Source organism: Nannobrachium achirus (genome assembly GCF_963921795.1).
Source record: "Nannobrachium achirus genome assembly, chromosome: 24".
In the NCBI taxonomy this organism is placed as follows: domain Eukaryota; kingdom Metazoa; phylum Chordata; class Actinopteri; order Myctophiformes; family Myctophidae; genus Nannobrachium; species Nannobrachium achirus.
Genome location: NC_137831.1, coordinates 24,551,104 through 24,623,192, shown reverse-complemented (window position 1 = coordinate 24,623,192; position 72,089 = coordinate 24,551,104). Strand labels below are relative to the sequence as shown.

The window sequence follows — 72,089 nt, the reverse complement described above, 5'->3', positions numbered from 1 at the left end:
TGACACTTTAGATTTTTTCCCTTTCTTCATTCTCTGAAGGACCTCCCTTGTCACTTCACCGTACTGTGTCTCCAACATGTCTGCACAATTTGGAGAAATTAGCGTTTTCTGCCTCAGCTCATCTATGACCTCTGACAAGCTAGCTAATCTTTTTTTAAGCCTTTTGGTCTTCTGCTTCTCCAATCTCAACCTCTTTACATATTTCCGCAGTGTTTTCCCCGCCTTTTCCAATTTACGCTTCAGTTTTTTGGGAGAGTCAAACACTCGGTAGTTATGATCAGCATGTTTCTCGTCCAATGCTATTTCAGATAAATTGTAATTGTGTTCTATGTGCTCAAAGACTTCAGCAGCTGAGTCACTTTGAGGCATGGAAACAACGCTTTCCATGTCACTCTCAAGATTATCTGAGACATCTATACCTGTATTTTGCCATACCCAATCATCAAGAGCTCCCTCAACTGAGAGGACATTAGGATCACTCACCTCTACACCTACCGTGGGGACAGCTTGTCTGCTGAGGCTCCTCCGCTTGCTGAAAGGCTGGTGCTCAAACCACCCTTCTTCAAAGTGAAGGGCACACAGCTTGGAGTGAACAGATGGTGTCCAGTTCTCGCGGCCGACATACCTGATCCAACGACGCAGTCTTTCTTCATCTTGAAGTGGGAAGCTAAGAAGACAGATAATAGCAAATAGGCCGCATCAATTTATGTTACATAACATTAATCACTTTCAAATCAATGCTAATACAATTTCTGTAGCAAGTTCAAGATGATATTCTGAATTCACACACAGTGTAATAAATAGATGTAAGTTATTTGCACTTTTCTGATCATTAGAAGGGTTCCATGAGTATTTGTTGAACATGTATGCCTAAAAGATAAAGATAAATATAAAAAATATCGTTCTCAATTGAAGTCGATAGTAGTGCACACTGGACACTACCATCCACTCTCATCCACAATTGAGAAAGATATTATTTATCTTTATCTTGCCCGGGGGAATGACCCTGTAAGACCCACTGTTGCAATATTACAACATTTGTATGAACCTAAACATCGCCATTGGATCCTAAAGTGTAGTATTACAATGCCATTGCCCACGATATTTGCATATGAATACCCCCCACAGAGGCTGACATTCACAACACTTCAGGATCTCTAAAGTCCATAGTATGGATGGAATACCAGTATGAACAACATCTCGTTTTTTCACTGAAGCTATTCCTCACAAAAACATAAGATGCCTGTAATAATGTTTTTGGTGATCATTAGAATGTCTAGTACATGTCATGTACATATGTTATTATTGTGAAAGCCATCCCCATACGTAAATTAGAGCATGGTTTATGGCGATAAAACCTTACAAAAACATCAAATTAAATACAATTACATTTTCCTCTCCAAAATACTAATAAAGACTAATAATGTGTACTTAGGCACACGATTTTGTATTTCTTTTATTTTTTAATACATTTGCCCTAAGATCTATGACAATTTTTAATTTGCCATTATGGGGTAGCCTACTATTGTTGAAAATGTATTACATTTTTGAATGAGGCAGTACATAAAGTGTTGGAACCATAGGGTTGGAACCATAGAGTTATAATAACGGGTTTGGAACACCAAACCCACAAGGATTTACTCACAGAATAAGAACTTTAGTGTAGTAGAAAACACAGTAGTACCCAATACACAAATGTGATTAAAGCCATTTGGTTAATGCAGTCTCATGGGTTGGGTGGAAAGATCACTGGCTTCAATTGTGATATTTGGAACCATATTAACCATCATTTGAGTCAACATGAAGCGACAGCTACGGCCGGATAAAGGCACAAAAATAATATCATTCTTCATCACATTCCATATCTCACAAACCCTAGCATTCAAATTATGAGCATGTTAAGATCAGAACCATAGATCATTCAGCAAGAATGGAAGATCATTAGCTCACAATTGCTTAAGTCATAGGGTTATAGCATAGAGTTATATAAAGGTTATAGCCATATCCAGTTAAAACAAATAAAGTTAAAGTGGTTAAATGCGTTGCTTAATAATTTTACGATAATGACATGCACATACATAAACTATGTGCATGTAATTCTCGTAAAATCATTAGTAAAATGTCACTAAGCTACAAATGGAACCAAATGGTGGGAAAAAGTATTCAAATGTTTTACTTAAGTAAAAGTATCAATACTGCAATGAAGACATAGACTACTCAAACCGTACATGAGTAATAAACGTAGTGGAGTAAAAGTACTATAGGCTATTTGGATCCGAGTCTCGAGATGTAGTGGAGTAAAAGAAATACTCGAGTAAAATACCTCAACATTTAACTTAAGTGCAGTAGGCCTACTTAAGTAAATGTACTTAGTTACTTTACACCACTGATCTGCACAATTGTGCGCTCTTTTAAAAGGGCGCACTTTTATTTTTGGTACTTTAAGTGCAGTATCGATACTTTTAATTTAGTAAACGTTTTTATTTTGGTTTATATCTTTCAAATATGGAAAATAACAGTACCTGTGCAAAGAAACCCTCTGTCCAGTGCGATCCGATCGAGAGGCGCATCCGAGGGCTGCACAGTTGACCATCTTGTCACTGTAGCTTGATCCGTGGAATGAAAATGCCTACGTGACTTTCCAGAACTTTCTGCACAAAATCCCCCATCCCCCAGATGCATTTTTTGAAAAAGTGAAAGGGGCGCTCGAAATGACCACCTGGATCGCACGCATGTATAGTTTGTATTGGACTTCTATCGTGGTGTTACTGTTGTCCAATGGCCACTGCCCTATGCGAACACACATAAACATAACCACACCCAGTGTCTGCAGACAGTGGAAGCAGCAGGTGCAGGAAAGCATTTTTGCGATCTTGCAAGATCAGCGCTTTTATTTCTACATTAAAAAAAGGTATGTATATCAGATTTTCTTTTTCACACTCAACAAATGAAAGTTGATTTGTCAAATTACTTGAGTAGGCCTATGTGTATTGATTTATGTTCTCAAAAAGAGCATTGGGGAAATCAACAATCATCAAGAAAGAATAGTGCAGTGTTTCTCAAACTTTAACATTTCAAGGTATCCCCTTAACTCGAACAGCGTACAAATGGAATCAAATGAAACCGTAACAGAAATGGAACCAAATCAACCCGTCATGTTTCATTTGGTTCCAGTTCCACCCGTCAGGGTTCATTTGGTTCCACTGTCAGAGTTACAGACTTCTATGTGTCAATTTAGACCCCCCCATAAAATAACAGATCGAGTCCCTGAAATCCACTTTGAGAACGGAGAACCACTGGCTATGTACCAAAGACAAAGTACTAAAGTTAATAAGCTAATTACTATTCACTACTGCCTTTAATCTAGAGCCTTATTAGGTTTTTCAGCCAAGGGACCCCTTAGCTGAGAGTGAGATGAAGCAGGGACCCCCTCAAAATTGTATTATGTTGACCTTTCACTCTGTACTTGTATAATGTTCTCCTCGCGCTAGGGTTCAAGTGGTTAATGCAAAACACACATAACCTATTCCTATCGCATATAATATCCTATGATTGAGTGTGTTCTACGTGCTGAGAATAGCAGAAAGGTTTTTAACATAATGTTTCACATTATCCTTCTAGAATTCTAAGAATCCAAATGGCTTCTACATCCTCTGCAAGCCAGGAGAGATCCAGTCCGAGAGAACGTAAGTCTAAAATTAAATGAACAACTTCATTGAGCCTTATCTGTTGGCATACTGCCGCCGCCTGACACAAAATGGTAGTGTAATGATGAGTTGTGGTCATAGAGTTATAATAAGAAGGTTGTGGTACTGGTCTGCTTGGATTAGGCTATATATCAGTGGTGTAAAGTAGAGAAGTACAGCTACTTACTGTACTTCTCTAAATGTTGTGGTATTTGTACTTTACTTGAGTATTTCCAATTTCCAATACTTTTACTTCTACTCCACTACATCTCAGATCCAAATATTGTACTTTTACTCCACTATATGTATTTGAAAACTTTAGTTACTAGTTATATAAATTACAATATATCCCTATGTTATATCTAGGCTATTTGAAAATTGCCAATCTACAAGATCACAACATGTCGCATTGCAATGCATTGTGAGCTTGTAGATCTGCTATTTTCAAACATTTTGTAATTTTACTTTTGGTAATTTAAGTACATTTTGATTGCCAAACGTTCATACTTTTACTCAAGTACATTTTGAATTCCGGACTTTTACGTAAGGGTGCCCTCACACCAAAGTACCTATGAGAGTGGAATCCGCGTTCCGCCAATGCATTTCAATGAGAGTGAAGCGGTGTGTTTGTGTGTCATTTTTGTACAGGTTTCCAAACAGTGGTTCACAATTCATCAATAGTATTAGGCCTATATCTGGGAATGCCCATATATGGACATATTGTGTCAGTCTCATGATAACCAGTATGGTTGTCGCGATGCGAGTCACACTTGCAAATTAATTCCATCCTTGTCCCATTCATGCACTCATATGGAGATACCTGATGCCATGTCTGGGGATGCCCATACAGTACTGTAGGACCTATATGTGTATGGCTCTGCCGTTTCAGCGTGACCTTGCTTCACACCCTTAGGGCATACCATGGGAGAGATAACAGACTTCTAAATTCTATAATTGTGTAGACTTGGGTGCTTTGAAAATTGGAGATACAAGGTTTTCTGATGATTTGAAGTTTCCGAACAAGTAGGTAAGGATTTAGAAGGCAAGTCCTAAAATTCACGTCCATCCCAACAGGTGTACCTGACCAACGGCTCGCTGGTGGTGTGCGGCAGCCGCTACCGCAGCATCTGCTCGCTGCTCAACCTCACCACCAACGTGGAGCACGCCGACAGCCTCCTCCAGGACCTCCACGAGTGGGCGGTGTTCGAGAGCCTGGTGAAGGCGTCCATGATGCAGACGGCGCCCTTCGTGCTCAAGTACCTGCACGACTTCCGCCACGCCTTCAAGGTTTGTGCAATTCCATTCGTTTTGCCTTTGCCAAGAATGGACGCGTTGAAGTGCACTTTTGTCCCAAGAGTAGTAGGCTCTATGCACAGCTGCCATATTGGAAAGCAACTGGGCCCCTTCCTTACTTCCTTCCCAGGTGTTGATACTAATGAAGGCTCTGTTCCATTCTGGTCAAACAGAGTCAGGGTGCTGCTATTGTGCATGTGGGTCTCAAAGTGTCCTTGAGGGGGTTCCAAAACACCTCTGAAGGAAGTAAGGACGAGGCCCAATTTCTTTCCAATATTGCTGCTGTGCATAGAGCATATTAGGTTCCTTAACTCCATGACTAGCCGCTAGGCCTGTGAACTGGACTAATGGTTGTAGTTTTAGTTATTTATTTATGAACAAAGGGTTATTATCATCCCTCTTTTTGGGATGTGTTTTAACTAACCTGGCTGTATGAATCAATACATTTATAAATACAAATAAAACACATCAGGAGTCAATAATGATAATACAATGTAAATACAAATAATAATATTATAATCATTATATTAAAGTGTTATTTTTCAATCCACAGACAAAAGGATCTGGCTTATTGGAAGCAGTTACATCCGGCGTGGGAAGGAGAGAGCCAAGCAGACGATGGGAACCAATTTAGGACTGGATGCTGCCCAGGTCTGGTGGTTTGGCTGGGGAGGATTGAGATGGCACCGATTCCTCGACTTCTTCTACCAATCCCTGGGAGGAAGAACAGCCCCGGATGTCCTTCTGATTCATTGTGGCAGCAACGACCTTGGGAAGGTTAAGAGTATTGAGCTTGCCACAATGATGAAGAAGGACCTGCAGCACCTACACAAGCGATTCCCAATGATGAAGCTCATCTTCTCCCAGCTCACCCAGAGAAGCCGGTGGCGTGCTGCAAATCCGGGGGCAATTAACAAGGCCAGAAAATGGGTGAACAGTGAGATGGGGACATTTGTTAGAGGTTTGGGAGGGAGCATTGTTGCTCATCCTGACATAAAGTTTGACCACCCTGACCACTTTCTGGATGATGGAGTTCATTTTGCCCCTTTGGCAAATGATATATTTTTAAACAGTATTGTTCAGTCCCTTAAAGCTACAATCTAGAGTGGGCGAAGCTGCCTCTTAAGCTTGTGATGCTAGTTGATTTTGACTTCTTTCTCAGGACTCCAAGCATAATTGGCAGCTTTACCTACACTACATTGTAGAATTGGAGACTAGAGCCCATAAAGTGGTCAGGGCACATTTCTTTATGTAAGGATTAAAATGTTAATGTAAACAATCCTATTTGTACCCATCTCACTGTTCACTCATTTTGTGTTGTTCTTCCTCCCTCCCTCCACCTCACCCTTTATCCCTACTCCCCCTTCTGGTTCCTTCTCTTCTGCCCCAGCCAAACCAACCCATTGTCTTTGTCCTCTCCAAGCCCACGTCGGATGTGACTGCTTCTAATAAGCATATACACATATGGGGGATTTGCTGGTTTTTTTTTGGAGTGTAAATCCCAACATCCTTTAAAATCGCCCCGAAAGGCAGCAGGCAGCACTCGTAACTGTTAAAAACAAACCTTGCCCAGCCCCTGACCCTTCTATTGTAAATATCTACTGTATATAATTTTCCTGCACTGTTTTCTTTTTTTTCTGACTATCTACTGCATAGTACTGTGTTCTATCCTTCTGTCATTCAATGTTGTATGATGAGATTCTTAAGTGGTTTCCTGTGTAAATAAGCCAAGTGCTTTCTAGGATCTCATGTATCAATAAATCATTAACACTTTGAACATCGACCAGAATGAGTTTTTTTTAATGTGTGACCTCTAGTAGGCCTACTTCTGGTTTATACAAAATAAATCCTTTGTGATACATTTGTTGGTTGTCTGATAAATATTGGATCATAATCATTATCTACATTTATAAAGTATTCATAAACTTATCTGTGGTCTCTGAACCAGGTTTGGTTTGGTTAATTGGTTTAGTTAATACTCTAGTTAGGCTATATGTAAAAGGTTTGGACTATAGCCAGGATTTCCACAGGCCAGGACCATATGACACAAAATAACACACTTTTTTGAATGAATTTCACATGTAAAAACGTTAGACCATTGTCAATGGTGTGTATAAACCATAACAGTTAATTTCATAGAGGTATAGATTAACTAATTTACCTCAGAAACTTCAAGCAATGGACTTGGTTATTAATATGGATTCCACTTTGGTAATCTATTCCAGTGTTTCTCAAACTTTCACATTTTCAAGGTCTCCCCTTAACTCTTTACAGCATACAAATGGAACCAAATTAACCAAATGTTGGTTCCATTTGTACACTGTCAGTATACACTAGGGTGGATCTTAAATTACCTTTTTTAGATTTTCTTGAGTCTTACCCCCCAATTATGTTCCAATGTACAAAAAACTGCTTTGGTTAAAATTTGGTTGAATTTCAAGCATATTTAGAGGTAGCTCAATCAAGTCAAAGATTGTACATTTTATTGGTCAAAATCGAATTGCACTGCAGGCACATTTAAGTTATACATTACACATTATTCTTATACTAAGCACAGAAATTATATTTTTTAAGCTTCCACAATCTAAACACAAATCTGATTACATGTTTGTCATATGTCAAACCAGAATTAATGTATTGTAGGAAATAGCAAAGCAAAGAATGACAAATTTAACATTTAACGTGCACAATGACATGTCTTTATTGCACACACTTCAATCATACTCACAACACACAACAAGCACACAGCCACACTTCCTTGTTTACCCCCAAAACCCCCAAAGTCACTGCAGTATAGTAATTCAGTAGTTACTGATCAATTAAAGTTTGTTTACGGCTATCAGGATACTTGTGCCGATGGTTCTGCACAATTTGCAGCAAGTATTGGAGTTGGGACTCATCTTTAGTAATGAGACCACAATATTCTTGTATTAGGGCAACCCCACGCTCCGCATGATCATTGACAACATTCATCGCCTTCACTACAGCCAGAGCTTCTTGGTAGTCCACCCTGGGCTCCCACTCATCGGGATCAACATCAAGGAAGTCATCTGGGAGATCCATCATTTTGAAAAGCACCTTGGATCTGGGAAACACAAAATCTTCAATGTTCTTCCTTGCAATTGTTCCAAGGTCAACAGTAATTCTCTTCATATGCCCCTGTTCATCATCTTCATTTCCATCTTTCATGGCTCTCACCATCAGCCTCTTCGTTTGCGCACTCACTTGACTGTCAAACAATGCAAGTCCGACGATCTCTGGAGCCAAATGCTTGGAAAACTTTTGAGAAGCAGCTTTAGACACCTCAGCATTTATTGATGAATATTCCAGCAACGCTGACAGCAACAGGTGCCATCATCCATGCCTTCACATAAATGCAAACTGCAAAAATGCACAAATCCATGCATGCTTTTTCTTCCCTGAGGGTCAGTTTGAATTGGCCATGAAACATCCAGATCTTCAAACAATAAAAACCTTTGCCATCCAACAGGCATGATGGGTAGCTCCTGGAGCTCTTTATTCATCAATAAATGCTGAGGTGTCTAAAGCTGCTTCTCAAAAGTTTTCCCAATCACTTATGGTGAACAGGGGCATATGAAGAGAATTACTGTTGACCTTGGAACAATTGCAAGGAAGAACATTGAAGATTTTGTGTCTCCCAAATCCAAGGTGCTTTTCAAATGATGTTGAAAAGCAACATCATTTGATGTTGATGTTGATCCCGATGAGTGGGAGCCCAGGGTGGACTACCAAGAAGCTCTGGCTGTAGTGAAGGCGATGAATGTTGTCAATGATCATGCAGAGCGTGGGGTTGCCCTAATACAAGAATATTGTGGTCTCATTACTAAAGATGAGTCCCAACTCCAATACTTGCTGCAAATTGTGCAGAACCATCGGCACAAGTATCCCGATAGCCGTAAACAAACTTTAATTGATCAGTAACTACTGAATTACTACTGCAGAGACCTTCGGGGGTTTTGGGGCTAAACAAGGAAGTGGGGCTGTGTGCTTGTTGTGTGTTGTGAGTATGATTGGGTTAGGGTTAGGGTTATGAAGAGTGTGCAATAAAGACATGTCATTGTGCACGTTAAATTAAAAATAGCAATTTGTCATTCTTTGCTTTGCTATTTCCTAGAATACATTACTTCTGGTTTGACATATTATGACAAACTCAGATTGTGTTTAGATTTGTAAGCTTAAAAATATAATTTCTGTGCTTAGTATAAGAATAATGTGTAATATATAACTTAAATGTGCCTGCAGTGCAATTCGATTTTGACCAATAAAATGTACAATCTTTGACTTGATTGAGCTACCTCTAAATATGCTTGAAATTCAACCAAATTTTAACCAAAGCATTTTTTTGTACATTGGAACATAATTGGGGGGTAAGACTCAAGAAAATCTAAAAAAGGTAATTTAAGATCCACTTGTATAGACCCCACATAGTCCCTGGAATCCACTTTGAGAACCACTGATCTATTTGAAATGCATTCTGTTTGTTTGTTTACAGTGGTCTTCAACGTTTTCAGGCCAGGGACCCCCAAACTGATGGGGAGATGGAGCAGGGACCCCCTACCTTGGGGGTCCCTGCTCCATCCAACATGCATGTACAAGTGCATGGCTGTACCACTTCCATTTATAAACATACCTTAATAACTGAGAACCAATGTCAATACTATCAATCTATCACTAACAATCTGTCAATTGCACAATAATCATGTATACAAGCTATTCAAAAGAGACAGAATCATGTCTTTTTGTTATATTTAAAGACAAATTATTATTTTTCTTTCTTTTTTTAAATAAAAATAAAAAAATATATAACGTTTTTTTTTTTTTTTTTCAACAATTTCGCGGACCCCCTGCAGTGTCCCCGCGGACCCCCTAGGTTAAACCATGAAATACACAATGGTTAATTAATTCAACGTGGAGTTACACTTCCAGGCGATGCCTCAGTCCAGCGGGACGTATCGTAAGATCTAATCCGAGCAGAGTGCTTCTCAAACGGGGGAGAGGAGCTGTACTGGGCGGCGTTTCCCTTTCTTCCCACTAGAGAGCGTTTCTCAACCGTCTAAAAAACCAACAGAGCTCGTACTCGCGGCGCTCGTTCATGACTTGAGCTCCAGCGCGTTCACAGTGGCAGTGCTCGTTCATGACTTTGCGCCCAAGCGCAAGTAGTAACTGCTGCAACCTGCGGGAAGGCGTCTGCGAGACCTGGGTCTGCAAACAGGTCTGCAGTGCAGACCTGTTTGCAGACCCAGCACTGCAGACCCAGGTCAACTGCTCCCAGTGGCAGCCTTAGCTCCAGGCGGAGCCGCTCGATTGTCCACGACATTGCAAGCGGCGCGAAGGCCAGCGGACCTTGGTCCTGCTCTTCGCCCCCGAGCGCCGCAGGCGCGAGTGGCCGCGAAGAGCGGGCCAGGGCCGCGCGGCCGGCGGAGCGCCGCGCGAGTTACGAAGCCGTGGTGAATGCAATCGTTCTATTTATTACGGCCTGGGCAAGCCCACGATAAACGCCCTGTCCAAGTGACTACAATGTCTGCACAGTCACCGAAGCACTAGGGGGTAGTCAAGTAGTATGGGGTCTGCAAACCCGTGTCTTCAGACCCACGTCTGCAGACATGCTGCATGCAGACTTCCCGCAGGCTGCAGCGGTTAGCTTCTCCCCAAGCGCGTCCATGAACAAATTCAATGACGCAAAATGCGTCACAGTAGACCTACTACGTCACGTTTTACTACCCGGATGGAGGGGTGAAAACGCCTCATGCGCTCATGCGCTGGGTGAGCAACTCAATGCAAGTGGACGGGCGGGGATATTTGTGTCCTCTCTATATTTATTATAACTCTATGGTCTAGCTCCGCATGGTTTACTGCTTCACCGGTGCGCGCGCATCCGCACTGTTTGTATACAAATAATTGGTCTATAGCTTCGTGATTCGGGCCCTCAAGAACAGTAGTAACACACACTTGCGCACGCACACACGCACATACACAATTCAATTCAATTCAAAGGGCTTTATTGGCATGAGAAAACATACGTTTACATTGCCAAAGCAGAAGTGTACACAATACAATACAATACAATCATTTGCAGACATGGGCAACATACGGCCCGCGGGCCGGATACGGCCCGCCGACCATCTCAATACGGCCCGCCACGTCTTCAAAGGAATAATAAAAAACTTTGCAAAAATATAGACCTATATCGCAGCATTATATCAATGGCTTTCAATGAAATGTATTTAAAAAAAATCCAACAGAGGGCGCTGACGCACTTGCAACTGTGTTCCAGCAGAGGTCGTGCCGGTCATGCTCAAAAAATAGCAGATCTACAAGCTCAGAATCCTTGTGGCTGTGACACATTGTGAGCTTATAGATCGGCTCGTTTTGGTGCATGGCAGCATGCCACTGACACCACGGCGGAACCATGCAGGTTGTGTTGTGTGGCAAAAACAGCGTTGAGATGGATGCAAAAAAAAAAGCGAAAAGTTGACTCCGAGTGTCGTGTCTTTAACAAAGAATGGACCGAAAAGTATTTTGCCACAACTGTAGACTCAAAGTTGATATGTATGATATGCAACGAGAGTATTGCTGTGAACAAAGAATACAACATCAAGCGACATTATACGAAGAGGCATGCCAAATATGGCGAAAATATGTCATCACAAGAAAGAAAAAAAGAAGCAGAGCGCCTGGTCAGACAGTTAACTAACCGCCAGAATACTTTGACAAAGCAGTCAACCATTCAAGAAACGGCAACTAAAGTAAGCTACGTTCTGTCACACAAGCTTGCAAAACATAGCAAGCCTTTCTCTGATGGTGAATTTGTTAAAGACTGCATGTTGACGGCAGCTGACATGGTATGCCCTGATAAGAAAACAGACTTCGAAAATATCAGTCTCTCTCGAGTACAGTCACACGGCGTGTGGAATTAATTGATGAAGACTTGTCTGCTGGATTGTCAAAAAGGGCAGAGGACTTCACATATTTTGCCATAGCACTGGACGAGAGCACAGACATCAAAGATACTGCACAGCTACTTATTTTTATTCGTGGGATCAATGACAAGTTTGAAATAGTGGAGGAAAAGCCTGGTAGGCGAGGTTAGCCGTGGGTTAAATTGCTGAACGTGACAACCGATGGCTCTCCAAACCTCACCGGCAGGAATGTCGGTCTCCTGCGGAGACTGCAGGACCGGGTGAAAGAGGAAAACGCCAACGCAGATTTGATCTGCCTACATTGCATCATTCACCAGGAATCCCTGTGTAAATCTGTTTTGCAACTTGACCATGTCGCTAAAACGGTGGTAAAAGTTGTCAACTTTATTCGTGCCCGAGGGGGCGGGCTAAACCATCGCCAGTTCATCCAACTACTTGAGGAACGTGAAACGGAACACAAAGACGTGCTGTACCACTCCAGTGTTCGCTGGCTGAGCCTGGGTAAGGTGTTTCAACGTGTCTGGGAGCTGAGAGGAGAAATAGCTATGTTCCTGGCCACTGTTGGCAAAGCTGACGAGTTTGCAGAGTTACAAGACCCGGATTGGCTGTGTGACTTTGCATTCGGGGTGGATCTATTGGGGCATCTTAACGCTCTCAACCTGAAGCTGCAGGGAAAGAATGCGTTTGTGCACGAGCTGTTTTCAAGCGTGAAAGCCTTCAAAACCAAGCTAATTCTGTTTTCACGACAAATGGGTGCCAAGCTCTTCACGCATTTCCCGACGCTTGGTACTCTGGATGTGCCCGCCTGTCACACCGAGAGATACAGCACCACACCCACAAACCTCCACACAGAGTTCAACCGCCGCTTTTCTGACTTCACTAAAATAGAAGCAGAAATGGAGCTGGTGTCCGCTCCCCTTTCATTCGACAGTGAGAAAGCACCCCCAGAAGTGCAACTAGAACTGATCGACATCCAGAGTGACGCTGCTCTCAAAGAAAGCTTTTCCAAATGCACGCTGGACAGTTTCTCTCACTGAACGAAACGCAGTTTCCCAACCTGCGCAAGCACGCACAGAGGATGCTTGTCTTGTTTGGCTCCACTTATGTGTGTGAACAAACCTTTTCTGTAATGAACTACAACAAGTCACGCTACAGATCTCGTCTGACCGATGAACATCTGTCCTCTGTTCTGCGCATTTCAACAACAGACATGACGCCTGACTTTGATGGGCTTGTGAAGAGAGCTGAGCGTCCCAATTGTTCCCATCGCGCTAAATAACGGGTAGGCAAAGCCTTCCATGCTGACTGTGTCATTCATAACCCAATTCTCATATTTGTTCGCCCCTGCTGTGCTTATTGTTACACAAGCAAAACAGAAGAGACAATGACTGTTATTGATTGATTGGTTGATTCATTGACGAATTTATTAGAACTAATTTTGCAATAGAAAAAAAGTACAGTTTCATGACACCACAAATCACTGGTAAGGTCAACTAACATCAAATACAAAGGCAGAAAATGGGAGGGTGGGTGGTTGGTTGCATGGGGGTTATATACAAAATGCTGCCAAATGTTTTCTGTATGAATTACTGCAGGTTTTCTTGTTCGCCCCTGCTGTGCTTATTGTTACACAAGCAAAACAGAAGAGACAATGACTGTTATTTATTGATTGATTGATTGATTGGTTGATTGATTGACGAATTTATTAGAACTAATTTTGCAATAGAAAAAAAGTACAGTTTCAAAGTACAGTTTCATGACACCACAAATCACTGGTAACTAAGGTCAACTAACATCAAATACAAAGGCAGATAATGGGAGGGTGGGTGGTTGCATGGGGGTTATATACAAAATACTGCCAAATGTTTTCTGTATGAATTACTGCAGGTTTTCTTGTTCGCCCCTGCTGTGCTTATTGTTACACAAGCAAAACAGAAGAGACAGTGAATGTGATTGATTGATTGACGAATTTATTAGAAGTTTGCAATAGAAAAAAGTACCCTTTCCTGACAGCACAAATCACTGGTACAAGGTCAACCAACATCAAATACAAAGGTAGAAAAAAAGGGGGGTGGGTGGGTGCATGGGGGCTATATTCCAAATTGCTGTCAAAATGTTTTCAGTTTGAAATACTGCATTTTTTTTAATTATTATTAAATAAAGTTGTATAATTGTGAAACAGTCAGCCTTGTGTCCATGTGTTAAATCAGTCATATGAAGTGGTGAATTTCAACAACTGGCAAGATGTATAATTGCACATTTAAAAGTTGAAAATGAGATAAATTGGATGTTTATCTTTTCATTGCAAACACCAGTGTGACATACAGTAACAGAAAATGATTGTGTTGTGAAGTAAGGATGCAGGCCTTCAGGCTTGGTTAATATCCTATTGTATTTAACATTCAGCGAATCAGCGCTGTTTCTAGTGTGCGGCCCTCAACTCACTTCATAAAACTCAATGTGGCCCTCAGGAGAATAATGTTGCCCACCCCTGCTTGACTAGGCTGTTGCATTTAACAGTTTTTTTTTTCTTCAATTTTGCTGTATTTAATGAAAGATTACGTTACTAGAGCAAGGCAAAACATGGGAAATGTTCAAATCCAGGTAAAAAGAGGAAATCAATAAACAACAACAAATGGTTATGCTTGTGGTAATGCCGGTTCAAACTTGAAAAATACACCTACTGTAGTTGTTTTGAACCCAAAGGTAATACAAGACAGTTGCAGGGATTGAACTAACAACCTCTTGGCATCAAAGCCCATTCCAGAAGCACTACCCCATCAAGGTTTGTACTATAAAATGCTCTTGTATGTAATACACCTAGTGGTTTTGAACTCAAAGGTAATACTAAATGATAAGCCCCTGGAAAAAAATCCCAAAATGGACAAGACTATAATAAATGCACAAAAGGTCATGTCAGGTATAAAATATGTATATAGGTACCACAGAGTCTCCCAGCATCTGTCATTTGTAGGCTACATCAAGACACCCCCCAACAAGTCTCGCAAGGCCAGGCTGTTGCCTCCGCGATTTGGGCAAATTCTCCCGGCATACAGTCTGGCAAACGGAAATAGAAACGATGAGTGCGAGATAAAGCGGATGTGATGCAACCGCTCCCTTGGTGCAGTAGAAATAACATGCCCTACTGGAAGCGTTATGTCTCCTTTCAATATTTCTGGGGGCGTTATTCTGTCTTTCTCTGGTGTTGTTGGTGTTATACCTCCATGATGTTTTCAAACGTTTTCTTAAACTATACACCCATAACAAGAATAGGCCGCTCGAATGACTTTGTCTGAGCTCTTGTGTTTCTGTTATGTTTCCAATGGGACTACAGTTCAGTGCAGCACTGGCTACTTCCGATACTCGCCGTTCGGGAGCTGCCGTTCCAGACTCTATATAGCATTCGGAGATTGTGGAATAGTTGTCTGGCTACGCGAGACTACCCCCCAACCAAAGCAAAAACGCATACAAATGTTGGCAGCATAAGTAAACGTAAGGCTGTGCTGTGACAAAATACAGCAAATGTTAAGCTTTTTCCTCCCACATGCATAAGCAAATCTTGAAATAAAACAATTATTTAGCTAATTTTACATGCTGACATGGTGCGTATATTACTCATCCCTATCACGTTCATCCAGGGATCATCAATATGTCTGTACTACGGACAAAATGTGTCAGTGGCTGATTTTATATCTTATAATGTGTTGTTTTTGATCATAAGACCCAATTAATGAATTCGAAGTCGACAGGTTTTCTTCAGAATATCTATGACATTGTGACATTTTGGCATATTAGGAGTCCAACCAGTACTAGTACGCCCTTAACTCTGAGATTGTACAAATTGAACCAAATGGTTCTCAGAGTTACACACATGTTATGGTAATTCAGGGCTTGCTCTTCTATGTGTTTCTGGTAGATATTATTGTCCACTCATTTAGTATGTCCGTGGCAAAAAATATATTTCAACATAAATCTCCACCAAAAGCCAGCATGGTGATGAATGTCCCTTGCTTAATCAGAGTCATCATCCCTTGAAGCTTGTTTCTTTTGAAACATTCTCACAGTTCTGGCACTCCGTTTCCAACCTGTTCTGGCACTGAAATAAATCAGTACAAGACAGTCTTGCAGACATACTGTACAGGTTTACTTGTCTTCAACTATAGTGAACAACATGCAAAACACTTGACTGTGGAATTCACCCTTTGTTAGCCTCCTGGTTGGTCCCTGACTGACCAACCAGCAGGCTCTATCTGCCTTGTCCCGCCCTGGTTCCGCCTTTTTTATGTTGAATTAGCATAATTTTTGGAAAAATAAAAACATTTAAAAACATGCTGATTCACTATGCTGTCACTGAGCAGCTCCAATTGACTGAAACAAAGTTTGAAATTAGAATTGAGCACACAGAATAACAATATGAAGCAACTGAATTAACATGGCAGTGGATGGAATGTCCCACTGAATGTCCCTCCAAGTCAAAGCAACCAATGGGTGTGGAGAGGGGCAGGACAATGGGCGGGACTTGACAAAGGGTGAATTAGCACACTGTCCTGTAGTTATGTTGAGCAAGGATGATGTGGTCACTGTAGATGGGTGAGTGTCCACTGCTGACATGGTGTGGGTTGGAGGGGTGGAGGTGGAGCATAGACTTGAGCTCTGCAGAGACACGGCTGAGTGTAATGCCATCCAGAACGCTTGCTTCCTTGGCATCAGCATTATATGTCTGTTCCAGTAGCATGTCGAAAGAAACACTACTGTTGTGGCTGCCATCTGCTCGTCAGCCAACAAATACACCTGCCATCAGTACTTCATGTACCTCTGAAGCTGTTTCCGGTCATTTCTTCATCTAAGGCAAATACAAAGGTAAAGATTGCTGCCCGTACTTGTAGTGGCCTACTAAAGTGAGGTAGGGTAGTATTCTTGCTGATTCACAGAAATGTCCTGTCCAGTCACCTTCCCGCTCGTAGTAGATAAACCTTTGGAGAATATCTGACACTCCAGGAAGTTTGCCCAGAGGACTACAGTTGATTGCCCATTGAACGATTCCTGATAAGCAGCAGCTGATCTCCTAAAGGCTCTAACAGAGTCCAGGGTGAAGAGCTATTCACTTCACCTCGTTGTAGTTTCCTAGCTATCACCTAGGCTTTGTTATGTATTTTTAGGTGATAGGCAGCTAGAAAACTACACCGCGGTGAAGTGAATAGCTCTTCACCCTGGACTCTGATAGAGGCTTAAAGTTTTACTATGTAACTTTTTTTATAAAACAAATCTTAAAATTGTCCTAACTGTTAAATCGCTAAAGTTTTAGAACACCCACTCCGTTATTTTCAGCTTCTGAAGCCTTCTCTTTATATGTTTTCTATGAGCCGTGAGGGGGGGAGAATTTCGCGCCATGATGACGTAATCTGCATCATCTGTATACGTTGTGTATACGTTGCCCAATCACATCGCCGATCATGCACACATGGTACACTACCAGCCAATCACAGCTTATCTGCTCTGGTCCCCAGGAAGCGCCTCCGTTTGGCTACAGTGTTTACCATGGTGAAGGATTTTAACCTCTTAATCCACAAATCCTGGCCAGAAAATTACGTTCTACCATGCGTTACCCCTCCACGGATTACTATCGGTCGCGGTGGTTTGCGGCGCCGCTACGGTGGTCCGCGGCGGTGGTCCGAAAAACAGCCGAAAAAAGCAATACCGCTACTGACCACTAGATGGGCAACTTACATAGTACAGCTTTAAGACTGCCATCTCTGGATGCCTCGTCATTTCTAACTTCTGCCAGTTATCTATTTTTCAAACAGGACTTTGAGGGCATGTAAAGTTTGGTAGTATTATGTCTTTTCAACAAAGATCTTCTTGACAGCTGCAACAAGCAGATCATCTGCCCCTGCATCCTTGATAATCTTGCAAATAGCCTTCATGTTCAGTAGTTGTGAGCTTGGTGGAAGCCTCCCAGCAACAGGACTACATTGCCAAACTCATTTTGGTGATAATGGTGTACTTATGTAGTGAAGAGTCGTTTCATCTCTTTTCTGAGGACAGAAGGATCAGTTGGCGATGCTGGGATGAGTAGCCAATAATGCTAGCCTGTTGGTGAAAGTTTACACAGAATGCTGAAAAGCCAGGTAAACCAGCTTCTGTATCTGGAGGAGAATTTGGCAACTGTGATGTTGGAAGCTATTCTACCTACAGGTGCCACACAAGTAAAAGGTCTTCAGCCAGGCCATCTGATGACGTCTCTAGAATCTCCAACTTCCCAGTGCTCAGGAGACCTGGACTTCTGTCTGTCTTTGCTTGCTGACAAGAAACACTTGGGAATAGGTGGTTCAGCAATGTGATGAATTAAGATACATTTAGCTGTATGTACGTTTTCTCTGATTTTTTTCCGCAATCATCCCCACAACTCTTGATAGAATCTGAGGTAAAACTGACGAAAATGTATTCATATTGCTTTTGTCATAACAGGCAGCTGTCATTGTAAAAGTCATAGTAAAGCTCATTTTCGGGTGGCGTCCATCTTGGAAATATGTAAATTAAAGATCCAGACAAACCCAATCATGAAGATAAGTATTCCATTGTGTTTCTCTTGATGTGAAACCATGAAATAGACACCACGTTACTTGTCATTATAACAAAATTACAGTCACTGACAATCACTTACATTGAAGCGTTTCCTTCAACAAATTTGCTACATTACATGATCTAAATTTGCATATGAGTATACTAAGGCACCAATATTTGTTTCAGATGTTAGGTAGATGTATTTATGACATTTGAGAAAGATTTTGTGTTGCCAAAATCAATATAGTACATTTTACAAGCAAAAACAGCAGCACAAGATTTTAGTTTTTTTGTTATTCACTTTTATATACAATTCTGGCTGGTGACAAAAGTCGTGCAGGTTTCGTGCGGAGAACTTTTAACCCAAAGTCCACAGGGGTATTGTCTATGCAAAAATGCATTGAATGAGTAGTGCCGAGACGTGGGAACGAAACCGAACAATACCAGCCACGCAATATACTGGCTCTCATAACAAGATCTGTAATAAAGATATACACATAGATCCAGTAAAGTATTGATTTCAATGGTATCGTGAGCAGAAGGTTGGGGGTTTGATTCCAGGCTATAGCTGTTTCAATCTTTTGTCCCCTGTCCCCTCTACCTCAGGTGCTAGAGGGGAGGAGCTTAACATTTAAAGAAAAATAAAAAAATATATAATTTTTTGTTTGCTTCTCCCCTTCCTCTGCCTTCTTTCGTCTCGACTCACCTTCTTCTCTGCCTTCTTTCGTCTGCACCCACCTTGAGCCGTTGCTTTCGGAATCTCGTTAGTACCGTATATCCATTCTGACGTTTACCATCTTTCGGGGTTCTTTTTCCATTTTGTCCTTTGGACGATTACTATCTTTCAGGGTTTCACTTAGGACGATTTTCCCCTTTTGCAACCTTTCGGGTTTTTCGCTTGCACGACTGTGCTTTCCACCATCTTTCAGGGTTTTGCCTTGAACCACCTTTGGACTTTTCCTTCACCATTGGTGAGGTTTGAACTCTCTCTCTTTGAACTCTGAGGCGATTATCTTAACCACTGCACCACTGTGGTTCTTACTTAATCTGTTCTCTTGCAAGCTTTTAAGTGGAATATTAGAGGTAAAGGTACAAGAGCCAGGTAAAACTTTGAAAAATCCCTATGCTGGGTTTGAACCAGAGACCTCCTGTTTGTTAGCACTACGTCATCTCCGCTGCATTACCATAGCTCATTTAAACTATGTTCTCTTGCACAATTTCAAGTGAAGATTAGTTAAAGGTATAGGTTAAAACTTTGAGCAGCACCCTTGCCAGGCTTGATCTAGCAACCTTCCGGCTATAATGTCTTCACCTTATCCACTACCCCATGAGGGTTTGCACTGGCCCTGTCCTCTTGCACAAACTTGAAAAATACACCTAGTGGTGTTGAACCCAAAGGTAAAACTAAATGAAAGACCCTTGCAGGGATTGATCCAACAACCTCCTGGTATCATGGCCTATGTCATAACCTCCACCCCATCAAGGTTTACCCTCCAAAATGCTCTTACATGTTTTTCACTAAAAGAACCAGATAAAAGATGGATAAATACACCTAGTGGTTTTGAACCCAAAGGGAAAACTAAATGAAAGACCCCTGCCGGGATTGAACCAACAACCTCCTGGAATCAAGGCCTATGTCATAACCTCTACCCCATCAAGGTTTACCCTCCACATTGTTCTGACATGTTTTTCACTAAAAGAACCAGATAAAAGATGGAGAAATACACCTAGTGGTTTTGAACCCAAATAGTCCAGTCATTTTAGGCCAAAATTAGGCCAAACCTGGAACAAATTGCAATAGTAGCAAACTCAACTGATTTTGTATCCTCAATATGTCCTTAGTGAGGGAAAAAAAGTCCCAAGGAATCCCACCGGGGCAAAGTTTTGAAAACGACCTATCTACCTTCACTTACTATACACTACAATATAAAGGAAAAAATGACTGAAAAAAAATCTGCTTTAAGTGGGATGTGAGGGGTCAAACTAGGGGTTTTTAATTATTCTGAATCCATTGCAATCATTTGTTTTGCACGAAAAACATTCCTTGGGCCAGAAATGGCCACTCAAAACGTCAATTTTCATCAATTTTCATCAATTTTGGGGTCCGTTTTTAGCCCAAGGAATGTTTTTCATGCAAAACAAATGCTTGCAATGGATTCAGAATAATTAAAAACACCTAGTTTGACCCCTCATATCCCACTTAAAGCAGATTTTTTTTCAGTCATTTTTTAAGACGTAGGAGGAGCCCGGCCAGGAGTCAACCCATAGAGCCTAGTTCTTCCACGCGCCAGAATGGCTCCCCAATCCTGGCAGAGTAGTTCCGGTGCTGCACATTGAGTGACCCTGTCTTTCCCTAATAGGACTGATCGTGGATAGCTACTGGGACGTAAGTCGGGACTTGATCAACCCCGGCTGGGTCACCTGGGCGAGGGTGTATGATGTTGCGAGACCCGAAACACCCGTCGACCCCAGGCTACATCACTGATGATACGTCCCAGCTGCATCCTTGTGATGTTTTTTACACTATAGTGTATAGTAATTGAAGGTAGGTAGGTCGTTTTCAAAACTTTGCCCCGGTGGGATTCCTTGGGACTTTTTTTCCCTCACTAAGGACATAATGAGGATACAAAATCAGTTGAGTTTGCTACTATTGCAATTTGTTCCAGGTCTAACCCTAAAATGACTGGACTAAAAGGGAAAACTAAATGAAAGACCCCTGCAGGGATTGAACAAATAACCTACAGGTATTAAGGCCCATTTCATAACCACTACCCCATCAAGGTTTACTCTTTACAATGCTCTTGCATGTTTTTCACTAAAAGAACCAGATAAAATATGGAAAAATTCCATGCTGGTTTCAAACCCATAACCTTCTATACAGAAGGGCAGCAGCTTAACCACTGGGCCGTTGCATTTAACAATGGTCCTTTCCATTTTGCAGTCTTGAATTAAAGATTATGTCACCAGAGCCAGGCAAAACATGGGAACTGTTCAAATCCAGGTAAAAAGAGGAAATAAAGAAACAACAACAAATGGTTATGCTTGTTCAAACTTGAAACATACACCTAGTGGTTTTGAACCCAAAGGTAAAACTAAATGAAAGACCCCTGCAGGATTTGAACAAACAACCTTTGGGTATGGAGGCCCATTTCACAACCACTACTCCATCAAGGTTGACAATTCATGATGCTCTTGCATTTTCTTCACTAAAAGATTAGATAAAGGTGCACAAGTAATGTAAAAGATGGCAGATATCTATGCTGGGTTTGAAACAAGGACTTTTCAGCAAATTCTGTCTTCACCGCTGCACCAACTGTAGTTTGCACTTATATTGTTCTCTTGTGTGTTCTTCAGTGTAAGATTAGATAAATGTAAAATAACAAGTTAGAGAATAGTCATTACTGGTTTTGAACTCAGAACTTTCTAAACTAAAGGCATGTATCTTAACCACTATACTATGTGAATATGGCACATGTCTGTTATGTAACATTTACTTTTTTTTTCCAAGGCTAGAATAATAGAAATAGGAGAAAAAAACACTTCAAAACACTAAGGCCATGGCTACACGGAGCTGGATTTTTCATATATCCTGGTTTTTCAGATATCCACATAGAAAAATATCTATGTCCACACGACAAAGATATCTAGGTCTAAAATAATCTGATTCCCCAAACCCCCACTAGGGGGACAAGCACACACACAGTAAAGTCCAGTAGGAGCGAGATCATTTAGCGACCTACAACCGGGTCGCGACGTGGTCGGTAGTTTTCAGCGACGGGGTCGCTAAATCGACCGACGGGGTCGCTAAAACCACCGACCGGGACGCTAAAACCACCGACCGGGACGCTAAATCGACCGACCCGGTCGATAAATCTACCGACCTGCCTGCAGTTTTAGGTCGGTAGATTTAGCGACCCGGTTGGTACATCTAGTGACCCGGTCGGAAGATTTTGCGCCCCAGTCGGTCGATTTAGCACCCGGTCGATCGCTTTAGCGGCGCGGTTGGTGATTTAGCGACGCGGTCGGTGATTTAGCGACCCGGTCGGGAGGTTGCGTGGCAGGTTAGCCTAACTGAGGTAAGGTTACTGAGGTTAAGGTTAGGGTTAGGGTTAGGGTTAGTAGCCCGGTGGTCGGTGGATTTACCTACCCTGTCGCTGGATTAGCGTACCGGTCGGTGGAATTTGCGTCCCGGTCGGTGGAATTAGCGTCCCGGTCGGTGGAATTAGCGTCCCGGTCGGTGGAATTAGCGACCCGGTCGGTGGTTTTAGCGTCCCGGTCGGTCGATTTAGCGACCCGGTCGGTGGTTTTAGCGTCCCGGTCGGTGGTTCTAGCGTCCCGGTCGGTGGTTTTACCGTCCCAGTCGGTCGATTTAGCGACCCGGAATTAGCGTCCCGGTTGGTGGAATTAGCGTCCCGGTCGGTGGAATTAGCGACCCGGTTGGTGGTTTTAGCGTCCCGGTCGGTGGTTTTAGCGTCCCGGTCGGTCGATTTAGCGACCCGGTCGGTGGTTTTAGCGTCCCGGTCGGTGGTTCTAGCGTCCCGGTCGGTGGTTTTACCGTCCCAGTCGGTCGATTTAGCGACCCGGTCGCTGAAAACTACCGACCACGTCACGACCCGGTTGTAGGTCGCTAAATGATCTCGCCCTCTCTCGTAAAGTCTTCAGAGATATCCGGGTTCCATGTCTACACGGATCCAGATATCCAGATATCCAGATATTTTTGTCTCCACTTATTTATCCGGATTTAAAAATATCCAGATTCACTGCCAAAATATCCAGCTTCGTGTGGCTGCAAGCCCCAACAGCACCAAAAAATGTCTAGATTCACAAATATCCAGCTATGTGTAGCCATGGCCTAAGAGAGCTGTGCCCTGAGTTTCTGACAGGTAGTAAAGTGGTCTCCGGCCGGTGGGGCCGTTGGCTCACAGGATAATGTTTTTTGCAGGTCGTTCAGTCCGAGTGTATCAAAAATGCACCTTGGTTAAAGAAGACCGAAGCTTGGGATTGGCTGCACGGAGGTGACGAAGGTCTGGGGGACGGAGATACACCTAAACCTAACCTTAACCCTAACCTCAGTAAAACTAACGCTGGTAAATGCTAACCTGCCGACGCTGGTGAATTCTAACCTGGTGAAATGCTGACGCTGGTGAATGCCAACCTGGTGAAATGCTAACCTGCCGACGCTGGTGAATTCTAACCTGGTGAAACGCCGACGCTGGTGAATGTTAAACTGGTCGGAACAGCAGTGCTTAAACAAGGTTAATTTTTTATACACTTGGACTTAAAGACCTGCAAAGAATACTCTCCCGCTGGCTCTCAGGGGCCCTTGGGGGAACTGGGCTGCATGGTCATTGACAATTTATTATTAAATGCATAAGTTAATTACAATCAAATATGTTGTCTACAGGTTCTTTCTTGGCCCACATGATCATCATCATGACTTAAAATCCGAGCTGGATAGTGCACGTCGGGAGGGAGGGGGGTTATGGTGGAGGGTGGGGGTGCCCCTAAAAAAATTATCAGCCAGGGGCCCTCGTGAGCGTTAATCCGTCCTTGACTGATACTAAAGACACCTGTGATGATGGACGTAATCTTCAACATGCAGGAAATGAACATAGGACCTTTATAAGCCACCATGGCTGCCATTTACAACGCACGCATTGTGAGCTAATAGTGAATTACGTTTCTCCATTGACTTGAATTGGAAAATACAAAAATGTAACTTTTTTTTATCATTATTACGACATATGTATATTATTAACATAGACTTTATCATATTATATTGTATAAATGCTTTTTTTGTTTTTATGACAAACTAAATGTAACTGGCGTCATTGTTATATTTTTATTTACTTGCTCGCTTGTTTCATGGGTTTCTGTTTTATTGTTAAGTCGTTACTGGAACTGCCCACCTGAGTATCACCCTGTAGACAATAGGGCTTCCGGTGTGTGTCAAAATTCCTAGCGGAAGTGCTGCGGTTAACGGAAGTTACGTCATGCGATGCGGGTCTGTTTACATTCCCCAGCGAAAAAACTAAAATAGATTGTAGCTCTTAACTCACTCTGAATAGGTGTAACATTGCTTGAATCAATGTTTTTGTTTGTATGTTGTTTATTGCGAGCGTAACCGACGGAGCCAAGACGCAGGCCAGCTTTTTTCGTGCAGGGAATACGTTTGCAGGAACACCGCACTGTGAAAAAAAATACAGCTTCCGGGAAAATTCAGCCCCCCCTCCCAGAACGTCTTCTGCCTTCTATTGTCACCAGGCTTTTCTCTTCGCAGATGAGTAAGCCTGGCTACGCGAGGCTACCTGAGTATTGGCTTCAGTCCCTGGACGGTGCTTGGGCAGCGAGGCTGGACTTGAACTTGCTTTGGCCTTGTTCACAAGGTCGCCTTAGTATCCACATCTTACCCGCTTGCCTATGGCTCCTCCACCAATTTCTACATGTTTCTTTGGTGCTTTTAAAGTGTGGTTTGTGGATGTTAACCCTAACCCTAACTAAATTCGGACTAATGAACCTTCGGACTTATGGGCAGTCCCCGCTGAATTTTCCCCTATCAACTGGTGGTTGGTTCCACATTTTGAAGAAATACACATTTCGAATACTTTACATTTTAAACACAAATTATTATGCAGAATAGACTGTTGGTTCCCCACCCGATAAGCACTTGGAATTTAGGAGTTGAGGCATTGAATTTAGTTTGACTCCACTAATTTCCAAAATGTTTTGTCTTTCTTATATTACTTGACAATTTAGACAATGATTTACCAGTTTTTAATAGTATAGTTTGTTTTACAGATTTCTAAATTAGGAGGGAAAAAAATAACCGAACCGATTCAACCCCGGTGGAAAAGGGGCCTCAGAGTTACATACATGTAAGGGTCAATTTGGAACCCCCCTCAATGTGAGTGGTTGAGAACCACTGCTGTTAACCTTTCACTTCACAGCACACAAAATAAATGAAAATGGATACACTGATACATAAAATAAGCAGTTGTGCATTTTAAATGTCCTATATTCTCTCCAGAATTACAGTATGTTATGCAATTCAGTATTTTTCATATCTTGGAAATGAAATGACCAACTACAAATAAAATACTGTAGTTAATTGAACTTTCCCTTCATTACACAATCCTTCATAGGAACAGAATTACTATGACGAGCACTGGACTTCATCTTTCAGTCTCTTTGCGAGCTTTTACTGTCTCAAAAAGTGTGCATGAGGTTCAAATTAATTGTCGATACAGGTTCATTTAACAACAATTCAGCCTTGGTTGATGGTGTCACATTCACAAACACTGCAAAACAAATGTACAATTTTACAGTATGTACCAACCACTGGTACCAGGTTTAGTAAGACATTGTCAGTTCTGTTCAGTTTATGTTGAATTCAATTCACTGAAACGGTACTCTTTTCAATACATGTATTAAACGAAGCATGACCATCTGTTTTTTTTTTTGGATGCCTTAAAGCAGTGATTCTCAATAGGCCACGGACCTACATTTGATTCCATTCATTTTTTTATGTCTGGTATTCAAATCTCCACTGTAAAATCCAGTGTTTCCTCAAACTTTTATTTTGTACTCTCTCTCTCCTAAACCCGTTAAGCTCCGTTCCAAACACCCTGGTGGTCCCCGGGACCTGACATTGAGAATCAGGGCCTTAAAGCATCAGTACCAAACACCACATTTGTACCGTATCATATAACAAGGCAGTCCTTTTCTTCAATAGGACTACTATGTCCTTAATGTTACAGTAAGGTGACTACCGACTCAGGGCCCTACACAGTGGCTCAACATTGAGCTTTTTCTACAATCACATTAACGAGCATACCAGCATAATAGTCTACTTGCCAGCCCATAGAGCCCCATTGTGAACCCGGACATATTGAGTACAGTAAGGTTTTATGTTAGAAATGTTGAGTATGGGTCCCCAGCATGTAGAAACTGCCGGATGCTAACTTGCATATGTTGAGCAATTTTCATAATTTACATAATTCGATTTATTTAGCATAATCCCCCATAATAATGGATAATATGTCAAAAACTGATTGGCCGATTTGAACAATATTAGAGTGGTTTTGGGGGTTATTGAGGATGCTGAATCCATTTTCTAAATTCAAAATGGCCGTTTTAAACCGGAAATGGCCTTATACCAACTTAAAGTGGGTGATTTTGATACTCTTTTGTTGATTTTCCAGTTGGTATATGGCCATTTCCGGTTTAAAACAGCCATTTTGAATTTAGAAAATTTCAAAAATGGATTCAGCATCCTCAATAACCTCCAAAACCACTCTAATATTGTTCAAATCGGCCAATCAGTTTTTGACATATTATCCATTATTATGGGGGATTATGATAAATAAATCGAATTATGCAAATTATGAAAATTGCTCAACATATGCAAGTTAGCATCCGGTAGTTTCTACATGCTGGGGACCCATACTCAACATTTCTAACATAAAACCTTACTGTACTCAATATGCCAGGGTTCAGATTCTGGCAAGTGGACTATAATGTCAGTTCACACACTGTCAAAATGTAACAGAAAAATATTGTATGGACTATGTAGCCATGTGTACAGAAAGATCTACAAGAATTAACAAAGAATAAAGAAGATATGGCAGCAACATATAGTCTAGAATAAAAATTGTTAGCTTACACACCCCTTCCCTTCAAATTAATACTCCGGTCTGAGACTGAAACCACAACTGGTTTTCATTCCAAATGACTGGAAACCACCTGGTAGGATAGAAAACAGACAGCAGCTTACTGTAACAGGACCCCTTGTCTAGACTAGCTCAGTGATTCTCAACCGTTTTAATCTCAAGGACCCCCAGTTTCATATCCATTAGACCACGGAACCCCCATCTGATATGAACTCTATCTAACTCTATGAGTGTAACACATGGAACTAAATGGTCCCTAACTCACTATGCTACTGAGTTAGAGAACAGGTCAGAAAGTGTCCATTTTGTGGCCCATTAAGGATCGGTTAGGCTCCTAAATATCAATCATTTGGCAGGAGGCTATGCCCTAAAGCAGTGGTTTCCAAACTCTTTAGCTCGAGAACCAAAAGAGAAATTTGAGGTCTCCCCAGGACCCAAACTAGTGAAAATAGCAGATCAACAAGCTCCTAACACAACGCAGTAGGAGCTTGTAGCTATTTTTACTACTTCTTTAAACATTTGTTTTCTGATGTATGTAATTTACACGTATTTATGGAATAATTTTGAAGCACATTGAATGTGTTTCTAATTCATGAAACATTTTGCTTTTTTAATGTTTTGAAATAACAATTAAAAACAAAATGTATAGAAAATAGATATTTATTTACTCCAATTACTCGTGACCCACAAACGGGTCCCGACCCACCGTTTGGGAAACAGTGTCCTAAGGACCCTTCCTCGAACCCCACGCTGAGAACCACTGATCTAGCTCTTATTCCAAAGAACCACAAATATCACAGTATTTACAATTTACAAATAAAAGTGGATTGACAACCTCATAACATACATATCCCCATGTGTGGGGGAACTCAATTTCTCCCATACTGTATATCTCCTGGCATAATAATCTGTGCAAATTATCCAAATTGCTTCAAGAGATGGAACTGTTTGAAAGCATTTTTTTTCTAGATGCCTCTAGAATCAGGAACTGGCCTTGTCCTCTCCAGGTGTGTGTGGGAACATTGTTAAAACGTCTCATTGTGGAACTCGCAACCGGTCCCAAATCTCCCAATCCCAACATAATTATGCCCAACAACACAACTGTAGATTCAAGGTGATTTATGTCCAGAATATCAACATGGCGGGGGAAAAACAGACAGACAATATCTAACAAATAAATAAAATAACATAAATGGCTGAATTACAAAGGCTATCTGGTTCAGCGTATATAGTTTCCTTTAAATTAAATATTAAGTGTGTGTCCAATAAGGTAGCATGCAGCGAAAAAAGCTGCTAGCAAATACTACTGCTGCGATCAATGTTAAAAGTGCAACTTATAGTTTTTTTTGTGTGTGTTTTCAGTGTTTTACATGTTCAGTAATGTCAAGGATACAGCAACAAACACAAACTTGAGAGGTAAAACAAATTAAATAGAGGTTCCAGTAAAAGTCTAATTTAGGCTTCGTTGCACAATGGTGCTGCTCACTGATAACAGCCAGACTTGCAATTGCAAAGCGTTGCAAGCTGGTAGGTTGACAGTTAGCATGCAAGGCTGTGGTGCGACAAAGAAAGAATCAGGCTAGAGACAATCTGGCAAGCCATCGCAAAGAAAGGGCGACACCCACTCGGTCTGTCTCTCTTCCTCAAAAGCGTAGCGATTCTGAGGCTGTCTCGAGAGATTAGGCTTGAGACAAGATAGTGAGACAGTACCGGTTCAGACTTTGTACATCTGGTCTACTTCCCATTCCAATCTGACATTCATTCAGTCTTGTTAGAGCATTTGAAATGTTAATGAACTGTATGTACTGTACAGCACAGCACAAAGCTCACAGAAACACTTTCACAACAGAATTCAATAGGGAGCATTGAGCACAGAACCACGTGTGTCTTGTAACTAGAGCTGGGCGATACTGACAAACTCAAATATCACGATATCTTTTGACCAAATACTTCAATATCGTATTGTGACGATATAATATACATTTTCTTTTGGGCTTTTCAAAAGCTGTCAAAAATAGTCGATATACAAGATCACAATTGTCACATTGTGATTCATTATGAGCCTGTACATCGGCTATTTTTGAAAGAAATGTCAAAGCGCAAGTGTTTAAAATGACAACATACATTAAGGCGACAACATACCAAAACCCAGGCAATATCTAGTTCCATTTCACAGTGTAACCTTAAAATCTACCCCACAAGAAGAATCACCATAAAAAATTAAAAACAAGTAACAAACATTATGTCAGATATCATCGCTGTCGGGCAGAAACCTCATATCTCCATATTCTCATACAGAGTGTAGCGTTACAAGTGTTACACAAAACACATTTGATGTGAAAGTGGTTAAGTGTGGGTTTTATAAATATTGAACCAATGAAAACTATTAACAAGAGCTTGTGACTAAATAACTACAGTTCATTGGATCCACTGGAACACAGGTTATGTTTTTACATTTTCTGGAAAGTTACCGTTTTGGACATGACCCTTCGGTCATTCTACTAATAGGGATCGTGAGCTGGGTTTAGACCGTCATGAGAAGGTTTTACCCTACTGACGATGTGTTGTTAGAATAGCGATCCCACTCAGTACGAGAGGAACCACAGGTTCAGACATTTGGTGCACATTGTGCGCCTCCAAGAAGACCTGGAGCGAGAGAGGGAGGAGAGGAACTACTTTCAGCTGGAGAGGGACAAGATCCACCTGAGGTTTCCACCCAACAGCAAGGATATGTTAGATGATAACTGCCATCTCAGTCTCAAAGAACGCTATGCCTGTGAGTTAACTGCTAAGCTTTCCTTGTGTTTCTTCCTGTTTTCCATCTATCTTGCAGTAAAAAGTGTACCTGCCTGCCTTGAATACAAAACGTTGAATGTAGAAGCATGTTAAAAAGCGTTGAAAATGGATGCAGTGTTTTTTTTTTCTTTTTCTTTTATTTTCTGTTGACAGCCGGCGCAAATATAGCGTAGGCCAGTTTGGACGGTTAGGTTAGGACAGTGATTCTCAAACATTTTCATGTCCAAGGACCTCCAAATGAAAAGGTGTTGTGCCACCACGGACGGATCCCCATACAAGATTTGGGTTACCATTTTTCGTAATCTTTTGAAAATAGCAGATCTACAAGTGTAGACTGGCTATTTTTCTGAACTCCTAGGGGGTCACTGGACCCCAACTTTGAGAACCACTGGGGTAGGGTAACGATATCTCACTGGTTGCGGTATACAGTAGTGTTGCACTATTTACACATGGTCCCAAAGCGTTAGAGCTGGTTTTCCTTCACCTAGTTGAACATGATGGACTCTGGGTCCTGGTTCATCATCTGGGCCATGTGCCGGAGCACGTCCTTCTTGGTGATGATGCCCAGCAGACGCCTGGTGAAACAGCAGAGAGAAAAGACAAGGGAGGAGAAGAGGGTGAAACTCAAGACTATGCAGTGCATTGTAAAGTTTTTTGCCTTATTATTATGTGGATCTGCCGCTACCTTTGCACCTTATATCTATCTATCTTCAAATTTTTTAGGCCAAGGACCCCTTAGTTGAGAGAGAGATGAAGCAGGGACCCCCACAAACTTTTGATACCGGTAGTTTCATCATTTGACAGCACAATCATCTGTGTATTTTGGATTCATGTCAATGTGTGTTTTCAGATATTTAACCACTTTAACCGTCAATACTTAATAAACTTGACCTTTCACTCTGTACTTAGTCTACTCTTTTTCCCCTCTACACCAAAGCTCTTTTCCAGAAATAGCCGGAAAATGCATGATCATTTTTAACATGGAAATGACGATTATGCAGAAATATAATCGCTGTTCTCTCAAATAATTGCGATCGGCGATTATGCAATAATCGCCCACGCACACCGAAACCTTCTCCTCATTCGCGTTCCTCTTACCCGCTCCTGGTGACCAGGCACTGCCGCAGTCCCAGCTTCCTGAAGATGTCCACCACGGTCTCCATGGGCGTGTGGTCGGTGACGGTGAAGGGGCTGAGGTTGAGGATGCGACGCAGCTTCAGGGGCTGAGGGAGCTCCGGGGCCGGCAGCTGAGGGGCGTCCTCGGTGAAGTACACCACCGAGCTGCTCACCACCCCGTCCTGCTTCTGGCGGGCGTTCTCTGCAGAGAGAGAGACAAGGGGAGAACCATGTCAGTGTGTGTGTGTGTGTGTGTGTGTGTGTGTGTGTGTGTGTGTGTGTGTCTACAGTAACTCATTAAGACCTGGAATCATTTTATACTTTAGCTATTGAAAAATAGCAGATATACAAGCTCACAGCGCACCACTGAGTGCCACGATCTTGTATATCTGCTATTTTATTTCACTTTTTTTGCTTCTGGGGGTCCCTAGAACTAAATATTGTGAGATGGGGGTCAGTGGCCAATACACATAATTTTGGGGGTCCTTACATGAAAAGGTTTGAGCATCACTGACATAGAAACACAGGTTTTTCAGAAACCTGTTAAAACTCATATGCTGCCATTTAACAATACCTTCGTACTCCAATCCTGCCATGAGTCTCCATAGACTTCCATGTAATTCATAGTGCACGGATAATGCACACCCATGCCTAGATCATGCACCACGTGTGTCCACATTGCTCACAGCTTTCAAACAAAAAAAAACGAATGGAAATCCGTTCAGGCATTCATGAGTTAACAGCCACTATGTTTTCCTAATATGTAAACAAAAATGGCTGCCATGCTTGAAAGATGGGGTTGCTATGGGGGTTAAACATGCGATTTCGCGATCGCTATCATGCCTACTATAGTTTTTGGGGTCAAAACATTTTTTTTTTTTTTTAATCTTTTTTGATTTTTTTTTTTTTTTTTTTTGATTTTTTCAAAATTCTCGGGTTCCTCGGGCATGGCAGGGCCGTACATCGGGAAATTCTCGGGTTCGGCAGCAAATGAGTTAAGATTTAGGAGACATTTATAGAATCGTGTCAGAGACTTGCTCAAATTGTCATGATCATGAGTTTGGTGTTCAACATTGGAACATATCAATAACATTATTATTTCTGTTTGCCTTTTAAGCTTCGTAATCAAAAATGGCACAGGGCAGATATGACAAATAACTTAAATTTGCTGTATACTGTAAAGAAAATATTGACATTTAATACATGTAATGTATGCATGTGAAAAAATTGCTGATCTACAAGCTTACGACACGTCACAAAGTGACACGTTGTAAGTTACACGCTGTAAGCTTGTAGATCTGCTATTTCTGCTTTCATTAAAAATGTGAGTGGCTATATTGTTGGTAACAGCCGGTAACACGCGGGAGTCTGTCCCCGTTACAATGCGCTAGACCCCTGGGAGAAGGACTGCTGAGGTGGAGCGCCACACCTACCATCAGCTCCCAGTACTTGCCGCACGACTTGCCAAGCCGTGCTACTCATACGCTGAGTTGGCGGTGATGCAAAAATAATTGTGATTATCTCAAATAATTGCGATTGGATGATCATTGTGTCAAAATTGTGACAGGCCTACTTACTGATGGCCAGGGTGAGGTCCCTGCGCTGCACGAAGCCGATGAGCCTCTCGGACTCGCGGGACACCACCACGGGGAAGCCGTTGTAGTCCGTGTCCTTGATGAGCGCCTCCACGTCCTCCACCGTGGTGCTGTCCTGGGTGAGCACGGCCAGCGGCGGCTCGCTGCGCCGCGGCCGCATCACGTCCGTGGCCAGCGTGCGGTGCGTGAACTCGTCGCGCACGTCCAGGTAGGGGTAGCCGTTGAGCTGGATGTGCGACTCGTAGATGCCCTCCTTGCCGAAGGCGTCCGCCACCCACTTGCTGGTGACGGCGGCGGCCATCAGCGGCACGATGTACTCCAGCCCGCCCGTCAGCTCGAACATGATGACCACCAGCGACACGGTCATGCGGGTCACGCCGCCTGGGGGGAGGTTAAGACAACATATTGTGATGTAGATGAGGGGTTTTCAGGCTAAGGACACCGGCTTAGTTGATAGAGAGATGAAGCAGGGACCCCCCACAACCTTTTCGTAGATTCCATATAGTTTCATCGTTTGACAGCACAATCATCATTGTATTTTGTATTCACGTCAATTTGTGTTTTCAGATATTTAACCGCTTGGACCGTCAATACTTCAGGGCATCTGTACAGTACTATAACAGCACGGCATCAACTAACTAATTCACCTCAATGATTCCATTATTAAATTAAACTCTTTAAAAACGTACATGTTTTAATTAATCCTGAGGGTTTCAAATGGGTGTCTGTGGGCAAATGTCCATGAAATTAAAAAGGTTGAAAATCACTGTAGATATTTATTGAGGCAAATGCTTCAACAACTTCATATGTTTTGGCAGAGTAATACCTTACACTACTCGTTACTGGGTAAAATAATGATATTACAGTAATGTATTCAAAGTAACTTGTTACTGTCCAACACTGTTCATATTTAGACTACTGGTCTTTGTGTGAATAATGTATGCAAATAGATTGAGCCTATTCTTTTGTACATATTGTAGTGGTAGATCTCGGCTTACAAATGGGAATAAAAGGTGCTCATGGGCTTGAAAAGGTTGGTTACCACTGCTGTAAACAGTACTCACCCAGACAGGCAGCAGCCCCGACCATCGCATAGAGTCCCGGGGTGACACAGTCAGCGCCGGGTCGGCACCAGTTCTTGAAGATGATCCAGTCGTGATGGTGGTACGCCATCTGCTCCACGGCGATGCCCACGATCCGCCCGGCAATGGCTCCCACCGCCATACTGGGAATGAACAGTCCTGATGGGATCTGAAGGGGCACATGTGACAGAACCAAACTATGAGATGAAACAATGATCTCGCCTTCACGGCTCTAAATAAAAGCAAATTTCTTTCTTTCTTTCTTTCTTTCTCTCTCTCTCTCTCAACACTGAGGATTTCAAATGGGGGTCTGTGGTCTAATGTAGAACAAACTGTGAGTCCTTGAAATTAGAAAGGTTGAGAATCACTGGCGCCTCAAAAACATCAAAGCCTGTCAGAGCAGACACAGATCTGGATAAGAGCGTCTGCTAAATTCCTGAATGTTTATTTTCCCCACCTTCTACGTTCCCAAAGACCTTTACCTTCATGCCGAAAGTGAAGATGGTGATGACTATCTTGAAGACCAGCGCCAGCGCCAGCTGCCAGAGGGCGCTGTACACCCCCGGGCCGGCGGGCCTGTCCGGTATGTCGTCGACGGGCCGGGACATGTTGGGGTTGTTGACGTAGTCGCAGAGCTGCGAGGACTCCAGCGCGCCGCAGTCGTTGAAGAGCTCCGAGATGAGCTCGCTGGTGCTGCGGCGTGTGTAGGGGTTGGGGAACGCCACCAGCGCGGTGATGCCCGTCACGGCGATCACCTCCAGCACCGGGTACTTGCCCAGCTGGGTGGTCTTGCGCCGGCGGCACCAGGCGATGTTGGCCCGGATGAAGAGGGTGCCCCACAGCCCGCCGAACACCCCGAGGAGGATGAAGGGCACGAGCTCGGCCATGTACCAGGGCGTGTGGTACTCCACGTAGAACAGCACCAGGCGGCTGTTGCCGAACGGGTTGATGGAGCGCAGCGTGAAGGCCGCCACCAGGGCGGCGAAGAAGGAGCGCCACAGGGTCTTCAGGGGGAAGTAGTAGCTCACCTGCAGAGAGACATGGATGAGTTCTTTAGTCACACTACTGCACTGTCTGACACGCATGGATGGCATGTCATCTGAACAGATTTAGAACCACAACAGGGGTCCCCAGTTCAAAATATGATTATGTTTTCGGGTCCCCGGTTCAAAATGCAAATATGGTTATTTTGAGGGGGTCGCGGCCTGAAAAGGTTGAGAACCACTGATTTAGACAGTGAATGAATGAATGAATGAATGGAAGAGAGAAATTAAGGAAGATGCAACACTTAAAAATGTTTAAAATGCAATACTTAGTCCCCCACCAGCAAAAGGCAGTAACTGTGAATAGGTTTTTAGGGTGATAGTCAAGTAGTATTGGTATGTGACACGCCTGCCTTTCTTTCATGTAAGTAGGTCATCAATAGGTCTTATGGGACAGGACAGAGGCCAACATTTCTTTTTTACATCGATTGGTCGATCCTGTCTGGTTTGAATGTGAACCCAAACTAATTATATCAGCATATTATGGTCCAGTTGTGTAACCTGTATAGCACATTGCTGCATTTCAACCACAGCAAACGAGATAAGACAACAGTATTGAGAATAATTTCAGGAGATGCCACTAAATAAAAGATATACAATGTCCATGGAAGATAATCATTTGTCCATCATGTAATGGAAAATTAACAACTGCTCTGTGGTGGGGAAGAAAGGGAACTTTGAATGAGACTTTGACAAACCACAAAGGAAAGATGAAGGAACTGAAGAGCATGACAGTCTATTTTCACAAAGCCAGTGGCTACAGTTAGTTTATCAGCAAGCATTTTGCAGGAAAATACAGAATATGAAGGATGTGATAGATGTTGCAAATTGCCATAAGGCATAATGGTTATTATGTGTTCCATTCTCACACACAGGTCTGTGTTTTCTCACATGAAGGCTTTCTGTCTTCATGTGATAAACAGTCATAGATCACCACCTTGTGGCCTCTTTGAGAATTGCAACTAGCAGCAACCAACTGGACTTGAATGAAGTTCCCGGTGGCAACTCTCACGCAAAGGCATTACACTAGAGATTATAATTTATAGAACTGTTTTGTATTCTTGAAATAAACAGCAACAGATATTAAATTGTTGTGCACATTTGTCCCTGTACGGACATATTGACGACCCCTGGTGGAGCCGCGTTGAGTAATAAGTATAAAACACATTTTGAAGTATGCTGCCCACATTACTCAACCCACCTCTTCCAGACTGAACAGAACCCCTCCAATAGGAGCTCCGAACGCCACGGACACCCCAGCAGCCGCTGCCGCCGATAGGACCTGTACAAAAACATAACATGTTACGTTTAGTTACAAAACTTCTGAATAACATGCATTCCTCCATCTTCCATCACAGCTATCTCCAGATAAAATGTTCTTTTTCATGAACTAAATATACTCTAAGTGCCACGTGTGGGCAGCAGAAAATTATGCACCTGTAACTTTTGATTGCACACGTTTCCATCAGTAGTTATACCACATACATCTTTATTAACGATGTTATTTTATATTGAAGTGAATTATTGTAGAAATTATATTATTATGTAGCAGTGAATACTTTGTGTTGCCAGGTTGAGTTTGAACGCTGAGAACAAGTAGTAGATGAGGCTAGAATGTAGGGAGTAACTACAGGTTGAAGGTCACACAGCTGCCAGCAGAAGAGAAGGCCTTTGTTTTACGATTCACACAGCTTAGTAGAGGATAATGGATATCAAATGTTTTATTGTTTTTCTTTAGCAAACTGGACCATTACACAGGGTTCCCACACATCTTAACCAATTAATTTCCAAAACGTTTCCAGAATATTTAACCCAATTTCCAGGATTATACAACAATAATTCGGCTCAATAACAGGTCGCTTACTCCTATGCCAATGCCCAAAGACAGGCCAGTGGTTCTCAACCTTTTCAGCCGTGGCCCCCTTAAGAATCATATTTTAAATGGGGACCCCCCACCCTGACGAGCACTAAGAGTTGAGGAATTTTGTATAACACGGTTCTATTGTGAAAATAGCAGATCTACATGCTCACAACGCCTCGCGTTGCGAGGCTATTTTCACAATTTCTGCCTCTAATATTTGACAATTTGGCCCATGTTTAATTTGTCATTTCAGAGGTATTAACACAATCAATAACCAAAGACAATGCATAGCTATTTTGTACAGGACCTTCCAGGACCCTTGATAAATTCCAAAACTTTTCCAGTACTGGAAAAATATTTTTCTAATTTCAAAATATTTCCAGGAATTTCATGATCGTGGGAACTCTGATTACAGGTCTGTAACTCTGAACGGAAACAAATGGAACCAAACAGAGAGAGCATACAACAGAATCTGTACACTGAACCAGTGTACCTACAGTTTACAATTTAGGCGTTTAGCAGACGCTCTTAATACAGTGATTTACAGTAAGCAAGGAAAACACAAGGTAATACATCAAATGCATAGAAAGAATCTATCATCAGTCTACGCAAGGGATGTAAACGAATATTCAGTGGTGTGATATGGATTTTAGAAGTGGTACCCCTCTAAATTCATGACGTCACGTGCACGTCACGTACGCCCGTGGCCCCGCGCGTGCACGCGCATGTGTGCACGCATGCCTGCCGCTCGGTGCTAGTTGAAATACAACATCACAACATTTTTAATGTAGCCTAACTATATTTCTTATTATTTAGTTACATTGTTAATTAGTTTCAATTAATGTTTTTTTTTTTATATATAAAATATAAAATAACTTTACATATTACATAGACTTTACACTTTTGGAACTCTCCCTCCGCTATGCATGCAGCTCTGACAAAACAACAAACTGCTTAGTTTTTCTTCCACTCTTGTGAAGTAAACAGATGAGACAAAAGGAGACGTTTTGTCTGCAAAGAATGCAAGGCGAACGTGCTGCTGGCCGTGTACAAGTGTAAATGAGGACGTAGGTGAGAACTGCCTACCCGAGTATTGTTATGCAAAGGCAAAGCAGCTAGCCAGGCCCAGGTAGGGGGACTGAAATGTTTGTGCTGACCGCGGCGTCACACAACTTGACTACGCGCGGGTCGTGTGTGCGTGCATGTGGGGCGTGCGTACGTGCAGCTTGAAAAAGTGCACGTACGCACCGAGCCCAACCGAGCCCACAGCATCTCACCCCTGCGAATATTCGATTATTCGAATATTCGTTTATGAGATCAAAATCGATTTTCAAAATGTAATAATCGATAATCGATAGGGGGATAATATAAGTTGTATAAGTGTTGATTTTACAGAAGGACCTTATAGGAGTTATTGTTATGCAACATTTATGTTTGATAGCAGAATAAAAAAAGTATCCCTAGTCTACGCAGTAGCCTACAATATCGAAAAATCGAATAATCTGTACATTGAAACTACTGTATACACACTATAGGATGCCAGTTCTACAAATAACCTGCCATCTAAGTCAGTGGTTTTCAACCTTTTCAGGCCACGACCCCCAAAATAATCATATTTTAACTGGGTACCCCCCCCCCACCTTGACGAGCACCAAAAGTTGAGGCATAACATTTTGTATAACACGGTTCTATTGTGAAAATTTTAGATCTACATGCTCACAGCGCCTCGCGTAGATAGGCAATTTTCACAAGTTCTGCCTCTAATATTTGACAATTTAGCCAATGTTTAATTTGTCATTTTAGAGGTATTAAAAAGTCCTTAAATTGTCACTTTATAAATGTACATATACCCTCCATACACTTGAACTTCACGTTGGTTTGTTTATTGTTGAGTGAGAAAACAATGTTGCACATCAACTTACTCATCTGAGGACACCCCAAAATAATTTGGGGGACCCCCCGGGGGTCCTCCTGACCCACACGTTGAGAACCACTGGTCTAATAAGTAACCTACGGTACCAACCTCTCGCCTCTTGCCCTCGTTCTTGCTGTACTTGGAGAAGAGGCTGCAGAACAGGTTTCCACAGCAGCAGGCCACGTGCACCAGAGGGCCCTCTTTGCCCAGGCTGAGCCCAGAGGACACGGCCAGGACCAGGGTCACCGTCTTTATGAGCAGGGTCCACTTCCCCAGGTAGCCCCGGATGATGAAGCCGCTCAGGATCGTCTTGATCTGTGTTGGAAATAAAACCACAGAGCACAACGTGTTAACGTGTCGTTTCGCGCCGCGTTGTGAGCTTGTAGATCGGCTATTATCACTATTTCTTTTCACCATTTGTGTTCTAATTTATGGAATTTCTTAGATTTGTCTTTGATTTCTTCATGAAATGACTGAAAAGAATCATTGAATTTAGTTTTTAATTCATGGAAAAAAATGCTTTTTTTTTTAAATGCTTTTTGAAAATATTTTGAATAATAATAATTAAAAAACTAAATGTAACAAACAAAAAACAAAGGGACCCATAAAAATCTCTCTGTGACCCACAAATGGGTCCCGACAAACACTGGTTTGATGGACCTCTGCTCACCTCAGGGATCCCAGAGCCGCAGGCGTACGGAGCGAACACTCTCACCAAGGACACCGCCAGGAAGGAGAACAGCAGAGCCCACAGGATGTACAGGAAGTAGTTCAGGAGGTACGCCCCGGCCCCCTGGAGGAACACCCAAAATATACATGAAGCAGCGTGTATATATGCATAATGCATAATATATATACGTACTATCTCCACCTGTTTCCACTGGAGTTTACTGGAGATTATTTGGACCACACTTCCGGTTTAACAGCAGACATACAAGCTCACGTCGCGTCGCAGATGCAGCCCGTTGTGAGCTTGTAAATCACACTCGGCTGCGGCGCCGGAAGCTCGGTACAGCGTCTGCGCAATGCACTATGGGGCGTTGGATATACCCGTGGATATACAGTCAGAGTTCTGGGTTCAATTCTCACTAGGGCAGGGGGCAGGGGGTCCTTTTTTATATTAACCACTTGAACCCTAGCATCCATATTCTGAGAACGTTAGCCAAAAATAGCAGATCTACAAGCTCACAACGCCTCGCGCTGCGAGGCGTTGTGAGCTTGTACATCTGCTATTTTCGGCAAAGGGGTTTGGTGTAGAGGGGAAAAAGAGCAGACTAAGTACAAGGTCAAGTTTATTAGGTAATGACGGTGGTTAAATATCTGAAAACACAAATTGACATGAATCCAAAATACACTGATGATTGTGCTGTGACTATGGAATCTATAGTCTATAGAATCTATGGGTCCATGCTTCATCTCTCTCTCAACTAAGAGGTCCTTGGCCTGAAAACGTTGAAGACCCCTGCACTAGGGGAACACATATACTGTACTGTTGCTTACGTTTAGATAATTAATAGATTTTAGTTAAGGTTAGGCACAGTTAGTACGGTTAAGCTTTGGCATGGTTTTGGAGTGGTGTGGTTATGGTTAGGACCTCAACCTGGAACTAGGGATGACACGAGTATTGTGGCAAAAAAAACAATTATCGTCAGTGTTTTTTATTTTTTTAATTTACATGATAAACGATAATAATAACGATTATCGTCCCATCCCTGGTTGGAACTGTGAGTAATCATTTTTTACTATAAACTCACAAACATTCGGCTGAATGCTGCTGACAGTGTTTTGCGAGCTCACATTTTCTGCACTCAGCATTGCCATTCTGAACGGAGTGATAATTTGGTGATTGTAGGTTTTGAACTACCCCACTTGGCGACTACGTTTGCCACCCTGGTCCTCCTCTGACTCAGCACTACCACACTGACAATTTGACTGTGTGTGGACGTTGGTTTGTAGGCCACTCAGCCTGCTGAGTCATGGTACATTTCACTTTCTCAGGTGAGCTAATAGCAGCCAGACTTATAATTTAACTGTGGTTGTTTGTTGGCGGACGGGCTGCCAACTGCTGAGCACGTGGTAGGTGCATTACTGGAGTCATCTTTGCTGCGGTACACAAAGCAGACACGGTCGGTCAGTCGCGTTGTATTCAATTTGCCCTGTTGTTTTGCACCGGAAGTGGTCACCCACTAGTTCACTCAACGGTATCATATTGTATTTTAAGATTATAATGTAATAGGTTCTTGTGGCGATATGCATTCTACATATTCCCAGTGGCAGTGGTGGAAGAACTACAGTATTTTCTGGAATATAAGGCGCACCTGACTATAAGGCGCACTGTCAATGAATGGTCTATTTTCAAACTGTTTTCATATATAAGGCGCACCTGGCTATAAGGCGCACATAATAGACGCTACCGTTGCGTTATGCATCCAATAGATGGAGCTGTGCTAAAGGGAATGTCAATGTCAATGAATGATCCATATATAAGGCGCACTGGACTATAAGGCGCACTGTAGTTTTTTGAGAAAATTAAAGGCTTTTAAGTGCGCCTTATAGTCCGGAAAATACGGTACTCAGATTTTTCACATAATACACCCTTTCAATACGTATATGACTGGAGATTCTTTCTACAGCTGCCCCAGACAGCACAACAAAGTTGGCCGTGTACATTTGAAAAAAAAAAAAAGTGATCGACTCGGAGATAAATCAACACTCAGGTTTTCAAAAGTCTGGAGTATAGCCACAATCCTTCTAGCAATCCAGTTTCACAAAAACCACAACCACTTCGGAAACCACATCCACCCTGGTGCACTGCTATAGGATATGCTTTGTGATAGCAGGTCACAATGGTTCAAAGTGTTACCACAACCCATTCAAGCACTTCCTTCAGTACTCATTGCTGACTGTAGAAATTCCAAGAAGATGTGAGGAATGTACAGCACCGGTATGAACCCTATGGAAAATTGTATGTTGGTTAGACTCGGTTAGACTTGTATCTGACTTGGGACCGGTTCTGCTTCTGCCTACATGGCTATGTCCATTGATTTCTTTATTTTCCATTAACATCTCTTGTGAATGCTGCATGTCTATAACTTTCAATAGCCATTGTGAAATCCACATTAGAATGTGAATTGTGATCTTATGACCTGCAGCCTTTACAATCCTCACTAGCTATGCACTTCACTTTGGTGACTTTTATTAGTCCTGTACTGGACTTCTGAGGAACAACTATATCGTCGTTGTCGGGTGAAAATCCTGTATGTCCAAAACCGTTCGTTTTGCATTTATCATTTTAAAAATGATTTAAACTAGTGAAAACAGCCGATCTACAAGCACACAGATGTAGATCTGCTGTTTTCACTACTTTTGTGCGACGGCCTTGTATGATGAAGCAGGGCTTTACTTTACGAAAGATCGTACAAATTTGAAACTTGGAGATACGAGGTTTCTGCTCGACAAAGACGATATAGTAGGGTTTCTATACTTTTAGCACCAGTTACATATAAAATCTATTCTCAAACTCACCAACCTGAAAAGGCTGCTCTCTGACTGTATGCAGATTTGTTGATGAACTATTTCTTTAGTCGAGGACAACTCTAAACAAATCATTTGAAGTAGGGGTCCATGTTCCAGCAGACAAAACTAATAATTGTTGTCACTGTTGGGTGGCAACCTTTTCTGTCCAAAACTGAAACTTTTCTGGAATGGATCCAATGACGTAATATTTAGTGACAAGCTCATGGTAATACTTTCCATTGGTTAAATATCTATAAGACCCACAGACAGACTTAAACGATATGAAACCGACATCCCTATGCAATGTCACGTATTGTGAGCCTGTAGATATTTTTTGCATCACTGTGATACAAAAAAGGTATTCATTTATTTTATTTTATTTTGTATTATGCAAAAACATCAGCGATATCCAAGAGCCGGTTCTGACCTCAGAGTGGCCGGTCATCAGCTCGGCCCATTTCTGCCACTGTGGACACTTGTCCCGGTCATCGAAGGTGGTCTCGTTGGACGTCCAGCAGCACTGCTCATGACTGTACCAGAACGCAGACAGACACACACCCTCCTTTAGGTCTGTCATCCAGTCCACCGCCAGGTCAATCACTCCAGCCAGCGTGCCTGCACAGAGGAACACACACACGAACACACACGAACACACACACACACACACACACACACACACACACACACACACACACACACACACACACACACACACACACACACACACACACACACACACACACACACACACACACACACACACACACACACAGATGCCTGATTTTTGTGCCGAACACCAATCCCAATTTTGGAGAGTCAAACACCAGTGATTACCTATGTTATGCCCGGTCAAAAGGTGCTAAATAAATTCGAATCAATTTAAAGGAAAAGGTTTAATTTGATAAACGTTTGCTGTCAGTGTTATTGTTGTTACTAGGGCTGTTTCGATTTTGGGTTAGGGTTAGGGTGAAAATAAAATCCTGATTCCTTTCTCTGAAAAAAGAAAAAAAGGTTTTGAGGGAAGAAATAATTTGTTTGAAATATGTTGGTTTTATTCTATGAATTTGCTAACAAGTGTGAATTTTCCTATTGGGAGTAACGTCCAAACCTTAAAGGAGTAGTTCACCCCCAAAATGACTTTTTTTTTAATTCGAAAACTCACTCCATGGAGACTTGAGTTCAATAATATCTTTTTTTTTTTTTGCATTCCTAAGACAATGATTTGAGGAGACTCTTCCGGAATCAAGGTACATTTATTATAATCAAATTATTGTTTTAGGAATGCGACAAAAACTAAAACATATATTGAACATATTATTGATCATCAAGTGGCAACTTTTGCAATATGCCCAGCCCAGCTCATGGCCAAAGAATCTCATCCTTAAAGTTAACCGGAAGAGAGTACATCTCAATGTTAAATTGGCTATTGTTTCACCCCCTTTTTTATTTATTTACTTTCCTGTGTAGGACTCTAATGAGCAATTATTATTATTATTATTATCGTCCAAAAAGAAAACAAGATTTAGATTCCGCATCAATGTATCGCACAGCCCTAGTTGTTACTATTATAATTATCGTCGTTTGTCTCATTATAATTGTGTGTGTGCGTGCGTGCATGCATGTGTGTGTACCTGACAGGAGACCAATAAGCAGCATAACAACCCATCCTGACCAGGCGTCCAACAGGCTCTTAATAAACTCCCAGAAGCTCTCCTTGCTCTTACTGGTGATCTGATGGAAACAATCACAAGCTCAATTTCACACTAGGGATGGGACGATATGAAAACATCACGTCACCATTATTGTGACCAATCAAATTGCGATTTACGATATTAAGTTCTAGTAAGTGAACTACTATTTTCAAACATTTTCCAAAATAGTGTAAATAGCACATCTACAAGCTCACAAGGCATTGTGATGGGTCACGCGTTGTGAGCTTGTAGATCGGCTATTTCCACTATCAATGTTCTTTTTAAAGTACAACATTTTCAAATATGTCAGTAAGTTATTTTTATATTTAGGTTATGTGTAATATCTGCCATGTGCAAGTTCAAAGCATAAAAGCCAAACAGAATTGTAATTGTCAACGACAAAAACACAATTAAATTGTTAATCGCAATTATTTGCGTGACAATTAATCGCCATGTAAAAAATCAAATCACGACGCTTAACACCTGCAGGAGTTATCAGGTTCAGACAATGGGCTATTGATATGCATATACCGGTAGGCTTGTTGCTTTGTTAAAACACCCTGCTGTGACTGACACTTAAGCGTTTGTAATTGTCGTCGAGGTGTGAACTTGGGGGTTGTTTTGCATCAATGCATGTCTGTGCGCGGGAGAGGCGTGACCCTGCTCAGAAAAGATACGGGACGGCGAGTACACGCGTGACCAGACCTATATAACACTGTCTGTAACTCTGAGAGAGTACAAATGGAACAGTTCCATTTGTGCAATCTCAAGAGTAGCCTCACGTAGCCAGACTACATTCACTGTGTGGATACGAGTCTGGTACTTCTATATGGACGTTTTCCAAGGGGCGGGTTAAAACACAAGGCTCTGGACACAAATTATTGGTTAGAGCAGACCAATACTGAGCCCTGATTGGTCACCCAACTTTTCGGGTGAGGAAATGGATTCACAATTGAGTGGGACCCAAATCTACAAATTAATTAGCAATTTGTTTTTTCACCGACGGATTCGTCTGATTCCAGGCTACTCAAGTTATGATGGTCCTTGAAATTAAAAACTTTGAGAACCACTGGTATATTAATTGTATAGCAGACATAAAGTCCTCATCCCAGCTCTGACAGTGTTATAAAAAAAAAATTAAAAAAAATATTCAGGAAACGGTTCCAAATGTGATGGAACCGATTCTGGTTCCTCAAATGTTAGATGGATCCGGTTCTGGGTCCCAACCCTACTGGTAATAAAAGGGCTCCAGGGCTGGATCCAAACCTTGCGATGGCGGTCCGTGTCCCTGGACTTCTCCCTCAGCCAGTCGATGGTGTGGAAGTCCTCGTAGGTCCCCACGTCCGGGAAGGGCTCGTCCAGGAAGTCCATCAGGTTCCCCGTCCCGTTCATCTCCTCGGTGGGAGTGGCGCTGCCGCTCACACCTGGCACAACAGAGAGCATCAATGTTGGTTGAATTTATGGGTGGGCGATATGGTGATAATTATCGTTGAGACGATACAATGTCTCCACGATATGCCTTTTCAGAGATATAGTATGTATCGTGATACAAATTGAGGGAGAGCCTGTTTAATCGATTCGTTAATACAGAGATTCATTGCAGAATTCAATTTAAACCTGCATTTTGGTCTAAATCAGTAGTTCTCCAACTTTAAAATGTCAAGGTCTCCACTCAACTCTGACAGTATACAAATGAAACCAAATGGACCCGTAAGCGTCCATTTGGTTTCATTTGTATACTGTCAGAGTTACATACTTGTAAAGTTCAATTTAGACCTCCCAAAAGGAACCCAGAGAGTCTAGTTTTTGTCAAGTAACTTGAAAAATAACCATAAAAACCAATCGTGATAAAATCGTGTATCGTGATACAGCTTGGGAAAATATTGTGATATTGTATTTTTCTTTATCGCCTACCCCTAGTTGAATTTAGGGATGGGATGATATGGAACTTTCATGTCCAAAATCCCCAACAGCCATTATCCTGGAGCAGATCTACAAGCTCCACAACGTGTCGCAACGCATTGTGAGCTTGTAGATCGGCTATTTTTTTAGCAAAGAGATTTGGTAGAGAGGGAAAAAAAGAATTTCCAAGTCTGTTACTTTTACCGGTTTAAACCGGATATGCAGCTCGGCAAATAAAAGGTGAAATGATCCCAGTGCATGACGGAGGATCATTTCACGGTCAATTTAAATCGCCACAATACGATTATCCTGAGTGTTATCTTTTATCATGATAAACGATAATAGTAGGGATGGTCCGATCAGGTTTTTTGGAACCGATCACCGAGCACCGATCACAAAAGTTTGATCACCCGATACCGATCAATCACCGATCCGATCAAGTTATTATTTATATATTATTTATATTTTCTAAATGTTAATGTTTTAACTTTAATTAATTAATTCACTCATGAATTCATTTATATATTTGCCTTATAGTTATTTACCAGCATTACTATGTATTTATTATCATAGCAGTAACTAATTATTCCTCCAGCACTGTGGAAATCAATACCCCAAAATGGCCTCAAGTGGGCATACTGAACGGCTGGTTGATCGGATGCACCGATCGGATCGGATCAGTGAATTTACCTTTTGATCTAAACCACCGATTATCGCCGATCACGCTTTGATCGGCCCGATCCGATCCATTGCCGATTGATCGGTAACATCTCTAGATAATAGCGATAATAAATTGAATGAATTGACTGAATATTTCATTAGACAGAAATGCAAACAGCACATGGAGGAGGGTACAGTCATACTGCACATTTGGGCTAAAAGGATAACACATTGCCAGGGGTCGACACTGACGGTTGACTGCTTGTGGAAAGTGAATGAAACGTTCTGGCAAGTGGTGTTTGCTTTCAGGTTGCCAGATGGGTAAATGCATTCTGTCTTCATTAAATATGATAGGCTATTTATGAATAACAATGCTACCTTTTTACAACTAGCAGTTGCACTCATTCTAGTTTTGACTGTCGCCACTTGGCAGTTATCGATTGCATTTAACATAATTTCTTTCTACAAGTGAAAATTTTACCAATCATTTCATAATGGAAAATCTACTTTTCAGGCAAGTGGGCATGACCTTTGGACAAGTAGAACATGGCCTGTACTTGTCCCACGGGCAAGTGCCTCTGAGACCTTAGTGTCAGCCCCTGCATTGTGGTCTTATTGCGACCGTAGGTCGCATTTACTACCAAAACCTCCACAGGCTGTCTGTCAGTCAGTCCGTCAGTCAGTCACACTTTTGCCCTGCTCATATCTCCGCAACCGTTGCCCCCATCCATGCCAAATTTTGCAAACACACTCCTTGACTGCCAAACTACAACCTCCAAGGACCCCCGGAGCCCCAGGGACCCCCAGGTCCCTGGGGGACCCCCAGATGTAAAAAATGACCAAATGTGCTCACACGTCACACGTCACACTTTTTCCCTGCTTATATCTCCGCACCCGTTGACCCGATCCATGGCACATTTTACACACACACTCCTTGCCTGCCAAACTACAACCTCCAAGGACCCCCGGAGCCCCAGGGACCCCCAGGTCCCCCAGGTCCCTGGGGGACCCCCAGATGTAAAAAATGACCAAATGTGCAAAAATGACCAAATGACCACCCCAACGGGGCTGCTCACGGGGAATTCCCGGGGACCACCGACTCCTGCTGCTCCAGAACGGATGCAAAAGTGGTGGCGCCCCCAGTGGAGGACCCCCTGCCACTGCAGCGCACATAAAATGCCGTAACTCGGGCTAGGAGCGTCCGGGAGAGCCGGGGCCGGTACCTATTCGTCCGCCAAGGCAACGCGGAGACCCCACCCCTCATTTCTCACATGGCCCTATTCTAGCGCCACCTTCAGGCCGATTTTTAAAACACATTTTTGGACACTGCTCCTACAGTTTTTGCCCTAAAATCACGAATATGACTACACAGCATGTCTACACTCATGTCATCAACATGGATCAGGAAGATTTGGGAAAAACACATTTTTGCCCTATTTGTGGAGATAAGCCACCTACGGTCGCTTATCTCCCGATTAGGGAGTCTTACTGGTATATGTGAAATTATTACCCCAATTAACCATACATAAATATGCAATTAATCACTTGGTACCCCAGTATCCATATTATGGGGGGAACGTTACCAACAAAATTGCAGATCTACAAGCTCGCAATGCACTGTGACTTGCTTGCAGATCCACTGTTTTTGGCGATGAGATTTGTTGTTGATTGAAAAAAAGCAGTCCAAGTACAGAGCCAACTCTCAGGTCCAGTTTACTAAGTCTAGAGGGTTTAAGTGGTTAACCGCTGTTAAAAAATACAATTATGCTGGCCATTGCGATGTTTTCCAAATCACACAAGGCTGCATTTTCCTTAAATTAAAGGCTCCAGTCTTGTGTGCACCAGACCGTATCGTAAACAAGGTATTCTGGAGGCCGGGTTGAATTCCAGGCAGGCAAAAAAAAGGTGCACGCCACAGAGTATCTTTTGAACCTTAGTATTGGACAACAAAAATAGAAAACGTGATTTGAACGCTGATTCAAATCCCATAAAGTAGTAACACATAAAATGTGCGTAGTATGGCTTTAACATTAGGTTGTCACTGCACCACATCTACCAAAGGAAATCCCTTACTACTATAAACATAATGTGCTGCAATTGTGCATTTATGACTCAGGAGGCTACCTTTAACCCATTTAGAACGGGTACACATTATAGTGTATTATTATTTTATGCTTTGACTATTGAAAAACAGCAGATATACAAGCTCACACCGAGTGCCGCGCTGCGAGCTTGTAGATCTGCTATTTTTGAAAAATCATGAAATTTTGACCCGATTCTTTAAGTGTCTTTTGAATCCTTCTAAGATGATTTGAAAACCCTATGTTTCTATGTCAGCAATCTGGCCAGCCATCGTCAAAGAAAAGGTCCTTTTCATTTAACTGGAGCTCAGTTAGTCTGTTCTTGAGAGACTACTATGTCAGTGGTTCTCAAACCTTTTCATGTGAAGGACCCCCAAACTGATATTTATTTGGCCACGGACCCGCATCTCAAAATATCTAGTTCCAGGGACCCCCCAGAAGCAACATTTGAGTTACAAACGTTCTCTTTAAAAATACATACGTTCAAAGATTTGCACACATTTTCACGACTTTTTCAAAAATAGCAGATCTACAAGCTTGCAGCGCAGCACTCGGTGCCGTGCTGTGAGCTTGTATATCTGCTATTTTTCACTGGTTAAAGCATTCAATAATTCTTATCTTCAGCAGGCTCCATCCTATTCTATTGGCCAATATCAGTCGTTCTCAAAGTGCCAAGGACACCCAGAAGAGGAGATTTATGTTATTTCACATTTTGTCCCAAGAATCTTTAAAAACAAAAGCAGATCAAGTGTTGTGAGCTTGTAGATAGGCTATTTTTGAAGAGTAACAGCATAAAACAGGGTTAACGTGTTTAAACTGATTGATGTGAATGCTATATGACCGGTAACTAATTATGCTGGGGACTACCTGGAAGAAGAACCCCCTCAAGGACCCATATGTGGGTCCCTGGACCCTATTTTGAGAACCAGTGGCCTAGGCCTATATATATATATATGAACCACAACTGTCAGACACACACTTGATCAGACAAGCCCAGGTCTTTTACAACCATCTCCCTCTGGGTTATTACAGATTTCCAAAAGCACATTTCAATTTTCAAGGTGCACAGTCAGCATTTTTAGTTAAGTACCATCCAGTTCCAGCAACCACACCTCTCTATTACATATAACTATGATATTCTGATAGGCCTATAGCCTGTTTTTGTCCAAGCATGTCACAGTGTTTACATGGTAAACTCAGAGTTAAATCAACACTACATTGTAGCCTATTTCATGTTTAGTAATTGTAATTACTATGGTTTCCAGTGGAAATAAGCTTAGTCTTTTCATGGATCTCCTTTTAGTAGACCTTGTACCAGTGAACTGTAGTACTGTACCGTCATGAAACTGTACCTTTTCCTATGCAAACTTCTAATAAAGTCTTCAATCAATCAATCAATCAATCAATCAATATTGTAATAAGTGAACTGAGTTATAATTAAATTAAACTATTTCTCATTTGGCCAGGGCAAGAGGTGATGGCTTATAGTAACATAACCACTCATTAATTAAGTATAACCACTTACAGGCATTGATTGCACTTGCAATTCATGCATATTTCACATCTTAAAAATAACAAAATTCTGAATAAAACAGTTTCAGTGTGAGACGTTAGCAAAATGAATGTCTAGAATGTCTGTGGTCTTTCCCCAAATACATGGAAAATTACACTAAGTGATTTTAAGATCACAGACATTCTAGGGCTAAATGTAAACATGTTGTCACTATTATTATAGGCGTGACAATGCAAAAACTAAGGCATAATGGCTTTAATCGTCATAAACCAAAGCTGCAGTTGTTTTTTACACGTGCACAATAACGTGCACAGACCTTTAGCTTTTTGCATGTTGTCATTTTTATAACATTATATAGACCTAAATGAATAAAAACAGCCTCCATCGTTGCATCAATCTGTGCAGTAATCAATGTTTACCTTCCCCCTGTTCTTCCATCATGTTCCCAGCCATCCAACAACAAGACCAGACGATCACGGACTAATAACAATAACAATATTTGTTATGATATCACGTATTTAATCTCGCCGTGATCTGACATTTTTTTCCCTAGCTCATGTTTAAATAGAAATGTGCGAATAATAAAGATATAAATAAATAAATAAACACTGGAGGAAGGAGAAGGCGTCAGAGATTTTTTTCAGAGCCTTCCCCACAATGCACTTTGTTTGCGATGACGTTATTAACGTGCTCACGTTGTGTGGGAGCGAGCAGTGACGCTGGCTGTCTGTCTGCACAACATCACTGACAGCAAGCTGAAATGATAAATCAGTGCGATGATATTTCATAATCTCTATTAAAGTCAACACAATTGCCACAAGTTACTGATTGAGGGAAAAAAAATCATGTCAATCGTAATCATGTCAATCTATGTGGTGGGTTTTTAAAATTGCTGCTGTTTGTCATCCAAATGATTTTCAAGGAAAAACGGGGACATCTTGTGGTTAGTAAGAAACATAACATGCCAATAAATCATCTAGTGTGCACTGGTCACTACTATTTAAGAATGTGACATATCCTTTTTTTCTCAAGACGTTCTAGTTCTAGTCTAAATAGTCGTTGGCTCAAATGTGTTGTGGTTTATTTAAATAATGATAGAGCACCATATCGTTCAGGAAGCGATTACAAGATAAGATTTACGGAACATTTAAACAATATACGAAAGTGCCTACGTGTCATCCAGTGGTCACAGTGGTTTGCAAAGCAAAGTGAGGCTGCATACCTTTCAGATACAACCCATACCATACAACCCACGAAATTCTCTTCATGGTTCCAGTGTTGATTTGTTATCTTAAGAGTCAATATAGGGCATTGGTTCTCAAAGTGGGGGCCCAGGGGCCCTTGGGGGAGTACCAGGGTGTCCCCAGCAAAATGTATGATTGTCAGAATGTCAGGACTCAGGAACCATATTGACCCTTAAATGTCTGTAACTCAGAGAGCATACAAAAGGAACCAAATGGACCCTTATGGGTCCAAGTGTATACTCTCAGAGTTAAATTAACATTGATAATTACAGATTAGACTGGGGTCCCAGAGATACAATGGGGGTCCATGGCCTGATGGCTAATGCATGTCAAAGTGAGCGTTCTTGAAATGAAATAAAAAATAATAAAAATAAAGTTTGAGAACCACTGCAATAGGGAAACGAAAGACCGTAAGAGGATCAGATGCTTTGCACCCGTTTCTACAACCAACCTGGTTTTTACAGACCCCCAACTGACATGTCTCACAAGTAAAAACAGACGCCTCTGTTTAGTTTTATTCCCGTTTCCACGGCAACTCCTTATTGGGGGCCCCCCCCACACCTGCTCCAAAGAAAGACAATGAGAGAACCTCTATGAACTTCAAGAGCCTTTCAATTCGGGGCAGGCGTCGGAAAAGCATTGGGCATATTGATGACATCCCGTCTGCATTTTGAACAACATCCTGTGTGTAATACCTCTCTGTTTACCAGACACAGTCCCCAGAGTTGAATGACCCTCTTGTTTCTTATGACCGGCCCCTCATTTTAACCATCTGACCAGTGGCGACACAGCGGGTCACACACACGCACACACAGCTACCAGAGCAGGAGGGAGGAGGGAGGATTGTACTGGAGCTTGGCAAAGCAAGCTCCCCTCTCAGCCAGAGATGATAAGTGTGTGGTTTATTTGCTGCTGATCCCTGAAGAGTGTTATCATTTTTTTTTCTTTCTATCCTCGACTCTGCTCCTGTTGCTGGCAGACCTGTCAGGACATTCCTTGGAACTTGGAATAATGCTCCGGTGAGAAGAGGAGAGGAGTGAGTCCATCCCTCCGGGGCAGCGAGCAAGGTCAGAGATAAAGCGAGACAGACAGGGGGAGCAGCGCAGGGCAGGCACCAGGAGTCACACACATGGATCAAAGCGTTTGCATCTTGGAGCTGCTGGGGGTCCTCTTCTCCGCCGGCGCCTGGCTCTGCTCTCTGGCCACCACCATGATGTCCAACTGGCTCACGCTCTCCACCGACCTGCTCCCTACGGAGAGCTACGAGCTGGGGCTGTGGGAGACGTGCGTGGTGCAGGAGATGGGGGCCCTGGAATGCAGACCCTACGACAGCCTCCTGGGCCTGCCGCCCGACATCAAGCTGGCCCGGATCCTCATGTGCACCACGGTGGCCACAGGGCTCCTGGGCGTGCTGCTGGCCATCCCCGGACTGTACATAGTGAACAGCTGCGACGGGAGGCTGGAGGACCTCCGGGTCAAGAGGGTGATGAAGATGATCGGCGGGATGCTGTGCGTCGCGGCCGGGGTCATGGGCCTCGTGCCCGTGTCGTACATCGCCCACCTGACGGTCGTGAGGTTCTTCGACGAGAGCGTGCCGTCCGTGGTGCCACGCTGGGAGTTTGGAGATGCTCTGTTCTGCGGCTGGACGGCCGGGTTCCTGCACCTGGTGGCCGGAGCTCTGCTGCTGGCGTCCTGCCTGTGTCTGCAGGACGACGAGTGCAACCACCTGCCCATCCCCATCCCGCTGACGAAGGTACGCGCAAGCAGCACCTCTCGCAGGTCGAGGGCCGAGTACGTATGAGGATGACACTCAGCTAGAGGAGCCCTCTCAAAAGGTCTCAAAGGTGACTCTTATCTAAAGGCTTTCTGGTGTTATTTCTCTATAATGACAGCCCACAAGTATGTATTTAATGTGGGATGATTGTATACACGAGTGGCTTGTAATTCTCTCCTCTGTTTTTTCAATCACTGAAAGTGTTTTAACTCGAAGGGTTTGTTGTTGCAAAGATGTTACACGTATATCCGGCACGCAGGAAATCCCACATTTGAGCCAAAGAGACAATTCATGGATCCATCAAAAGTGATATTTACACACTGTCACAGTGTTGCTGCCATGCCATTGTGATCGGTCGGTGTTTAGTACTGTATTCTTGTATGATGAGATAGAGTGCAATAATTATCTGACAATTTGATCAGTGAAAGATGTTGTCAGAAGAAGGTCTGCAAACTTCATGTACTCTCAGTGAGTCACTGAATGTCCTCTCTCAATACAGTTTGACGGCTGTCGAAGAAGAGGAAAAAACACAGCTGCAAATATGTTCTCCTGTCCTAGAAAAAAGATTTACATATGGGAACTGAATCATGCCTCTTGAGTCATTGAAATTCTTTCTTTCTTGATAACATTCATTTTTTCAGATCTGTGGGGTTTTTCATGCAACAATAGTCCCTAAAATATATTGGTTTCATTGTCATTGTTGTGCATTAACAATGGTGTCATTGATAGCTGAAGTAGCAAAGGTGATTTATTGCTTGAGAACTGGGAAGAACTTAGTTAGCCCCTCAATGTTTATTCACTTTTAAATAGCCTATCTCTATAAGAGAGTCAACTATTGTGAAGGGGAAAAGAGTTACAGATTAACGCGTTCAGTCTGGAATGGAAGAAAGGTATATTAGATCTGTAAACTATTGTATGTTCAATTGACAACACTGTACATGCATACTGTATATCCAGTGAGTTATATTGCAGTGGCTTGATGTTCAGAGGAAAGACTCTTGGGAAATATTGGTTTGGTTTGTCCTTCAATCAGGGTGATTGAGGAATGTATTGCATTGAATGTATTATGTTCAATAAATCACATTTCAATAGAATACCACAATAGCCCTACTGAAAATCCAAAGTTCAATGGCAAAAGATTGTAAAGACATGTACATACTGACATAAATGAATATATGAATAAAAGTATTGAATCGATCTTTGTTTTTAGCCTATGTGGCAATGTTTTTGTTCCAGATTTCTCTGCATAAAGCTTATTTTAATATACAAAAGACAAAAGAATGCATGCAATAATTGCACAAATGAGTGATTACAAAAAACAAGTCTTATGAAATATGCTCATTTCAGCAGAATGCAAGAACCAAACAACTCAAAATGACACAAACGCATTGCCTCACCACATGGGATGGATTCAGACCACTGTCGGGGAGCGAAATGTTCGTGTCAGTTGACAAAAGCAGTCCAGTGGAAACGGAGCTTAAGTCTAATTCCTACCGAGTTCTTCCTCGTCTGCTGGGCTAAGCTGTGCCTAATGAACACCTTAATGACGCTACTGGAGAATGTGCAGGACACAGTCCTTAGGCCCCATTACTTTGACATTGTTATACAACAGTGCAGGTTCTCCAAATTGTGAATTTCAAGGACCCCCATATGACTCTGAGAGCATACAAATAAGGGTCCATTTGGTTCAATTTCTCAGAGTTACAGACAAGGGTCCATTTTGGAAACCCCTCATTGAAGGAGCACCGAGGGGTCCCCCTATCCCACTTTGAGAACCACTGTTACGCAAGATGGTTCAGGATGAGTTTGTGGTAAAACAAAACAAAACATTACTCAGAAGGAAGACTGTTATGGTACTTGACACACACCGACATCTGACGAAATTATTAACTATAACAAAATAAGGAAAGTGTAATGAAATAATGAATCCAAATGTGAGCCCTATCATAAGAAAATGATTGGTTGTATGGAACTCCATGCTGTAGAGTAGTATGGATGTTATTGATGATAGTGGTGAGGGACAATGTGTTTTCCATTTAAGAACATTGGTCTTGAAATATAAACATGTTGGAATTCTTATTCTAGATTGTAAAACTCCAGAATTAATATACTCTATGAATGAGATTATAACATGGATGGCAGACTAGTGCGGTATGCTATGTATTCCCGTAGGATTTTTTTGCTAATATTGATTTGTTTGCTGTTTTGGCTTCTTTAGGAACCAAACTATCAGAAAATAACGGGGTTCAAATTTCCAGACCCCTCCCTCATTCCCCTTCACTTCAGTTTTGGCACTATTTGGCTATGTATTCCCTTAGGATCTTTTGCTAAAATAGATATTCTTTGGCTGTTTTGGATTCTATGGTCACTTCAGTTTTGGCCATATTCAGCTATGTATTCCCATAGGATTATTTTGTTCAAATTGATTTCTTGTGGCTTCTATAGGGACTAAACTATCAGAAAATGACGGGGTTCAAATTTTCGGACCCATATCCTGGAGGGAGCGTGTCGCTGTTACTACATGTCATCTTTTCGACACCCGACTCTAACCCTCACCCTAACCCTAACCTCTGTGCAATGAGTCGCTAACCCTCCGGTCGAAATGATGGTTGTTCGAAAGAGCGCGATTTCCCCATCCTGGATGGATGGGGTAGCATTTACCTCTGGCTTGTTTTTATTCTTGTCAAATACAGGATCTATTCATTATCACTGTTTCTATAGCGAGGCAGATAAAGTGCATATTACAGGTGAATCGTTCACTTGCGGATACAAGCACCAAAATTGGCACACATACTCCTTAGGCATTGCTCTTTTCAGAAAACCATCTGGCCAAAAAAAAAATCAAGATGGCGGCCAATTTTCATGATGGCCGCCATTGAATATACAGTAATCTTGCATTCTGCAATAAAATCCCATAGACTTGTCCTATTTGAATGATTTTGGTGTCAAATCATACATTTATCACTATGTAGAATCCTAATTTGGACCCATGGACTTACTCACTGGCTTCCTTGTACCATATATCAGTCCCGGAATCCTAATATTCTGCTAAATTAGAGGTTTGTGTTATGTCTGACCCGGGTAAAATGGGTGGTAGTGTATATCTTAGTGTGTGTGTGTGTGTGTGTGTGTGTGTGTGTGTGTGTGTGTGTGTGTGTGTGTGTGTGTGTGTGTGTGTGTGTGTGGTGGGGGGGGGGGGTGGTAATGTAGTAATGTAGTAACTCAACAGAGCGGATTTCAATGCACAGCGGCTGACGCGGCTAAAATGCATGGTAGATATAATAGCGCCACTCTTTGTCTAGTCTCTATTCTTCGACCTTTTCGACTTGGATAACCCTGCCAGGAGTACAAGACTCCTGCCGACATAGCTCTGGGGGTCATGGAGACACGCAAACTGCCTCACCACGATAAGGTGATTATCCCGTCGAGGCAGGAGGTCGTTTTTTTGTTTTTGTTTTCTAGGGCCTAGGCAGTATAGTACAATAGTATAGTAGGCCTAGACTACAACGCTTCTAAACCTCGCACCTACAGCTGCACAGTGCCGTGCAGGTCAGACCAAAGTGGTAGCATTGCATCGACTGCAGCATTCCAACTTGCATCCACACTTGGTCAGCTGCTGGCAACTCTCTGCAATGGGTGGGAGCTCAGTCCAATCAATCTGCCACAGATCTCCTTTCTTGGTCCAGCCCCAGTTGTCAGGAGTCTGCATTTCTGGTTGACATACTGTTGACTGACTCCAGATGCAGGCCGCTTGATAGGAAGCGCGCGAGCAAAGGGATGCTCTTCTTCCATGCCTTCAATGTTGTTTCAGCATTCCGCGGAAAGGGGAAGAAGTCTGCGTGGCAAACCTGGAATGTTTGTGATGAGGCTTCCGGTGTCTTCAGCAAACTCAGCCATTACCCACCTGTAGTGGATGATGAAGACCTGAAAACCTTGGAGAAGTTTGTGGTCATGATGTACGACCGATCCAGCACAGCTGAAGGTGTCAATGATGCGAGGTTGGACTTGTTTGCTCGGAAGCAGAGGCCATACAAAGCCATTCCTCCAACGCAAGCAGCACTGAAGCAACATGTGAAGCGCGCTTCCTATCAAGCGGCCTGCATCTGGAGTCAGTCAACAGTATGTCAACCAGAAATGCAGACTCCTGACAACTGGGGCTGGACCAAGAAAGGAAATCTGTGGCAGATTGATTGGACTGAGCTCCCACCCATTGCAGAGAGTTGCCAGCAGCTGACCAAGTGTGGATGCAAGTTGGAATGCTGCAGTCGATGCAAATGCTACCGCTTTGGTCTGACCTGCACGGCACTGTGCAGCTGCAGGTGCGAGGTTTAGAAGCGTTGTAGTCTAGGCCTACTATACTATTGTACTATACTGCCTAGGCCCTAGAAAAAAGACAAAAAAAAGACAAAAAAAAAACGACCTCCTGCCTCGACGGGATCATCACCTTATCGTGGTGAGGCAGTTTGCTTGTCTCCATGACCCCCAGAGCTATGTCAGCAGGAGTCTTGTACTCCTGGCAAAAAAAAAGGTCGAAGAATAGAGACTCGACAAAGAGTGATCCCACGGCGCTATTATATCTACCATGCATTTTAGCCGCGTCAGCCGCTGTGCATTGAAATCCGCTCTGTTGAGTTACTACATTACTACATTACCCCCCCCCCCCACACACACACACACACACACACACACACACACACACACACACACACACACACACACACTATAAACCTCTAACAATACTAAGATATACACTACCACCCATTTTACCCGAGTCAGACATAACACAAACCTCTAATTTAGCAGAATATTAGGATTACGGGACTGATATATGGTACAAGGAAGCCAGTGAGTAAGTCCATGAGTCAAAATTTGGATTTACATAGTGAAAAATGTATGATTTGACACCAAGATCATTCAAATAGGACAGGTCTATGGTATTTTATTGCGGAATGCAAGATTACTGTATATTCAATGGCGGCCATCTTGAAAAATCGCCGCCATCTTGAAATTTTATTTGGCCAGATGGTTTTATGAAAAGAGCAATCCCTAAGGAGTATGTGTGCCAATTTTGGTGCTTGTATCCGCAAGTGAACGATTATTTCTGTTATCTGCCCGGCTACTATGCCCTCCCTTATACTGTTGGCACACACAGTCTCCAGTGCCATAGCACTTGCAGAGAGGAGTGCAAGACAGGTGATTGTTTGATTATCTGCACTGTCCCTTTGAACCTGCTTTGCAGACACATTTGATGAGCTCAAGTACTGCCTTTAGAACAGGTAGGGCAAGACACCTGACTGGAACTTACCCTCCTCTCTCTGAATTCCATCTATTCTCTTCAATTGGTGGAAGCTCAGGGCTCAGGGCAATTGGACATCTGTGTCAGGTGACCAAACACATTGGTAGCCAAATCCAGCCTGAATCAGATATGTCACATCCAGATTGGAATCCGATTTGTTCTATGTGAACATGTCTATGTGAACATGCACAGATCTGATTCAGGTTGGATTTGGCTGGCAGTGTAAATGGGGTCGTTATGTCTCGCAATGCACCATTAACAGCAGAGGCAAGGACCTGATTAGGAATAAGGGTATTAGCCTCTTCATGTGTGCACCTCCTCAAAATCATGTCCCTTGATGAAGGTATCATAATACGACAACAAGCATGAAAGAACTGTCCCTGAGTAATACTCAAGCAGTCCCTGGCCTAACACACAGGTCAACTTCTCCTTGGTTGATCAAGCAGTCAATAGTTCCTTGATGGACATAGTAGTCAGGCGGAAATTCTGAAAAAAGGCCTTTTATAAGCAGGTTAGAGGCATTTGGGGGTAAAAGTGGGGAACCAGGCTATTTTACACAATTCAAGGGTGCCGAATCTGAAAAACCTGGTTCCCAATCAAAATTTTGAGTTTTTGACCTTCTAATTTGCATAACAAAGTGGCTGCTGAATTGTACACTTTGAACTATTTATTCAAGCAACATTTCTCTTTCAAAAAACTTTTCATCATTTTATCATATAATCAGGCTTTTGTGAACACCCAGGACAGTTTTTGAGGTGCTTGAATCAGTTTAGATTTAGATATTTCATATTCATTTTTATCAGACACGCCCCCTTTCTATACAAACCCATTGTAACTTCAAACTCCATTCTAACCATGATAGATTTAATGAAAACACCCATCCTTTTTTCTGGTGACTCCTGACGCCCTCCTAATACGTGTTCTTTCGATAACTCCTTTCATTTATTAAAAAAAAAATGTTTGTATTTATTTATTTTTCATTTTCCCAAATAATTATTAAAAAGAAACTAAAAAAGTTATCGAAAAAACATTTCCTGTTTGTGTATTAGGAGGGCATCAGGAGTCACCAGAAAAAATGATGGGTGTTTTCATTGAATCTATCATGGTTAAAATGTATTTGTATTTAAGTGAAATATCCCTTTTAAATAAAAATAAAACATTTTAACCATGATAGATTCAATTAAAACACCCATCCTTTTTTCTGGTGACTCCTGATGCCCTTCTAATATACGAACAGGCAGTGTTCTTTCGATAACCTTTTTAGTTAATTTTTTTATAAATATTTGGGAAAATGAAAAAAAAAATACAATTAAGAAATTATTAAAAATAAATGAAAAATTTTATTGACAAAACACAACCTGCTCACGTATTAGGAGGATGTCAGGAGTCACCAGAAAAAAGGATGGGTGTTTTCATTAAATCAATCATGGTTAAAATGGAGTTTGAAGTTACAATGGATTTGTATAGGAAGGGGGCGTGTCTGATAAAATTTATATCAAATATCTAAATCTAAACTGAATCAAACAACTCAAAAACTGTCCTGGGTGTTCCCAAAAGCTTGATTAGACGTTAAAATTACTAAGGATTTTTTTTAAAGTGAAATATCTCTTGAAGAAATAGTTTAAAATTGACAATTCGGCAGCTATTTTGTTATGCAAATTACAAGGTCAAAAACTCAAATTTTAGCTTGGGAACCATTTTTTTCCAGATTCAGCACCCTTGAATTGTGTTAAATAGGCTGGTTCCCAACTTTTACCCCAAAATGCCTCTAACAATCACATTTTTCAGAAAAACCACCAGACTATAGTGAGTTTCATATCTGGATGAAGACTTTGTATTCTAAAGCCAGTTTCCGTAACTGGGGATCGGAGAGGAGGGTCCGGTCGATAGTTGAACCTCGGATCGAGGAGGAGCAATGTGGTTTTCGTCCTGGCCGTGGAACCATGGACCATCTCTTTACCCTCTCTGGGGTGCTAGAGGGGGCATGGGAGTTTGCCCAACCAGTCCACATGTGTTTTGTGGATTTGGAAAAGGCTTACGACCGTGTCCCCCGAGGTATCCTGTGGGGGGTGCTCCAGGAGTATGGGGTTGATGGCGCGTTGCTAAGGGCCATTCAATCCCTGTATCGAAGGAGTGTGAGTCTGGTCCGTGTAGCCGGCAGTAAGTCGGACCTGTTTCCGGTGGGAGTTGGACTCCGCCAAGGCTGCCCTTTGTCACCGGTTCTGTTCATAATTTTTATGGACAGAATTTCTAGGCGCAGCCGGGGGGCGGAGGGTGTCGAGTTCGGTGGCGGGAGGATCTCATCCCTGCTTTTTGCGGATGATGTGATCCTCTTTGCTGCTTCGAGCAACAACCTCCAGCTCTCCCTGGGGCGGTTCGCCGCCGAGTGTGAAGCGGCCGGGATGAGGATCAGCACCTCCAAGTCCGAGGCTATGGTTCTCAGCCGGAAAAGGGTGGAGTGCCCACTCCAGGTCGGGGAGGTGGCCCTGCTTCAAGTGGAGGAGTTCAAGTACCTCGGGATCTTGTTCACGAGTGATGGAAGGAGGGAGCGGGAGATTGACAGGCGGATCGGGGCAGCGTCCGCAGTAATGCGGACGCTGCACCGGTCCGTTGTGGTGAAAAGAGAGCTGAGCCGCAAGGCAAAGCTCTCGATTTACCGGTCAGTCTACGTCCCAATCCTCACCTATGGTCATGAGCTTTGGGTAATGACCGAAAGAATGAGGTCGCGAGTACAAGCGGCCGAAATGAGTTTCCTCCGCAGGGTGTCTGGGCTAAGCCTTAGAGATAGGGTGAGGAACTCAGACATCCGGGAGGGACTCGGAGTAGAGCCGCTGCTCCTACACGTCGAGAGGAGCCAGTTGAGGTGGGTCGGGCATCTGGTTAGGATGCCTCCCGGACGCTTCCCTGGGGAAGTGTTTCGGGCACGTCCAACCGGGAGGAGACCTCGGGGTCGACCCAGAACACGCTGGAGAGATTATATCTCTCAGCTGGCCTGGGAACGCCTCGGGATCCCCCCGGAGGAGCTGGTGGAAGTGGCTGGGGAGAGGACTGTCTGGGCTTCCCTGCGGAGGATACTGCCCCCGCGACCCGGACCCTGACCGGAAAAGCGGAAGAAGACGAATCACGACGACGACTTTGTATTCTACAGATTTAGTTGCCCTCTTCTGTCGAGTCTTATTTTTTAATGACTGATCCATATACCTATCAAAGACAACTGGACCCTCAACATAGCCAGCCATCATCGTTATGCTTTTGTTGAATGCATCCTGAAGATCTGACAGCTTCAGCATGCTTGGTGTCTTTTTCATGTTCTGAAGAACACCCATGGCATCAACTATAAGAACTTTGACAGAATAATCTTCCTCCATCAGATCATGCTATGGGACACCTGGATCTTCAATTGCACGGAATAGGGGAGGGGTCTGAAAATGTGAACCCTGTTTTTTTCTGATAGTTTGGTCCCCATAGAAGCCAAAACAGCCAAAAAAAATATCTATTTTTAATAGCAAAAATATCCTATGGAAAAACATAGCCGAATAGGGCCAAAATGTAAGTGACCAGCCCCCAGGAAATGAGGGAGGGGTCTGAAAATTTGAACCCCATTATTTTCTGATAGTTTCGTCCCTAAAGAAGCCAAAGCAGCAAACAAATTAATATTAGAAAAAAAAAATTGAATATTGGGGATACATAGTCGAATAGGGCCAAAACTGATGTGACCCGCCCCCAGGAAATGAGGGAGGGGTCTGAAAATTTGAACCCCGTCATTTTCTGATGGTTTGGACCCTCAATTTTAGCACAAAAATCCTACAGGAGCTGTTTTTTGGACACAGCATACCACACTAGACAGTTTGACGTCCCATTCAGATGTAATTTCCAATGCTTTGTTTCTAATTTCAAGTCTATCTCTTCCAGATCATGTTCAGGAATAGTCTGGAGTCTGGACTATGAGTTACTGAGAGGCACGCATGTGTTTAAAAGATCTCTGGTTTTGTCACAACTCATGATGGGGGACCACGACCAGAATGAGTAATACAGTACCTTATTTTACGTAACCACCACCTAATAATAACAATAATTTGAGGTATATTTGTCACTGTAGAAATGTTGTCCTCTGCATTTACCCATCCTAACTATTAAGGGCATTCATTATTAATGCAGTGGGTTAAGTCCAGGGCAGGAATTTCAGGGAGGCCATGAAGGCCATGGCCGTCGTTGCCCCTCAGTTTGGCCTTGTGCCCCTCCAAAAAGTGCATGGCCTGAGGCCACAGTGGCCTTGCAGTAATGCCCCAGCTGACTGTAACACTTTCTCCTCTGTCTCTGTCTTATCAATATGTAGACACCAGTGTCTTTCTTGTCATGTAGACACCAGTGACTTGTTGAGCTTTTGTGGCCGTGACCCTAAAATGATGAAATTCCAGGCCTGGTTAAGTCTCTTGCTCGGGGACACTTCCATTCAGCGCTGTCAGCCCCATGAACCCTATTCTGGGGAGAACATTCAGTGAATATAGCAGATCTAAAAGCTCACAACCAGGCCTGGAATTTCATCATTTTAGGGTCACGGGCGCCACTTGGCCTTTGGTGTTGTCCATTTTTTGAGGGCACAAAGGCCAAATACCAGGGCAGGAAGGCCATCAAATAAAACAAGATTTTAGTCCATTGAAATAATGAATTAAATTTAAGGGTTACATTTAATATGTAGAATATCTGCTGTGAAAAAAAGCTCAACAAGTCACTGGTGTCTACATGACAAGAAAGACACTGGTGTCTACATATTGATAAGACAGAGACAGAGGAGAAAGTGTTACAGTCAGCTGGGGCATTACTGCAAGGCCACTGTGGCCTCAGGCCATGCACTTTTTGGAGGGGCACAAGGCCAAACTGAGGGGCAACGACGGCCATGGCCTTCATGGCCTCCCTGAAATTCCTGCCCTGCTCACAACACGTCACGTTGTGCTGTGATGCGATATTGTAGATTGGCTATTTTCACCTAAGAGATTTGGTGTACAAATGGGGGAAAAGGGAGTGGATGAAGTAAAGAACCCTGGTGGACCCCGGTCAACTAAGTCAGGGGTTCCCAAACTTTTTTGTCTCAGGGCACCCCATAAATATCTCTTTTAATCCGAGGCACCCCTACATTATAATTTTCACTCCTACCTTTATATATTTATAGCATATCGTCGTTGTCGGGTGGAAACCTTTTATGTCCAAAACCGTTCGTTTTGTATTTATCATCTATAAAATGTAATAAACTAGTGAAAACAGCCGATCTACAAGCACACAACGCCTCGCGTTGCGAGGCGTTGTGCTTGTAGATCGGCTGTTTTCACTAGTTTTGTGCGACAGTCTTGTATGATGAAGCAGGGCCTTGCTTTACCAAAAGACGTACACATTTGAAACTTGGAGATACGAGGTTTCTGCACGACAGTGACGATATTTTAGTGATTATGTTGCGAGGAAAAGGTTGAGATAATAACTATTTTGCTTAGAACTGACTGAAAATAACCTTGCACTTCAATTTTAAAATGATACTAAATCTTTTTTCAAGGGTCCACATGAATTCCAAATATTATCAAATTATCTCGCGGCACCCCTGGACTGCCGTCACGGCACCCCACGGCACCCCACTTTGAAAACCCCTGAACTAAGTATTGTTTAAGTGGTTACTAGCTGTTGTTGAGGTGCCCTTGAGCAGAGCTCCTAACCCCTGGTAATAGCTCCAACACTGCTGCTTTAGTGGCCAACAGTAGGAGACTGCGGTTGTACTGGGCAACTCCCCAGGTGCCAAGGTACATAGCTATTACTGACAACCTGGGCAAGGAAGACAAAGCATAATGCATACTCAGCAAAACCTTCTTACCCGGGATAAATAAATGTTAACGGGAGAAAAAAAAAAAGCCCTCGCTCGGTGCAGCCTGCCTGCGGCCCTGTCGTGTGAAAGCTGCCTTTGTTGTGGTTTTACAATACGGTCATTATGGCCGCCCCTCCCTTGCTAATCGCACTATCTATCTCCAACCACCAGAGGTTGGTTCCACATCAGTGGACCACATGGCGACGCCACTGTATGTTAAGCAGAAGTATGACATGTGACTTCCACACGCAGCGGGCCAACATTCAGGAAGGGCCAACGCTCTCAGACACAGAGGAGGTTCAATGAGCAATTCCAGTCATTCCCCTCTTTTAGAGTGATAACAGGCAGGAAGGTGGTGACACGTTGCCTCACTTGAGGAGTGACGCAGGTAATAAATTAGATATTCATCATGTTCAGCCTACTTGAGACTTTGAGCAAGCAGAATGATACAACACAAGTCTGACCAGACTGTCAAGAAAGGATATCAAATATCCTGGCCTTAAACCGTCTTTAATTTGGTGTCTGCTTTGGAATTTGGCTGAGATGAATTTTGATAGACAGATAAAAAAAAAAAAAACGTTTACAGTTTAAGATAACACTTTTTATAATGTTGCATATCAAGAAGGAAGCATAGGCTTTTCTCGAATGCAATATTGTCAGCATGCTGAATATGGCAACCGTACAGTATGTTTACTGCAGTGGTTGTCAAACATTTTCATGTAACTTGAAAAGATTTTGTGTCAGGGAAGTGGCAGGGACGTGTTGCGCATCGCAACAAGTTCTGAGTATGTAGATCGGATGCGACACATTGTGAGTTTGTAGGTCTGTTATTTTTGAATAGCCCAAGAATTTAACAGAGTTTAAAGTGAACTCTGTTCCTGATCTTGTTCCTGATTTTGCTGGGGACTCCCCACCTGCTTTGAGATTTGCTGTACTGTACCTGCTCTGATTGATTGAAGACTTTATTAGAGGTTTGCATAGGAAAAGGTACAGGACAGTACAGTTCACCTGGTACAAGGTCAACTAAAAGGATAAACACCACAAGGAAAAGTCATATAACATTGAATACCAGACAAATAAAACAGTACATGCAGAAAATATTAACAGCCATTTGTCTCATCAAAGTCCAGTATGTATAAGTCCTGTGTATTTTGTAACTATTATTTACAGCAGTGGTTCTTGAAGTGGGATCCGGGGACCCCCAGGGGCCCCAGCAATATGATTGATAGTTAGAAACCAAATAGACTCCTTTATGGGGCTATAACTCTGACAGTGTACAAATGGATCATGGGACCATTTAGTTCCATTTGCATACTGTCAGAGTTATGGGGGTCTTGGTGTATTATGCTGTATACCAAACTGGGGGTTTGAGAACCATAGACTTACAGTTGTAAATATCGAAAGACAGCCTATAAAACAAGAGGTCCTCCTCACGCTATCACTGTCATGTAGCAGCAGGTCATTGGAACAAAGCCTGTGAATGACTTCCTCTGCTGAGCCGGAGTTCAACTCAGATGAAAGAGGCGCTTTTGTTCCTACGTATTCAACACACACACACTTGTGCACACTCACACACACACATATGCACGAGCACTGCCATCCTCGATACTTTGCATGCAACATGCACGTCGCATGCAACTGTGATGCTCGTTGCTGCATATGCACACATGAACATGGATTGACTGATGCATGCATACAGAGTAAATGATTGTGCATGTGCGTATGCTATGCAGTGTACGGTGAAACATAAACATGGGAACTGCAGGGAGGGAGTGACACGCACGCCCGCACCAGTGCCAGTCTCTTTCCTTGCACAGTAAAATCGTCAGTGTCAGTTTATCTCTTAGAGAGGTTTGTATGGTTCCATTAACATTCAAACTTTTACAGTGTACTCCACACACACACAGTCGGTGCCAAAGGAGTCTAAATCGTGACAGACTGAAGCATTGTACACTGTATCACTCTGCCCATTGGGAAGCGTCCTGCTGCTACTTGACAGAGAAGGGAAAAAAAGACTTGTAGGGGCTTTTTGGGAGGAAAGCGGTATTACGCAACATGAGAGAAAGAGAGGGAGATTTCCAGTATGGATAACCCCAGTGCGAGCTTTAACCCTGGTTGGGTTCATGTCAGTGGTTCTCAAACTTTTGAGCGGTGCATGCTCCTGGAACAGGAGCTACGCTCCAACATCTGGCTTTGTCCCAAACTGGTGGGAAAAACCAGTTAAAGAAATGTCCGGGGCTAATGTAAACTGAGGTGTGGCCTACATCTGGCCTAGATATGGACTACATCTTGGCACAAACAGCCTATGCCCAGGCCAGGGTCCCATTGTCCAAGCTTTGCAGGATGCACTGTTCTTGGCAATCATTCATTGGCACGTGATGAAATGAACTTGTAAATAGCACTGCTCACTTAGGTGTGTCAAGGACCCCGGTCTGGTATGATTCTGTACACATTTTTTGAATTACAGACCTAAGGGTCCTTTTGGTTCCCACCAACAATTTAGCGGTCATCAATTTAGAGCAGGGGGTCCGGGACCCATAGGTTCCGGGTCCTCAGAGTTACTACAGGGGGTCCTCCAAATCTGTGTGTGGGTTCAAGTGATATCAACCACTTGAACCCTAGTGTCCATATAGGGAGAACTTTAGCCAGAAAATAGCAGATCTACAAGCTCACAACACCTCATGTTGCGAGGGGTGTTGTGAGCTTTTAGATCGGCTATTTTCAGCAAAGAACTTTGTTGTAGGGGGGAAAAGAGCAGACTAAGTACAGAGTGAAAGGTCACGTTTTATAAGTATTAAAAGTTCAAGTGGTTAAATATCTGAAAACACAAATTGACATGAATCCAAAATACACTGACAATTGTGCTGTCAAACGATGACACTATATGGAATCTATGAAAAAAGGTTGCGGGGGTCATCTCTCTCTCAATTAAGGGGTCCTTGGTTGAAGACCCCTGATTTAGAGGGCCCCCGGACCCCACTTTGAGAGAACCACTGGGTTAAGTGACGTTGTACATTACCTACCCTTAACAATTACCTACCCTTAACATCTGAAGAGCTGGACGGACAGGGAGAAGCGAATGCACACATCATAATATACTGTCCAAGAGAGTGGAATAAAGAATCAGGGGAAAGTACAGTAGATAATCCCTTGTTACGACACTTTTATATCATCAACTTGGATTAACAGCTTTTGTGACTTCACGATTTTATCCAGCTGACTGGGACGTGCACCTGCCAAAAGCTATACTTGATCTTAACGTGAAAGCACCTTGATGCTTCCGTAATGCCCCTTAATGGGCTCGCGGGCCACGAAAGACAACAATCCACATTAATGGGAGGAGACAGAGTTCACCTGACTTTGAGACGTGTGACGGGGTTCAGGGTTGAGGGGGGCGGGGTTGGGCGGTTGGTGGGGGGTCTTGGGGGGCCCCTAGCTCTTGAATCTTGACGAGTTGTGTATTTGTTACGTAATGCTCCCCAGCTGAGCAGTAATGCCCCCCCCTTTTTCAACCTATCTTTTATATAATGGGTTCACTCCACATTAATGCTGCTCATTATAAGGAGGCACCGTTTCTGTCTACTTGGTCTGTGTCTACAGAGGAGGGCTGATGGTGCAGACGCCTGCCTGCAGTGACATCATTGGTAAGCAGGTTTGGTCATTTCAAACAAGATTTCAAACGTTGTTTGTTTTTCCATGTTGCCAAACTATTCTCCCTCATATTCAATACACACTTCCCATTGATGCAAACTGTCTTTTCTTAACCACACTGTCACACGTTTGTAGCTGCGCTAATAGACACATGTGAACTTACTTACTTACATACTTAAAATGTCCCCAACAGCATTGATAACAATAAATTAAAAGTAATAGTAATTAATCAATTAATAAACAAAAATGCCATACAAAGGCAATATTAACAATCCTCTATATGTATATCCAGCTATCAATAAACTATTCTAAATGTATGTCTAACAATGTAACTCCTATGTGTGTACAGTTTTGAGATGCTCAAGAAAATACCTTGGATAAACCCTAATTGATAATGGGTATTCTGACTCTGAGCAACAGTAACATGCAAAGCATAAAAAAAAGAAAAGAAAACGGTTAAGTAACATGTTTGTTTTACAGCCTTGTGGCTGCAAAACTAACATTGGCGGTTAGCAAATTAGGGAGTGGGTTGTAAGATAATTACTAATGCAATAATAACGACTAACGAGACCACACAAAAGTGACAGTGGTTAATCATGTCCATAGGTTTTATAAATATTCGACCAATGAAAAGTATTAACAAGTGCTTGTGATTAAATAATAACATTGGAATACATTGGATCCATTGGAACGCAGGTAATTTTTTTCTATTAGCTGAAAGCAACATTTTTACAGCCTATAGTAGATAGATAGATAGATACCTTTATTATCCCAAGGGGGAAATTCAGTTCAGTAAGAAAAAAGATAGATAAGAGGAAAAAAAAAACAAGAGCAGTACAGTACCAATAAAGAGAAGGTGCATCAATAGAGGGGGCGAATAATATATAAGTATATATACATAAAGTGTCTTACAAAAAGAGACCGTAGCAGTCAATGCTAGTTAGTGCAACAAGTATCTCACTGTCATTGTTAAACAAAGCAAAATGCTCAGAAACTACCAACACAACCTAATAGTGCAATGTAAAAAATCAGTGCGAGAAAAACAAAAGAAAAACAGCTCAGAGAAGAAGAAACTAGGAAGCTTGTCACCGCAAGACGCACATGAGCACTCTCCCTGGAAGGTCCTTAGGGGTCAAAGTCAATACAGCAATAGTTCTGTCAGTCTAAGTTAGGAAGGAAGTCCTTTTCAATCGTCCGTTATGTGTCTCGTTGTACAGCTTAAGGGCAGCCGGTACAGTAACTGGTAAACTATAAAATTGGCTAATTAGGGGCTGGGTTGTGAGATAATTACTAACGCAATAATAATGACTCATTCAATGACACCACACGTGCATGGGTGTGTGTGTGTGTGTGTGTGTGTGTGTGTGTGTGTGTGTGTTGTGTGTGCGCGCGCGTGCGTGTGTGTGTGTGCGCGTGTGTGAGTTTAAAGTGCATTCTCATCTCATACGATGAAATCAGCAACAGCAAATACACCAAGATAATACTTTATACTATATACTAAATAATGTATTCATTCACACCAAGTGTACTGAAAAGCTTATACATATGGAGCTTTTTCACTGTGGACAGGGATCAGGGAAGAATCCGAGGGCCTCCTGGGCTTCAGAAAATGGATATTTGCATATGAGAGGTAGCCTTAAAGTTATAATAAGTAGGCCTTGCCGAGCCATGAGGTTCATAGGGCTTCTGTAGCATGAGGCAGCTTGATGTAAATTACACCCCCTGGACATGGCGCTTGTATGTCGCAGGGACTTACCCCCAATCCAATCCTTAATGCTGAGTGCCAAGCAGGGAGTGTTTTGGTTTGACCCGGCCGGGATCGAACCCAACCTCCCAGTCTCAGGGCTAAGGCCACTGAGCTGGCAGTCAGATAAATAGAATCAATAATAATGTTCCAATCTTAATTCAGCTGATGTCAACATTAGAATATCGTATATTTAACAACTATTACAGTCTTCGATAAAGGCAGCTTTATTGCAGAATTAAAACAAAAGGAACTAAACATCAACAAATAGTTTAGGCAGTATTAAACAGCACATTACAGCTGGCTCAGTGAAATGACTAAACGTATACATATATACTGTACATACGTACCGTACGTACATAGCCTAGGAAGGCAGGAACCTTTTGTCTCCATATTTAATATTTGTATGCCCACCCCCTCAAATTGATGCCCTACTTTGTCGTACAAGAGTGTCACAACGTATTGTGATCTTGTAAATTGGCCATTATACTATTTATGACACATACTGTATACAGTACATATTTGAATTTGACCAATGAAAAGTAACGGTTTTGGAAATGCAAGGTTTCCACCCGACAGCAAGGACTCACAAACTGGACCATGACGTTCCACAGGTTCAGTTTTAAACAGTTTCAAATCCTGGGTTGTCAAGCCCTCTGTCACTCGTCAAAGTCACCCTCTGGGTATTAATAGTTTTATCTCCACTTCCTGAAGACGTTGGCTCTCCCAAGCATCGTTCAGCCTGCGGAGAAGGTTGGACCCTGTGTCCTGACCTTTTAGGCGGCCTGTAGTTCAAGTACATCACCCCAGAGGTCAGTGTCAGAACGGATGCTATGATCCCCACCATGATGCCCGCCCCCACCTTCTGCGAGACGGGGGCCTTGGGCATGTGGAAGTCGGGGGGGAATATGATGGTCTGATTGTTCACCACCGCGTACATATTCCACGCGAGGGGCGTGAGTGACGTCGCGGCGGCCAGTAAGAGTAGCCCGCCCCCGGCCGAGAAGGCGGCCCGTATCGGCACGCCCTTGTCCAGCCCAAGGTGCACGTTCCTCAGGGCGTAGAGGGCAAACGCGTTCCCCAGCAAGCCAAGAGCTGCGGACGCCAGCATGAGCACCTGAGCGACCTTCACCTCCGTAGGGGCGAAGTCGTCGGCCAGCCCGAAGCTCTGGCAGAACATCACCCGGAACTCGGGGGACACCAGGGTGTGGCTGTAGAAGCAGGCCCTCCACACGCCCACCCAGGCCTCGCCGGACGTGATGTACTCCAGGTCGTCCACGTACCACACCCTCCACTGGATGATTCCCAGGGCCATCAGGGTGAGGGTCCAGCCGATGCACCCCAGAGGCAGGGCCCCGAGCTGGGAGTGGGAGGTGTGGACCAGATAAGGCATTGTTCACTTGGGCACCTCCACTCGTAGGACGAATGCACCGTGCAGCTTCACTGGCACCTCCACCCAGACGCTGAGGGAGGAGGAATTACTGAAGCACAGGATGAACAGTCTGAAGGCATGGTCAGAAGATCAAAGCCCTCTCATTGGAAGACAACATCTCTCATCCAGGCAGAGATACTAACTTCTTTCTCTCCGTCGGTTTTTCTATTTTTCTGTCATAAGCTCTTCATTCTCTCTCTCTCCCTGTTTGTGACCACCTCTCTCTCTCCCTCTCTCTCTCAGTCTCCCGTCACCTTCAGCTTATCCACCTGTTGTTTCCAGGGATACTTCAGCAAACACAGTGGCGACAGGCTTCCCGAGGCAGGCTCCCCTGCGAGAGGTTACAAAAGAATAACAGCTGTTTATGAGTTTTACAACACTGGCGCTCTGCGACACAAGTACGTATTCACTCCAGAAAGAGACGCATGTAGAAACCAAAGGGAAGGGAATGTTATTCATTAAATACTATGTGTAAATACTGGGGTTTTGTTGATATTGTCTGGTCGAGGGGCGTGCCAGTGGAGGGCTATTGCTTCAACTGCCGATTTGATTCAGGCTCGAGGCCTGCGTGACCTTCCTCCTTTGCACCTATTATGACATGCCCAAAATATGGATGCCAAGGTTAAAAGTGATTAAAACACGACGCCTTTTGTGAAATGGGAGTCCATAGTTCACATATTTCCCCATCATAATCGTAATAAGGGTGGCTCTTGCTGGTAATTCTCTCCCCGCCACAAGCCAAACATTGGCCATTGTTGTCATTGTTTGAAAAGTGTCTGCACAGCCTGCTTCTATTTCAGAGGAGCAGCTGACAGAGGTCCTATTCTATTCTGTGCAAATTCTACTGTAACTGGTTGGCAGAGGTGGACAGCAGTACATTTACTTCAGTATTGTGCTACATTTCAGATAGAAATATTGCACTTTTGACTCAACTACATTAAGGGACTCTTGGGATCCAAACGTACAAAATGATATTATTAAATAACCACGTAAGCTTTATTTTAGATGTGTTGTGACCTGTATGCTTTACAACATACTTTACTAAATGTAACTTCTGGGTTAATAATACAATAGCTTACACTGATTTAGTTTCCATACAGAGCCTAAAACAATAAAATATGCTTTACAACACATTTTATATGCTTGTTTTATATTCCTAGGTGACCTACGTTTACA

The 72,089-nt window shown here is 42.7% G+C and overlaps 3 protein-coding genes across 3 annotated transcripts; 1 reads left to right on the top strand and 2 right to left on the bottom strand.

Moving 5' to 3' along the window:
* Positions 1-26,649: 26,649 nt before the first annotated feature.
* Positions 26,650-50,533, bottom strand: clcn4 (chloride channel, voltage-sensitive 4). Its single transcript, XM_080720862.1, has 12 exons — positions 50,344-50,533; positions 45,035-45,192; positions 43,709-43,808; positions 42,505-42,692; positions 39,232-39,354; positions 38,670-38,876; positions 35,987-36,067; positions 34,225-34,770; positions 33,725-33,911; positions 32,643-33,041; positions 31,048-31,267; positions 26,650-30,524 (listed from the first exon to the last, which is right to left on the bottom strand). The coding sequence occupies exons 1-12, from the start codon at positions 50,375-50,377 to the stop codon at positions 30,434-30,436; spliced, it is 2,334 nt and encodes a 777-aa protein (XP_080576988.1). The 5' UTR covers positions 50,378-50,533; the 3' UTR covers positions 26,650-30,433.
* A 1,764-nt stretch (positions 50,534-52,297) lies between these two features.
* On the top strand, positions 52,298-52,969 carry LOC308280162 (putative claudin-24; the record flags this gene model as incomplete). The annotated part of the gene is made up of 1 exon (XM_080720423.1): positions 52,298-52,969. The coding sequence occupies one exon, from the start codon at positions 52,298-52,300 to the stop codon at positions 52,967-52,969; it is 672 nt and encodes a 223-aa protein (XP_080576549.1).
* A 17,134-nt stretch (positions 52,970-70,103) lies between these two features.
* Positions 70,104-70,874, bottom strand: LOC308280161 (claudin-34-like; the record flags this gene model as incomplete). The annotated part of the gene is made up of 1 exon (XM_080720422.1): positions 70,104-70,874. The coding sequence occupies one exon, from the start codon at positions 70,872-70,874 to the stop codon at positions 70,104-70,106; it is 771 nt and encodes a 256-aa protein (XP_080576548.1).
* Positions 70,875-72,089: the final 1,215 nt, after the last annotated feature.

Coding starts and splice junctions, on each gene's coding strand:
- clcn4 (XM_080720862.1), bottom strand. CDS start 50,377: ATGGCTGGGAACATGATGGAAGAACAGGGGGAAG. Junction 36,068..38,669: donor ACGAGGGCAAGAGGCGAGAG/GTTGGTACCGTA, acceptor GTTTTTGTACAG/GTCCTATCGGCGGCAGCGGC. Junction 30,525..31,047: donor TGCCTGGTCACCAGGAGCGG/GTAAGAGGAACG, acceptor CTGTTTCACCAG/GCGTCTGCTGGGCATCATCA.